Source organism: Patiria miniata, unplaced genomic scaffold (assembly GCF_015706575.1).
Source record: "Patiria miniata isolate m_02_andy unplaced genomic scaffold, ASM1570657v1 HiC_scaffold_19, whole genome shotgun sequence".
In the NCBI taxonomy this organism is placed as follows: Eukaryota; Metazoa; Echinodermata; class Asteroidea; order Valvatida; family Asterinidae; genus Patiria; species Patiria miniata.
In genome coordinates this window covers 11,870,941-11,930,058 of record NW_024037057.1, presented here as the reverse complement: position 1 = coordinate 11,930,058, position 59,118 = coordinate 11,870,941, and the positions used below count along the sequence as shown (strand labels likewise).

General features: G+C 39.8%; 2 protein-coding genes across 2 annotated transcripts; one reads left to right on the top strand and one right to left on the bottom strand.

Annotated features, from left to right (window-relative positions):
- Window positions 1-5,112: 5,112 nt before the first annotated feature.
- LOC119725426 (angiopoietin-1 receptor-like) lies at window positions 5,113-34,723 on the bottom strand. Its single transcript, XM_038196832.1, has 15 exons — window positions 34,695-34,723; window positions 22,077-22,246; window positions 21,726-21,845; window positions 19,601-19,714; window positions 18,993-19,106; window positions 17,867-18,036; window positions 14,584-14,803; window positions 13,941-14,051; window positions 12,737-12,897; window positions 12,287-12,400; window positions 11,429-11,499; window positions 11,093-11,133; window positions 10,548-10,647; window positions 9,560-9,665; window positions 5,113-7,337 (listed from the first exon to the last, which is right to left on the bottom strand). Exons 1-15 carry the CDS (start codon window positions 34,721-34,723, stop codon window positions 7,272-7,274), a joined length of 1,707 nt encoding a protein of 568 aa, XP_038052760.1. The 3' UTR covers window positions 5,113-7,271.
- An 11,965-nt stretch (window positions 34,724-46,688) lies between these two features.
- On the top strand, window positions 46,689-49,733 carry LOC119725425 (angiopoietin-1 receptor-like). The gene is made up of 4 exons (XM_038196831.1): window positions 46,689-46,847; window positions 47,609-47,828; window positions 48,641-48,751; window positions 49,555-49,733. The coding sequence occupies exons 1-4, from the start codon at window positions 46,689-46,691 to the stop codon at window positions 49,731-49,733; spliced, it is 669 nt and encodes a 222-aa protein (XP_038052759.1).
- The last annotated feature ends 9,385 nt before the right edge of the window (window positions 49,734-59,118 follow it).

The following is a 59,118-nucleotide window of genomic DNA, read 5'->3' as shown; positions in this document are numbered from 1 at the left end:
AAAGTTGGGGACGCAAACTTATCAGAATAATTTGATGTAAATTGATGGTTGGGATAGGCTTTTAGATCTGTGCTTTTGTCTGAGCATAATGCATTATGGGAGTGTGACCAAGTGTTTATGGTTCGTGTTTCATGATCAGAGAATGAGGAGTTCGAAACCAGCAGATGTACTCATGTTGTGTCCATAGGCAAGCCACTTCACCCCGACTTGCCTCTCTCCACCCAGTAGTAGGTACAGGTAATATGCTGAACAATTATCCCAGGGAAATATAAATATCCTCAGTACCTCACGCCAATGAAACAGATATGGAATCCGACTTAAAACCTGAAGCGAGCTGTTTGAAAGTTAAAGGTGTCTGGCAAAAGAATCATAACACCCACACGATAAAGTTTGAAAAAGTATTTAAAAATCTTACCTGAAGCTCACAGAACAGGTGCATGTGGAAGAACCAATCAACAGGGCACACGATCGAGAGTGATGCCGTTCAATCAAGCAATGCTAATCCAAAACTTGCAATGCTAACCAAAGTCGAAACACGTCTTTCGGATCCCCTTCCCATAAACCTTACACCCCTCTCAGTGTACAAGTTGAGAATGGGGAAAAATACAATCGTCAGTAGTTATTAAACGTGCTTTTAAGCAGACTTGTGACAGCCTTGAACGCCATAAGTTACCCGTTCAGGTCAGCTGAACTCTTTGACGGTCAGTACCGCTGAATTGTATGCTGAATTGTACGCTGAAAGTCAGTTTCGTTGACTCAGAGTTACAAAAGAGGAGAATTGAAAAAAAATACGTACCAACAAAAGTAAATAAGTTATTATGGCATTATGACTTTATCAGCCCAGACACGTTCATTTTTCTTCTTCTCATTGAGGTTTTAACCAAGTTCAACGTGCCAATGGCAGAGCCAAATCTGGCACCAGAATTTTGGCTCTCCAGAAAAAGGCCCCCAGCGCAAATGTCAAACCCAAGGTCTTGGTCACCAACTTTCCTCCCAGTCTCCCTTTCCTTCAGAAAGTCACCAATGACAACCAACACATTCTCCACACTTCATATCGCCATGCCCGTGCTATCCCTGGCAGCCCAGTACTAGCTTATAGGCGCCCCCGTAATCTACGAGACCTGATTGTTAGAAACGGAGTCTTAACCTTGGATGCATCCCCTCCCTACCAATATGAAACTTTTGAGTTCAGTTTCAGATGTGTCGTTTGCCAGATCCACATGGTTCTTCTTCTAGAGCCCTTCTTCTTGCCTATTCACAACATTAATGGGAAAATTCCCTGCATTCAATCTAATGTCATATACCTCATTCCAGCAGAGTTTGTGGGGTCTGTGTCGGGGAGACAAGAACACACTCAAGAAGTGTGTCATTAGTGGTCATCGATCGATTGTAAACACTAAGAGACTGGATACCTTTTCAGCCTGACAAACCATTGTATTTCTGATATGATTGCACAGGCCATAGAATCACTTGACTATCGGCAAGGACTCGGTCAATTGCAAGGACTCAGTCAAAGCAGCATTGTGTTATCCATATACACCATTAATCACGTGTAAAGGACCGATGGATGCTTTGTTGGGTGTTTTATTAAGTCAGTAGGGCCTAACCGTTGAGAGGGCAATTTGGATGGGTTAAAAAAAGCATGCACCCTGAAAATAAATATTGTGCTCTTAGACTTTTGACTTAATCAGCTTCGTAGGATCCCCTGACTACACACACAGTATTTAGTGGGGCAGATAGGGGAAATATTTGGGAGAATTGTGCCTTTCATGATACAAGCAGGGCATTTTAATTGGCGCACAATCAGAGTTTGTCATGAAAAAGATATTTGGTTATAGGGTTATCGCGAATTTGTCCTGTTAGCATATTTTGAAAAGATGACCTCTAATTTTGAAAAGATGACATCTGAGACGGCCGATACGCATACAGTTTGAAACTGGCTGACATTGCTTGTGATTGTACCTGTAGCCATCTTTCTCAGTTAGGACATACTCTGATTGTGTGTCAAATGCCATGCTTGATTCATCTTGCTACAATTCCTGTACCTATCTGCCGTGCTATTGAATAAGTTGCTAAACGATGAATCATGCTCCCAGGCCACTCGGAAGCACACAAACACACACTAACAATGTTGCTGTCGAATAGTTTCACCCCAACCTGTACATATAGACATTATGCATAGCTGCCATCGAAGTGGGTAGTGCCTTTGTTTTGCAGCGATATACATGAGCGAACCATTCGTGCAATCAATGTTACTTGATTAAAATAACACAAGCTGCCCTCTAAGACGGCCAGTAAGCACGTGGTCTATCATTATCAGCTCGCCAAAGGCTCCAGTCTCATTTACAGGCTAGACTTGGTGCCAAGTCGGTTATTGTTCACGTACGTACGTTACCAGTTACTGGTTCCACGCACGCAAAATGTCACTGCAATGTATGCGCGTAGCCTGGTTCCCAGACCAAATGATGCTGACTATTGATGTTCAATAACCGACTTGGCGAAAACGTTTTTTATTTTGTACACAACATATGGGAGTATTTTGAATCGCTAGCGAATTCTATGCGAGCACTCTGTTTGGTTCCGATTCCAGCATGCATTCTAGGCCGCTACGAAAGGTCATTCTCATTACTTCGAGGGTCTGTGCTTTGTGTTATTCCAAAATTCATTATAGGGCATACACGACTCAAATTAACCCCTTAAGCACGGGTTATAATGGGGACATTCCTCCACACATAGAGCAAGTGGCCCGCATGACTGCACAGCCTTTGTGTGGTAGCGGGACTGCACAAAAGCAGCAGCTGTGGAACTACCCACTAGCGGCGTGTGCCACGGCATACCACAGCTGGCAACTGCATTCCAATGAGGATTAGCGGCCGCGGCCATGACCGCTTCCCGGGCCCATGGGGTTAATCAAGTATATCACAATGATACGTTTTATTTCTATACACAATTGACCAAGCTGAGTGATTCGGTCGTTTAAACGTTGCAAACATGTCCCAACGTATTGAAAAGAACTCCCCATGTAACGGAATGAACAAGTCCTCATTTCATTGCGGTGCGCCATTGGCTCTCACCGCTAAAATGCACTGCATAATGTATTGCGCTGCACGCATATATGAATAACGTAACATTCAAGTCGTTAGATATGTCGCAACCCGGCCTATTACGTACTTGTCTTATACCAGCCGCGCCGATGGAGTTCGAGTGAAGTTCACAGACAAAATACGACTATCTGACGACTTGTCATCAAGTATATTTACAGGCTGGCCCTAGTTGTACTTTCTCCTTATTTGGTCACCACGAGACTCTGTGTGGATGATGGGGTCGATATCTTGTATGATGCGCAAAGGCGGTTTGTTGTTTGACACACTGAACTGGCTTGACATGTGGTCGCACTTGGATGGTTCCGGCTCAGGGCACAGAGTGTGCGTTGTGATCGAGTGGGAATCGGTTCGTCGAGAAGTAGGGCTATAATTAAGCAGATGTTGTGGTGAAACTCTTCGAAACAACATTATTGTTGCGTGTTTGTGTGCTTCCAAGAACCATATGCATGGAGATTCATCGCTTTGTAACTGATCCATATTAGGTCTGTAATCAGGAGATACTACATAGGCTGATAAGGTCAAAAATTCTAAGAGCATAATATTAATCACTTGGGATTCTTGGTGCTTGCTTTTTTTCACCCATCCAAGGTCTTGGAAGCACTTGTACCTCTAAGGCAAGAAGAGGGAATTAAAAAGGAGTCAGACTCTAGGATGTAGATCTGGCAAACGACACATCTTTAAAATGTTCCATGCTGCTAGGGAGGGGACGCATCCAAGATTGTGATCTGCTCGAACAATCAGGACTCTTAGATTGAGGGGCGCATATAAGCCAACACTGGGCTGTCGGGGTTGGCGCAGGCATGGTGGCAGGCATGGTGATCTGAAATATGAAGAATGTGCTGGTTGTCATTAGTGACTTTTCGAAGGAGAGGGGGACTGGGGGAGAGGCGGTGATAATTAAGTGCCACATTTCATGCTGACAGACTTGGGTCCGCCAATGGTACGTTGAACTTTGTTAAAACTTCAACGAGGAGTCTCTACGTAGGTGTACCTAGGCTGATAAGGTCAACATTCTAAGAGCACAATATTATTTTTTTCGCCTTTGTTGGTGGTATCTATTTGGGCACGTCAAAAATAGCCCTCCTTTCTCAACGATACTGACCTCATACATCAAGCGGTACCGACTTTCACTGAGTTCAGCGGACCTTTTAAAGGTGATTTATGGTGTTCATCGCCACCACAATGCTGCTTTAAAAAACACGTTTGATAACAATGACTGAATTGCATTTTGCCCATTCACAGCTTGTACACTGAGAGGGGAGTAAGGTTGGCAAGGGAAAGACGTGTTTCAACCTGGGATCAGCAGTGCGCGTTTCTCCGTGATTAAATAACATCACTCTCGATTTGGTCCCCTGTTAATCGGAGCCTAGTCTGTCACCAGAAACGTGGCTCTCGAGAAAAAGACCCCAGCGCCAATATCAAACCAAGGCTCCCTTGGTCACCTTTTTTCTCCCAAGTCGCCCTCTCTGACGAAATTTATAATAACAACACATTATCCACACTTCATATCGCCATGCCTGCACCACCATGCATCCCTGGTAGCCCAGTGTTGGGTTTATATAGCGGCCCCTAATCTACGAGACTTGAATGTTTGAGCCGAAGATTGTGACAAAGATTATAATGTTAAAATAGATATAAAAAGTCGTTTAAATCTAAAAATATGTTATAAAACGCGTGTAATAATATGCACTTTTGAAATACGTATTGACACATCAACCCTACACACGTCGAATTATGCAGTTATTTTGTTAATTGAAGGGATGTTAAGTCTGATAAAAATTAGAAATCGAAAGGAAAATATACCCAAAAAAAAAAAAACTGAGTATACAACAAAACATATTTTACATGCAGTATTCAAAAATGTAATTTATGTCGCGATACTTCATCAACTCTGCGTAACATAATGCAGTCCAAATGTTAATTAAAAGACATTGTGTCGGACAAAATTGTATACATCGTTAGAAGAAAAAAAGTAGATGAAAAGAAAAAAAAAAGTATATATTTTTTTAAAATATATTTCACATGCCGTATTCAAAAACATTAGTGCCTATATGCATCAATTACTCCGAGTAACACAATGAATTTCAAAAGTTAAAGTGATATTATGCCGGATAAATTAACGAAATTAACAGATGGAAGACAATCGCATGACACGATTTCCATTAGTAAAAACTCTTGTTTTCTAAGGACATGACACAGACTGAAACAGAATATTGCAAGGAGCATGTTATCCATAATTGCTTACTCCTCATGGTCGGTAAGTTTATGTTTCCGTCGGATGGTTAACTGATTCTGCATTTCTAAAAATCGGTGCGATTTTGTAGAGACCATAACTTAATAAAACATGCCGTAAAACCCTCTTTTAAGTGAAAACCCGAATAGAGGGCTTATATTCGGGTTTTTCCCTGAGCATGTGCCAGGATTTCAGCTCGCGTCTTACAGACATTGTTCTTAAAAGACATTCACCCCGTATAGACAAATGTATACATTCTTAAATCATCATAATACGTGTTTACAAAATATTATATCACGGTAAGATTGGGAAGTGAATCTTAAGTACGTATGGTATGCAAAGTGGTTAGCCAAGGGTAATAAGTATCAACATAGCATTTTATACATACGAATGTATGTATAATTTACCTTCATACCTTCATGGGCAAGGCATTATTCTGCCCGCAAGAGCTTGCCCGGGGTTTTCCCATTTGATACCCTTTTGGCAAGCCCGTCTAAATCCCCCTACTGGCCAACCCATTTGGGCCCCATAACTTGAAAAGTCAGGGTCGGTTGGATCAAAGCTGTTATTGGCTTTTGATACCAACAAAAAAAGGTAATTGTAGGTGTCTTCACTTTTGAAATGAGTGGGTTAGCGCACGCACCCTTGGTATGTAGGTCGGGTAACAAGTAGTTGGATAGAATCGATTTGGAAAGAAGAGCGATTTCTAGCCCAAGGCAAAACATTCATTGCTGAGTGCACTCACTGGCCAAACGCGGGGCTGAACGACGGGCCATTGTGTAATTGTTACGTTCAGCTCGCTTTAGCAATAGCAGTATTTTCTTTTTAAAATCTGTATTCAAGGTTTCTTCACTTTTGAAATGAGTGGGTTAACGCACGCACCCTTGGTATGTAGGTCGGGTAACAAGTAATTGGATAGAATCGAGGCCTGTGAGCCGTGAAAGCTACCTCGAAATGCTAAATAGTTTCTGGATAGTGATGATAAATCCAGTAGGTCTTACGATTTCTTCATCCCAATGTGAGTCTGTGAACTAGTCGTACTGCACAAACCTGTTTTGCTTTCTTAAGTCTCAGACTGGGTGGGAACAACATTGTCAAATGGGTAAACTCTGTGGTCTGGTCTGGTTCCCCTTTTTTTGAATATTATATACTAATTTTGTAGAGTTACATTTAAATAATGAACAAGTTCAAACCAAGAACATGTGACATGTTGCAAATTCCATGTACATTGTATAATCAATGGTATATATAGATGCTGCTGCATGCTATTGAGTTTTCTAGAAAAGAATACCCAAACTATACTCATATATAGATAAGTACATGTAAACCAAACCTAGAAAATTATAGTTGTGTCCTCTGCGAAATACAAGATTATAGAGTAATTTTCTTAATAAACCACCTTATTGCTTTATACATGATTAAAGATTACATCAGCAATACACCTTATCAAAAGAATTATTACTAGTTTTTACATGCACAAAATCGGCTACAGATCAGGTGTAAAATAAGGAAGGCAGGTAAAGAGGTATAAGGATTTGATGTAATATGAAACTGAATTTCGCAACTGTATAGAGATTTTACCCAACAAAGCCTTGAATTTGTGCCATGGCTTTAATGAAGTGATGATGATGACAATGGTGGCGGTTTGGTGGCGGTGGTGACAAGCAGATGTATGGTTCTGACCACACACATACAATAGTATTGATCAAAAATGGAAGTGCTGAAGAAAACAGAAGGATTGCAAGATGAAAAAAAAGTCAATAAAGAGGAACAAAATTTTAAGTTAAACTCTACCAAACCAAACCGTTCATTATGTTCTTCACCATGGTCATTATTGATTAAAATCTTGAACATAAGTTTAGCAAGGTATACACAATTGTAAAGTCTGGCTGGAAGTATCCCGTCCTTTAATGGGGTGGCTGAGAAGAAGTAGCTCAGTTTTCGTCAATTTCACGTCGAATGACTGTCTCGTAATGGGCTCTATCCACCTCCATATAAGTCTGCAGAGACCAGCATTAAAAAAAAAATAGATACACAGGATGAAAATGTATTATTTTCTGACAATCGCTTTGCACATGATGAGTTTGTAAATAACATGTGAGATAAGATTCGATAAAAGTGAAGATATACATTGAATTTCCCTATCACACAATCTTTACGAAACTCTCCCTGTGCTGATGTAAAGTATTGGCTTGAAATGCATGCCAACACGACACAGAAGAATTGTTACACACCTGCATCGGCGGCGGAACACTTTTAAAAGTGGGGGGCAAGGTCCAGTTACTGTTCCCGGAGCAGGATTAAAGCAAAATCAAAGTAAATGGGAAAAGTGTGAAGTTGGTCCGAAACGAAAGTGTGACCTACGTAATGTCTGCTAACCTATGCATGTGGACTATTCCTACCGGTATATCCCTATTTTTCGTATCATTTGTCTAATTTTGTGTCGCCATACTCACTTAGGTATAAGGCCTATTGTCAAATTTCAACCCCAACAAGGAGTGTTAATCGCTTTTCAATATTGGGGGAACGTACCTTGATCAAAACTGATGCGAGCGTGAAACGCGAAGCCCTTGAGGCGTGGAGTTCGGGGCCCGCTTAAGGGCCCCGGAAACAAAATGGATTCTAGATGCTCTGTGGTGCGATCTGAGGCAATTTCTGACCACTTTAACCAATATTTTCTGAGCAAAAGATACATTGTAGTACATAATAATATTAATAGGGCCCTGTAAATGAGACACGTGTTCAAAAATCTTTTTTACCTCTTGTATCATTTTAATTAACCTCGATTTTTAAAATCGCTCCTGGTAAAAGGTGGGGGGGGGGCAAAATAGCTACCTATTCAAAAGTGGGGGGGGGGGGGGGGCAACTGCCTCCTCTTCCCCCCGGTTCCGCCGCCGGTGTATACCTGCAAACTCAGTCTTTTATAAGTACTCATGCATGTAGCTGACAATCTGGACAAAGCTGTCCCTCTAAGATTGTCAAAAACAATCAAATGACTGTCTCAGTATTTGTAACGAATTATATGCCTATAAACGCCAGATAATAATTTTGAACTTTATTTTACGTGTCAACACAATGATTCGAGGTAAAGTGATAGACATGGACGCTTTGAATACCTCGTAATGGGATCTTTCCACCTCCACGACCAAAGGTGAGGATGACCGGGATGGTGAGAGAAAAGGGTGACAAACGGTAAGGGTGACCGGGATGATAAGGAGAAAGGGGGACAAGGGTTAGGATGACTGGGATGGTGAAGAAAAGGCAGACGAAGGTTTAAGATGACCGGGATGGTGAGCAGAAGGAGGAACAAAGGATAATGATGACAGGGATGGTGGGGAGAAAGGGTGACAAAGGGTGACAAAGGGTAAGGATGACAGGGATGGTGAGGAGAAGGGGGACAAACGATTAGGATGACCGGGATGGTAAGTAGAAGGGGGACAAAGGATTAGGATGACCAGGATGGTGAGGAGAAAGGGGGACAAAGGATTAGGATGACCAGGATGGTGAGAAGAAAGTATGACAAAGGGTTACGATGACCGGGATGGTGGGGAGAGAGGGGGACAAATGATTAGGATGACTGGGATGGTGAGAAGAAAAGGGGACAAAGGGTTAGGATGACCGAGATGGTGAGGAGAAGAATGACAAAGGATTAGGATAATAATAAGAAGAACATTTGTAAAGCGCCGGTGTCGCGCTGAAAATGCCACTTGGAAGTCCAGAGGAACATCCAGGTAAATAAGGAAGCAATAGGCCACTCTCAAATTACAAGGAACAGCTGACCCGAAAACTTCACCTGCAGCCACTACTCGAACATGCTGACAGATTCTGTACTTTGTGTGCAGATCGATGTTGCCCAAGTTACTGGCCGGTGTATACGATAATTCAGGGAGTTGACTGAGTCTCTCTGATGGTTCAAACACTCGGAGAGCAAATTTGCATGAAAGCCCACTAAATTCATAATAACAGGTAAATAATGTGTAATTAAAGAGACAACTTACGGAACCAAACTGCGAGGAAATTAAGGCACTTGTATCTGTAATTACCTAAATCTCAGCACAAGAAGCAGCTATTGAAAAAGACAGACCCTATGCTCGGCTGCCTTTCTTCTCATGATACGGTATTGCATGAACATCCATGTATATCAAATGGGCAACTGTGATCAGGATAAACATCTCAACAATAGTTACTACACAGAGTACATTCTCCTTTGCCTTGTACTCACGTGGCTTAATTTGTTGGCATCCATCTGACTCAGGCTGGAAACCAAGTGAGTGAAGGTAGGTCTTTTGTTTGGATCTTCATCCCAGCACAGGCACATCAAGCCATAACTAGACAATTAGACATGCAAGGTATCATTACACGAATGTGTGGTAGGATAACGTTTATTTTATCAGGCCTGTATAACCTGCTAACAAACCAAGCGTGACTGAATACGTACTAGTTAATTTTCTGTATTTGTATATAAATGTGCACAATCATGTAAGATATATGTCACACAGGCCCTATACCCATTTCTCGGGCTCTCAGAGGCCTGTTTAACCTTGGCTTTGGGATTCGTTATGGACATCATTGTGTTATAACGATTGGCTTGAGATGAAATTAATCGCCCTGTCAACAATACTAGTTTCAAGCTCAAGTGACGGATGATTGCAGTCGTCTGATGACTGATTTCACACCCCAAAATGACAGTGTGTAGCTGGGTACCCTATTCAAACAAGTACTGCAAAGTGATGTACGACCGTGAAACCGTTTGTGTAGAAGTGCACACAAAGTACCCTGTAACCTGGGTCCTTTGTAATGTGCCATTAAAGTATCCTTATCCTTAATGACATCAAACAATGTTTGTGTTTGTTGGAAGGGTTATTCTCGGCAGATGACTGCATTAAGGATTGCATCCGATTATAATACCATATATGTCAAATTTAACAGGGCAGGGAAATAAGTGGACTCTAAATTTATAGAATGACCCAATTATGCAAGCGTTATTCACATTTGCTTTCACTTAGCAATTTGTCACACTACGGTAAGTGCTTATAGTACTTAATCAATCGCATTTCAGCCATTTAAAATGTTGCCCCAGTAGCTTCCTAACGTTAAAATTGCTTTGCGTTTGCACCTAAATGACGTTTTTGGTCTTCATACTAAAACAATAAGGTCGCATAAATTGTACCCCTCAGTTGCATGGTCATGATATTTGTAATAAACCTTACATGTCTTGATGACAGTTGCCTGGTTTGGGCATGCGATATCCTTCTCTGAGCTTACTCGTCAATGTTCTTGCATTTGGGATGTCAGGATAAGGTCTACCTCCTTTATTACATTAAGAACAAAACGAAACAAAAACTCATTTGAAAATTTGGTAGCTTACAAATTAAGCCTTAGCAAATCTGAGAATCTGCACAATCACTCATTTCTCAAACATGAGCTCAAACACATCTGGCACAAAGGTGTTTATGCGAAAATTCGCAATTATATTCCTAAAATTGAAATGTTTTAACTTTAGTTAGTTTTCAACTTATGTGTGAATGGTTTCAATGGAAGTTCGCTTAAACAGGCCTGGTGAATAAGAGGTAAATAATTTTGTGTTTTATTAAAAAATCTAAAAACCATTGAACAATCAGGATCATATAAATAAACAAAAAAAGTTTGATAGTATCTTCTTGAGATCAAGAATAAACCCATTTGATAAGTTATGGACTTTATCAAAGCAATTAAAAAGTCAAGATATAACACAAGATATAGATGTATTTCTTACCAAGTGTTGCTATCTCCCAGAGAACAATTCCGAACGACCACCTAAAGTCACAATGATCAATACAAGTTTTAAACTCTGAATTTTCATAACTAACTTATTACTTATATATTGTTCCCTAGATTTAAATAAAAACTAAATCAACAGTGATCTGAGACAGCTAGTCTTCTTAAGGTAAATGTGGTATCGATCACATACTACAATCTTATGTCCATCACACACTGCTTCATAGCACGAGGATAAAAAAAGAGTAATGTGCTTAGAGAAACAAATATCTAAAGCCTATTGTAAAAGTAGCAAATCCCCTAAATGTTACAATGTATGTAGTTGATAACTTACACATCACTCTGGGTGGTGTATGTCTTGTGCATTAAAGATTCAATTGCAAGCCAGCGAGTGGGAACACGTCTCTGTTGATTCCAAAATTGAAAGAAAAAAAATATTAAGAAAATCGTTTTAAAAAAAATGAAAATCTTTTTGTTACGAAAAAGTGTTGATAGATTGTTAGTTTGTTATTATCAATGTCGAGTCAAGTGCAAATTTTACTAAAATATGACATCCAATCCATACTAAAGTAAACACACCCTGGAACGATAATTATAAGTTCTTGCAGTCCCTCTATCGGACCGACTCCTTGATAAAAACTTGACGCTGAGCCGCCATTTTAATCTACACATACCTGACCCTTGCCTGGATTGTTTTCCTACCGCCATGTAATTTGAGCTACCCTGCCATTAAACCCCAACTAACCACAGTCCATTCATTAATGGTATGATTCAGACCCCAAATAGCCATTAAAGCCACAGAATTGCCACGTGAAGATCAAGATTCTTTAATTTTGTCAGCAGGGGCGATCCATTGCAATCCATAATGAACAGGGGCAATAGTGTACAAGCCTATGTAAATGTGCACAAAGCCAGTTGGTTTTCTGCCAATGTTGAGAAAGTCACTATGACCTGACAGGTGACACGCCCTCTGGTGGATGTACCAGGGTCCAAACTAGGTTATAGTAATAGATGACCTGGGGCATGCCTACCATGTGGCTGGGACAATATAAAACATAGAAATGTTGGTTGCCTTTATTCCCCGGTGGCTCCATCACCAAGTTCCACATTCTTGCTATTCACATCATGCAATCGTGTTTTAGATATAAGTCGAAAGTATGGCGTTAGAACAATCCATGTACTTCAAACTTACTGTGGATGTTTGCACATAGATATCCTCTCCTCTGGAGAGTCCAAAGCCAGACACTTTGGCAATTAAATCCTCTCCAAGGTGGATATTTCTGGCAGCTAGATCTCTGTGTACCACCTATTAAAAAGGAAATAGATCATAGGTTCACGAGTTCGTAACATTAAATACAAGTTACAGCACTTTTGTAAAAAAAAAGCCTTGTTAAAACAACGCGAAAAAAAAAATCACTTTTAAAAGGAGGAGGACACAATTTGTTTTTATTCATGTTAAATCTTAGAGGGAGACATCGTCGCTATTTGGATAACAAGGAAATGCAAAAGTACCACCCCATCCTCTTTTCGACTGAAATACTTTAACAATACAAAAGAAATTTCCACGAACAGCCAAGTTCATTATACCCTGGTTTTCCAGTGATCCACCTATTCCTTAACTGATCACTGGGGATACACATACCCCTAAATTGGAAAGATGCTTCATTCCCCTGGCAACGTCAAGAGCAAACTTCAAAAGTTGTTTTGAAGTCAAAATGTCCGCTGTGTTGGAGTATACAAATCTCGTGAGGTAGCTATGAAGGTCACCATTGGGTAGAAACTCCAAAGCAACATACAGAACATCTTATAGATAAAGGGGAAAACATGTCTTGTTTCAAAACTAATCCACAGTACAGGTTTGGGATTTTGAACAAAATATGGGAATGAATTTAGAACTCATGATTTTGGTATCCATAGAGTTTAAGTATTAGCCACCAGGAGAATGGTGGACAATTTAACGAAATGGTTTCTGTTTTAAACCTTTTGAAACACGAACGATGTTAAAGACATATTTAGACACCTTTTTGGAATCAAAAATATTGCAGCGACGTAGCTTTCGATGTCATCACGACACGTAAGATGTTGTTTGTGTATGAAGGTGGCACTGGCATAGACGTACACAAATTTATGTTTCAACTAGTACAAAGTGTGAGAATTAGAACTTGGCACGAATATGAACTAATTGAAAAATGAAGGAAACTGGAGGAAATGAACAGGATTTACTTCATGGACTCTTTTAGATTCACTACATGTAGCAACAGTTTAATTTTACGCTTCACCATTCACTTGTTTCCCTTTGAACTTGATTTCATTTGTCGAGCCTATTTAAGAATCTATGAAAAGGCCAGTGTTGACTGAAAGTTTCATGGGGCTATGTTTTCGACAGAATGTGACTTCTTTAAGTTGGACATTGATTATGTGTGCAATGAATTCGGCCTTAGTATAGGCTTTACCAATTGATTTAATGTACCTGCACTTTGTGGTGCAAGAAGTTGTTGTTGGCTATGTGACCCGTTTGCCCAAACATTAGTATCTGGCATGTTCAAAAATAAAACTGCTAGTTCTTTCATTACTTGTCAAGTCATTTTGCTTTTCCTTTTCAAATTGCGACTCCGGCCGGTATGGTCAAGGCCTATTGCATTTGTTCAGAATTTGAGACTTGAAAATAATTATTTGTCATTTCCATACCCGGAGAGTTAATATATCGAGTCAAATGACTTGAATTATAACACAATTTAACTTCAAGGAACAAAAGGCAAAGACGTTCTAGCAAAAATATCAACTTGTTGCCTCGCCCAATGTAAAAAAGGTTATTGGGATGTGGTGTTGATGCACAGTTTACATACCCTGATGCTGGCAAGCACCTAGCAATGACACAACATTCTGGTGGTAGCCAATGATTGACATGGTGCGCAATTCATCCATAAAGTCCTTCTGGTCCCTGTCTGATGCCTGGCCTGTAGTAAAAGGAGATAGCTTGAATGATAAAGGAATCATAGCCGTTCCAACATTAAAGTTCTTTGAAACGTTTCAGCTACTGGATCGTAGCTGGCATCACTTGTGCAGTTTCTCCCTTATATAAAGTAAGTCTCTTGATAACTTGAGTTAGTTGAAATGATGAGTAGACTTTGTGATTACATGTGTGTGAACCTTGTTACGAGTTTATTATTAAAACATATGTACACAACTTCAATAAGAGAACCACATTCAAATAACCTAATGCATTTTTATAAAAAAGGCACTTGGTGCTCGGCAAGACTAGATGATGCCAAGTTGCAGGAGCCAGTGATTTTAATAACTCAAGATAAAAAAACCAAATGCCCCAAAGCAGCACTAGTTCACATTATAATTTGCACATGGGTATGATATTTAATTGAGTGTTACATACTGCGCCACCTTTATCGTTTACAAAACATATCACTCAGTACACTGTGCAGGCATCTGAATTCGAATGTTTTTGGTTTTATATGATTGAATTGGTTGTCTTACCTTTGAGCATCTTGATTGCAGATGGGGTTTTCTTCCCACCTATTTTCAAAGTTCCTTTCTTGACTTCTCCAAAGTTGCCTCTGCCGAGTACCTGTTCCCCAACAACGAGATTGCTCCACAGTATCTCCCACTTGGCAGCCCAATTGGGGTGGCCCATAACTTCATATACCGGGGAATCAACACCCACTGGTCGCATCCAGACATCAACACCTGCGAGTTCCTGTTAAAAAAAACCATATGATTCAATGCAGACAAAACGGTTTTCACTAGACTCAATAGATGGCTGAGTAGCAACAACTGCAATGCAAACTTTCCTGTCCAACTTTCACTACTGCGCAAATTGGCTTCATGTGCTCTACGCGCAAACAATATAGGGCGCTACCCATCATCATCATCCCCATCATCATCATCATCATCATCATTCTCCATATCCATCATGCATGGGGGACGTTGAGCCGCCCAGACCAGGCGATCAGATGCAGACTGCCACAGCTGATGTGCACGTGTCTTGTGGTCAACTTCTAGCTGGCGCACACAGGTGTTGCGACGTCGGCCACTGGGTCTCTTCCAGGCAGTGTCAGGCTGGATTCCCCCTAGTGCGTCGACACTCAGCTTTAGAGCGGCATGGAATGACGCCTCCGTATTAGATGGTAGCACGGGTATCCTCGAGACCGGTGGTCCCCATGATAGTGGTGTTGGTGACAAAGTCGGACCACCGGACACTAAGGATGCGCCGTTGGCACCTCATATTGAAGGCTTGAAGCCTTCGCCCATCCTCAGTGAGGAACGTCCACGTCTCCGATCCATATAGTAGTACGGGGAGGACACAAGTCGTGTATATCCTCAGCTTGGTTGAAATGTTAAAGCGTTTGTTCTGCCACACCCGATCCAGTTAGCCAAAGGTTGACGAAGCGAGGCATATTTCGTCACCGTTTTCACGAAGAGCCACATATGTGGATTTTGAAGAAAAGGCGTTTTCGAGATAATCGCAAAAGAAGTTTCTCATATTTTTAAACTGCAAAAAATAACACTTTGCAACAACTTTGTGCAGCAAGAAAACCATCACACGATTCTACGAGAGCTGAAGTTGTACATGAACCCGGTAATAAGACTTAATACAGCAGTTAATTAGTGAAAATTAATTAATAAAGATATGTGGCTCTTCGTGAAAACGCAAATTCAGGTTTCCGAGATATTGGCCCTTTCTGTTCAACGTGTATTTCCATAGGCGCGCGCGCTCACGCGCGCGCGCAGCTGAAATGTAACAAAGATATGAGGCTCTTCGTGAAAACGCAAATCTCATTTTCTCTACTTTTACGTATTTCCGTGCAATGGGTTTTGTACGCGTTCAAAGGGCCAAAATGTATGTGGCTCTTCGTGAAAACGCAAAATGCATTTATCGAGATTTTTTTCCCTTGCAACATTAATGTAACTTAGAAATTAATGATGTTTTGCTTTCAGAAACACGTCAAAATGGTTAAGTACATTGTTTCAATGCCAAATAATGAAAAAAATCAAAATCGAAAAAATTGTAATTTTTGACATATGTGGCTCTTCGTGAAAACGGTGACGATTTGTAGGAGGATGTCGATGAGTAGCCCTAGCAGCTGATGTCGCAGCCAAGATACAACACTCTCGTAGCCTGTACGCTCTTTCTCGCTGACAACATTCAGGTCTCTAATGACTAGAAGTTGGTCTTGGGAAGGAGTAGAGTGGATGAGTGGTTCCAGTTGGTTATAAAAATCATCTTGTCGGCAACAGAGGCTAACTCAGTCGGTGCATAGACCACGATGATGGTAATGTGACCATATGTCTTTGGCGGAGCCGTGTGTGGAAGATCCGTTTTGAGACTGGAGTCTATTGAACAAGGGATTGGCTAACCTTATTGTTAAGGAGCAAGGCAACTCCCTTCGTGCGGCCTGCACTACCTGAATGATACATCGTATACTGGTCGACACGACGTTCACCGCTTCCTGGGATGCGAGCTTCGGTGAGGCCAGCTATACTTATCCGGTATTCCAGGTAGTGACAAAGGGGCAGGATATTAGGTCCAGTTTGGGTCCCGTTTGGGAACCTGCAGTCAGTCTGGCTCCGTCCCCTACGGAGCTTGAGGTGTCAGACGTCATTGAATCACGACGAGGTGGAGTGCGTTGTGATGTGGTTCCTTGTGCGGGGCCAGGGTAAGCAGGGACTTTAACCCTGGTGTAACTTTGGTGTACTTTTATCGTTTGGTATGGGTGGTGCCCCTTCATACTCCACCTCCGTGGGACTGGGGAGACGTGGAGCAGTGGTGGGGGACCAATTCTGGATGATCTGAGTGCCTCGCACGTTGTGTCTGATGGACCGTTGGGCTATGATAAGGACCTCATCCGCTTCATCAGCATTATCACGGCTGCTGCCCCTCATCCGCTTCATCAGCATTATCACGGCTGCTGCCCCATGCCTTCACCAGATTCGGAGTAGTACAGCCTTTTTTAACCCCAAAATTCATTTACTGTATGTAAATCTATGTAAATGTGCTGAGCGCGTATATATAGCCGCATTAAACGCGCGTTGCGTGGTTACGCGCGCCGTCATCAAACGGTTTGTACATACTTTTTTTTTTCAAAATCACAGTTATACGCGCACGACTGGCGGTCTATGGGTTTAAAAGGCTGTGTTAGGAACTACCTAAGTGGGTAGGCCTACTTACTTGCGCACGAAGTCGATAACATGCCCAACCAAGACAATTACACAAACAACAGAAATATATTCCCTTGTCCCGGCACTATAAGAAAAGGATCTTTCCAGCAATTTACCTATCGCGGTAGAATCTCGTTGGAATCGCGTCAACGCAGCTTGTGATAATGGTCTAATTACAAGATTTACAAGTGGACGCGGAACGCGCAAAATCTGAGACAAACAAAACTTAGTGTACAATAACTAAATAGGGTTGTCTAAGGTGCGTGAATAACTCGCAAATGGCGATAGGTCAATACTAGCCTTACCATTGCGATGGTTAATTTAGTCAAACAATTCAAGTTTCTATAGACTGTCCCTTTAATGCCTAAACTTTAAAGTTATGTCTTGTTTTGGGTAGAGTGATTTCATTGATCTAGAACATCCACGTGTCTAGTCTATAAACATGTTTTCTTCATGTACACTGCGTTGGATGGACATTACCTCATATACACTAGATTTTAAAGAATGACCCATGTGCTTGTTGTAAACAGTTTCAGTAATTTGGCATTCAATTTTGAAAATCCAGACATTTGGGTAAGTTGTCCACAGACGGAAAACTCACCATTACATCAGCAGGAGGTTGAACAGCCTCATCCATATTGCGTCTTCTTCGTTTGACTCTTCTCCACACCGCATAAACAATGACTGAAGCAACAATAACAACCAGTAGTGTACTTAACACGCCTATAACAACTACCAGAATGGTGTTGGCATCTCCATTTACCGAAGCAGCTGTGGAAACATGAAAGATTGATTTCCTGTTCGAATGAGATGATAATTCACTCTGTCCTTAATGGTAGCACTTAACGTAGATTAAGGCAGTGTGTACTGTATGAGATTCGTAGCCTTTCATTTCCTATATTAACAAAACATGGAGACTGCCACAACAATCTGACCGATTATGTAGAAGAGCACAAGTGCAGTACTATGGTTAAATTCTTTGGGTTTCTTTGCTTCCATTATTTGAGTTCACCTGCAATTGCCAAGCATGCATGCTAAAGTTTACATGAACTGTTTTCTCTTCCACACATTTGTTTATAGAGAGATACACCTACCCAGGTGTTGGAGGCATGAGTATACCTCACAAGGACCTACATGCCGATAGCCGGCGACATGATACTTGAGCACCAAACTGTTGGGATAAGGTCGGAGCTGAGGTTCTTTTCTCGTTTATCACCTCCACTTTTAACGTCCCTGATCAGATAATCAGGGCTCTGGTCTTCCTGACATTTTTCAGGGTCAAAATGGACACTAACCGATTCAAAATGACACTTTTGACAGCGTCATTTAGACATTGAAAGTGTCAGTCCAAATACGACGCGGATTCTAGGTCCCTTTGACTAGGGACGTGTAAGAAGCCCGGGGTTTGATTCCTGCCCCTAGTCCACATCTGGATTGGATTATCTGTCAAAACCTGATTCCGTTGCCCCAATGTATTCGTCTGGGTTTTGTTTGTGTCACAGTCGTCTCCAGTTTATCCAGCAGCACATGTACACGTTAAGGTATCAAGACCAACCATAGGAACTTGATTTCTATACCAAACATAAATATTAATAATTCCCATTGTGATTGACAGTCAACTCAAGCAAACTTGATAGTGCCTCATAGATTAGGAGTCCAACAACACAAAACAGGACAATGTGTACTACACTTGTGATCTTTCCATGCAAATAAATTGTTGGACTTACTTGTGCCACAGTCGTCTCCGGTATATCCAGCAGCACATGTACATGCGAAGCTATCAAGACCATCCACACAAGTTCCTCCATTCAAACAAGCGTTGGGTATGCAGTCAGCAATATCTAACAAGCAAACATGTTTTTACAATGATAAGCATTAACGAAGTTAACTTACTCTGAAATTTGAATCAACTTGGACTTGGTAATGAATGGATTTTTTTAACGACCGGGGATCAGTGTGGTGCTTGTAAAAAAGGTACAATGGTGCCCCGAAAGTCGGTCTTTGGATGGCGCTTCCCAACAAGGGAAATTCTAAAATTGATGGATGAATGGAGAACACATTGAGTACCCTGTGGGTCTTCTCCAGCATACTTGTATGGGGTTTCTCGCTCCTTCAAAACAAAATAGTTTCTTCAGGATTGTGAGCTTTAGTGCCCAGGGCAATTATTATGAATTGTTGTTTTCAATACCAGACAGAACCCCAACCCCCAGTAATAATCACTATTGAGATTGACATGGTTCCAAGCAGATAGTGTTGATAATAGGTAAAGAATACAACAACCCAAAACATGACAATGCCCACAATGTCGACTGTGTCTCTTCTATTTTGGACTTACTTGTGTCACAGTCACCTCCAGTATATCCAGTAGCACATGTACAAGTGAATCTATCAAGACCATCCTTACAAGTTCCTCCATTCAAACAAGGATTGAGTATGCAGTCATCAATGTCTACAAAGCAAACAGAACATGTTTTTCTTAAATTAGAATTGACGAAATAAACCGACGGTGACGTTTCAATCGACAGGGAATTAAAGAAAGGTTATTAATTTTTATTTTGTTTCTTACGAGAGGTCACCTATGGGGTAAAAAGTAGAGCGGTGTGAGTGCTCCAGGCGCTTTCCCAAATATTATGTCTGGGGTTTTCTCCCACAAACAAACAGTAAAGTTTTGTTTTTTGTGTTGCGAGTTTCAGTGCCTGGGCAATCTGGTGTCCAGAGGAATTTTGGTTTCAATACAAAATAGAAACAAAATTGTTTCTTCAGGCTTGTGAGGTTTAGTGCCGAGGGCAATTATTATGAATTGTTGTTTGCAATACCAGACAGAATCCCCACCCCCAGTAATTATCACCCACCCCCAGTAATTAGTTCACCAAAAAGTAGAGCGGTGTGAGTGCTCCAGGCGTTTTCCCAACGAATTCGTCTGGGGTTTTCTCCCACAAAGTTTTTTTTTTGTGTTGCGAGTTTCAGTGCCCTGGGCATCCTGGTGTCCAGAGGAATTATGGTTTCAATCCCAGAAAAAAAATATAATAAAAACTGTGATATGGTGTCGTAGGGAGGACATTCCCATAAACTATAGTAAACACATAATCCCAAGTTTAATTAATTGACGCATTTGATACCTGATGACGTTGTTCAAGAGTTAGAAGTTAAGTTGGTCATTTTTCCAAGCAAAATCACCTGTAATTTGATACCTGATGACGTCCTCATGACGTCAGAGCCATGTGGACACCCCTGGTTCAGTGTAAACGTTGTGGCAAAGTTACAAGTTTATGCCATAAACTTTTTAGAAAAAAATCGAGGAGAAGTACTGTTTGAAAAACAGAAAAAGAAGTGTTGTGTTCGTGCGTCAATAATACCCGATTGAGGGGAGACAGAGATTAGTCTTGTTGCATCGTATTGTACTCACGTCCATTCGCACTAGAGTGCACACGTAATAGAATGCATAAGCGATCAACGAATGACGTCACACACTGTTTGTGCTATAAATAGATCACTGCAGTCTACATACATTACAATAAGAAAGACAGAAAGAAGATTTCTTCCATGATTTTAAAACGGTGATCGGGTTGTGCAGTGGAGGGCTCCATATATGCACTAGTATAATGTTTAAAACTACCACATAGATCGAGTCACTGCTTAGTGTCATGGATACTGCATGGGAATACAAATCCGATGGTGTGAGTTCGATTCCCAGTAATGCTTTTTTTTAATTTCTTCTTCTTTCCTTCTTTTGTTTCTCTTTAAACCCCTCCGAGCAGCTTATCAAAAAAAAATCACACCGTGGAACCACGTGGAGAATTTTATCACCACATGTGTTTATAGGTCAATAACCCTGGCATGCCTGTACATGCACAAGATATAGGTCATTCACATGGCCATGAATTGTTTACAACCTGTCTGAGCTCCTGGCGGCACGAGGGGTTGACACAAAGGGGTCGGCGCCACTAAGATCTCCCATTACTGCACAAAGACATTGGGCCCTGTCTTTGCTTCTGTCTTTCGACACTCCTTTCTCCGGAGTGGGCAGGGTCTGGCCAATGGGAGTCTACAGGCTTGTGGTGTATAGTAGGGGTGAGGATTACATGAAAGCTTGGCCCATTGAAAAAAAGTTATGCCCATTTTGGGAAAATGTGGAGAATTAAATCACCACTTCGCTGCTCGGAGGGTTAAAAAGGTTTGTTTGTGTCATTCAGTCCCTGAGAAACTTGAAGAACACACACTTCTGTACTGGTCTGATGTGCTGCCTTGGAAACAAGTTCCCAAATTGTGACATACAGAGATATCCATTTACCGATTACCAGGACAACACAATGTCAAGTGGAAAAATAAAAAAAAAATAAAAAAATTACTGCATTCATCAAAAATAGCAAAGACAAAACTCTTCCGTTTGTAAAAAAAAAAAGTGATTATTTTTCTTATTGTACAGAAACACAAACAATGTTTAAAAAGAGGTCATTTACCTGATGTGTTTTGACATTGAGTTCCTGTGAAGCCTGTTGAACACATACAGAAGAACCCGCCTGATGTGCTGCCTTGGAAACAAGTTCCCCCATTCTGACATGGTGATGGTTGGCATGGATCTACAATTGATAAGTAAATAAAATACTTTCCTTTTGAAGCTACATCACAGTAATTTACAATTATTATTGTGTTTTGACATTTGGTCCCCGTGAAGCCTGTTGGAATGGACAAACATAATTATATGCGTTTGATGCATTTGAATAAAAAAATAGAATACCGATCATAGTCAAAATCTCCTTACAATATCTTCCGGTCCGTTTAAAAAGCAACGTACATGTAGGCCTACTCACAAGTTACAAATGGGCAAGCCAGCAGGAAAACACCCAGGACCCCGTAGTGGTCAATCTCTGTCACATCCCTGACACTGGATGAGACAGCCCTTCCACCTCGTTGTTTCTCATTCTGCCCTACACTCCACCCCCCCCCCTCCCCATTCCACCAAACCACTGGAAACACAAGCCTCCATCAATGAATTAAGAAGACGCCGTAATACAAGGTCCCTGCCATTAGTGTTCATTCGTTTTGAACGTACGCAAGACGGGCATTTACGTTTCAGCCAATGGAGAGCTTTGCTTGCCACGCTCCACCCACAATTACCGCCCACCGTGACCGTCCACAGCCTTACTTTTATTATTCAAATTGTTTGCTGCACGAAAGAGGATTCCAACTCGTTGAGCTGTACAAAAATCTAAATAACAAACGAGGATCTCTTACAAAGAAAGCTGTCTGACACAATACCTGCTGAATCTCTCTATCGAAGCAATTTTGCAAGTACATGTACATTGTACATGATGTGTTTTGAACAAAATCTAGTCGGTAAAGCAAACAGATTACGCACGTAATTAGTTTAGTGCAGGTATATGAATTCAAACTGCAAGGAGTCCTCTCAGCATTTAAGCCTACTGTACATACTGCCTTTAGTCATGGATCCCGTGGCCACAATCATGTTCCTTTCTATGTTATTACTTTCTGTTATTGATAAGTGTACCCCCTGTTGAGTTTTTTCTCGACGAAGAGCTGGCTTTTCTTTGGAATTATTTCAACACTCTGTTTATGGGTTTTCTCTGCACGGGCATATTTTGTTTGCCTGCACCTTTACCAAGATTGCGCTACAATAGAAACTATTCTGAAGGCTTACGTAGGGTACAGCATACAGTCAGTATTCAGATTAACAATACACTTGGAATGTAAGGAAAGAAAAGGGCTAAGGCAGAGTACGAGTGCTATAGACACCATTATAAAGGCTTACGTAGGGTACAGTCAGTATTCAGATTAACAATACACTTGAAACGCAAGGAAAGAATAAGGCTAAGGCAGGGTACGGGCGCTACAATAGACACTATTATAAGGGCTTACGTAGGGTACAGTCAGTATTCAGATTAACAATACACTTGGAACGTAAGGAAAGAATAAGGCTAAGGCAGGGTACGAGCGCTACAATAGAAACTATGTAGGATTAAAAAGGCTTACGTAGGGAACAGTCAGTATTCAGATTAATAATACACTCGGAACGCAAGGAAATAATAAGGCTAAGGCAGGGTACGAGCGCTACTTAGAAAAACAATAAAAAAGGTACATAGGATTATAAATGTTACGCAGGGTACAGTTAGTATTCAGATTAACAAGACATATACATTTGTATGCCTGTTAAAGCTAAAGGCCACGTACCTTCGGGTACTGTCACTCTGAAAGCAAGACGAAAGTGAGGCACGAAATGGGGGACGTTCGACAAATGTGCCCGTGTGAATATCAATGATGAGGAGAGGGCACCTGTTTTAAATGCATATCGCCATAAGTTTTATTAACAAAGAAGAGGTTTATGGAGTAAATCATTAGTTTATAGAGTCACAAATGTTTAACGACGCTGAAAAAAAAGTTTGGCTCATTACGTTTAAAATTAACCTTAACTGAATCTCCAATAAAAAGAAATATTTGTATGTACCGTATTTTTATCATATTCTTTTCATAACTAAAAACGAATAAAACTGCTTCAAACTGTTTAAAGAGTACATTGACCTGAAACTACAATCAACAAACTAAGCTGACCCATGTTTCGGCAAGTCCTTCAAATTTTTATTTATAATTATTTATTTATAATACATGTGATATAATCGATAACAAGTCTTTTATTTTGTTAATTTCAGTTTTTATTTATCGGAGATTATACGATAGATTTTCAAAGAAACAGAGATTTGTTTGTGTTTACTTTTATTGACAGGAAAAAGGGTTGACAAACTTTGTCGAAAGATTTCAACATGAGTTTGAGTTGTACGTGCACTATAGTATCCTATACACGTATACGCGTACATGTACAACATTTCCAGTGCTTTTCTTCATCACGTCATATGTCGCCTATAGGTACAGCACTATACAACTCCACTTTATGGTTCCCGATCCTGCCACTTAGAATGTTCTTTTGTTATGTTGAAATTTGTACCGCTCAACGACTTGGAATCCTCTTGCATTGTTATCGTGATTAAAAGAAGCAGCGAACAATTTGAATAATAAAAGTAAGGCAGTGGACGGTCACGGTGGGCGGTAACTGTGGGTGGAGCGTGGCAAGCAAAGCTTTTCATTGGCTGAGACGTAAATGCCCGTCCTGCGTACGTTCAAAACGAATGAACACTATTGAGACATTCATCCATTGGCTGCATCAGTATAGACATTTTTAGTCAACTTGTCCGTAGTACCTATGATAGCCTCCCCAATAACGAAGGCGAGGCCCATGGCCCTCAGAGACATCCGTCAAAGAACTGACATTGCAATCAAGCAAGCTGATAAGGGTTCGGCTGTAGTAGTAATGGACAAAACCTGGTATATAAATGAGGCTAATTCGACAACTTGACGGCTACAACTTTTATATAAAAAAACCTCCAATCCAATCCCACTCCTAAACACAGTGGAAAGGACATTTATTTGCCTTTGCACCCTCGCCTCCTTACTAAAGTGCGTTCCACAGCAAACAAATGCGACGAGTTTTGCAACAACAAATGGAACTTGCCAATGAGTAATTCATGCTCTGCCCATGTGCGTTTGTAAATAATTATACATGAACAAACTGCGCTTGTTACTTTTGGGGAGTATGCCACATAGAACCGTTTATTAGTTGTTTCTGTACAAAGTCAACACCAGCCTTACTCTCAGGGTTAAATACTGGGGGAGGATCGGAAGGGAATCGGGTTGGGCAATCAGTTCACCCCTCCCACCCCTTTTTTTTAATAAGCAAAAAACGCAAAACTTGAGGTTTTTTCTAACTTCCCAGCAACCCAAATATACAGTGTGAGTATAAAAAACTATACACTTTTAAGATTGGCCATATTTTAATTTCTGCAGTAATATAGATAAGATATTTTCATATGTACTTTTAGGGTAAGTCTTATTGCTTCTTTCGGTGACATTTTCACTGGATTAGTTTTTATGCATGACTGCACAGGAGACAATTAAATTACCATAGCATTTCCGGTAACACCGGAAGTGAATGTAACACGGCCTTTTTGTGCCAGGGAATCCAAAATATTGTCTGTGGCAATATCTACCTGAGTACAAAAAATTCATTTGAAAAGTTATAGTTTAAGCTATGTTATTTTTATTTCTAAATTAATAATCTATCGGATTGCAAAGTATGAACATGATGTTGTTCAACAGTTACAGATAGTTGTTCATAAGTTAAAGAAGTTGGTCATGATTTTGTCATTCACTCAATGTGAAACCTGGAGCACACACACTTCTGTTCTTGTCTGATGTGCGGCCTTGGAAACAAGTTCCAAAATTGTGACATACAGGAATATCCATTTACCGATTACCAGGACAGCACAATGTCAAGTGGGAAAATAAAAAAAAAATACTAAAAAACTAGTGCATTCATAAAAAAAATAGCAAAGAAAAAACTCTTCCTTTTGCCCAAAAAAATTGTTATTTTTCTTATTCTACATAAACACAAACAATTTTTAAAAAGAGGTTATTTACCAGTCATGCTTTGACATTCAGCTCCTGTGAAGCCTGTTAAACACATACATAAGGACGCTCCTGACATGCTGCCTGTGAAACAAGTTCCCCCATTCTGACATGGTGATGGTTGGCATGAATCTACAAATGATTGGTAGAAAAATTACTTTCCTTTTGAAGCTACATCACAGTAATTTACAATTATTATTGTGTTATAAGTTAGGGAAGTTGGTCATTTTGTCATTCACTCCATGTGAAACCTGAAGCAGAAACACTTCTGTACTGGTCTGGTGTGCGGCCTGGGAAACAAGTTCACAAATTGTGACATACAGGGATATCCACTTACCGATTACCAGGACAGCACAATGTCAAGTGGAAAAATTAAAAAAAAAATACTAAAAAAACTACTGCATTCATAAAAAAAAATAGCAAAGAAAAAACTCTTCCCTTTGCAAAAAAAAAGTTATTATTTTTCTTATTCTACAGAAACACAAACAATTTTTTAAAAGAGGTTAATTACCAGTTATGTTTTGACATTGAGTTCCTGTGAAGCCTGTTGGACACACACAGAAGAACCCGCCTGTGCTGCCTGGGAAACAAGTTCCCCCATTCTGACATGGTGATGGTTGGCATGAATCTACGATTGATAAGTAAATAAAATACTTTCCTATTGAAGCTACATCACAGTAATTTACAATTATTATTGTGTTTTGACATTTGGTCCCCGTGACGCTTGTTGGAATGGACAAACATATACGTTTGATGCATTTGAATAAAAAAATAGAATACTGATCATAGTCAAAATCTCCTTACAATATCTTCCGGTCCGTTTAAAAAGCAACGTACATGTAGGCCTACTAACAAGTTACAAATGGGCAAGCCAGAAGGAAAACACCCAGGACCCCGTAGTGGTCAATCTCTGTCACATCCCTGACACCGAATGAGACAGCCCTTCCATCTCGTGGTTTCTCATTCTGCCCTACACTCCCCCCCCCTTCCCCTAAACCACTGGAAACACAAGCCTCCATCAATGAATTAAGAAGACGCCGTAATACAGGGTCCCTGCCATTGAGGCATTCATCCATTGACTGCATTCAGTACAGACATTTTTAGTAAACTTTTCAGTAATACCTATGAAAGCCTCCCCAATAACGAACGCGAGACCCTGGCCCTCAGAGACATCCGTCAAAGAACTGACATTGCAATCAAGCAAGCTGATAAGGGTTCGGCTGTAGTAGTATTGGACAAAACCTGGTATATAAACGAGGCTGATTCGACAACTTGACGACTACAACTTCTATAAATAAAAAAAACACCTCCAATCCAATCCCACTCCCAAACACAGTGGAAAGGACATTTATTTGCAAACAAATGCGACGAGTTTTGCCACAACAAATGGATCTTGCCAATGAGTAATTCATGCTGTGCCCATGTGCGTTTGTAAATAATTATACATGAGCAAACTGCGCTTGTACGTTTGGGGAGTATGCCATATGGAACCGTTTATTAATTGTTCCTGTACAAAGTCCACACCAGCCTTACTCTCAGGGTTAAATACTGGGGAAGGAATCGGAAGGGGATGGGGTTGGGCGATCATATCACCCCTCCCACACTTTTCTTTTTAGTAAATAAGCAAATTTTTGATGAATGCAAAATCAGGTTCATTTGAAAAGTCATAGTTTAAGCTATTTTTTTTAATTTCTAAATTAATGATTTATCGGATTGCTAAAATTTGAACACGATGTTGTTCAACAGTTATAAGTTAGAGAAATTGGTCATTGTGTCATTCAGTCCCTGTGAAACTTGAAGCACACACACTTCTGTTCTGGTCTGATGTGCTGCCTTGGAAACAAGTTCCCAAATTGTGACATACAGGGATATCCATTTACCGATTACCAGGACAACACAATGTCAAGTGGAAAAATAAAAAAAAATAAAAAAATTACTGCATTCATCAAAAATAGCAAAGAAAAAACTCTTCCGTTTGTAAAAAAAAAAAGTGATTATTTTTCTTATTGTACAGAAACACAAACAATGTTTAAAAAGAGGTCATTTACCTGATGTGTTTTGACATTGAGTTCCTGTGAAGCCTGTTGAACACGTACAGAAGAACCCGCCTAATGTGCTGCTTTGGAAACAAGTTCCCCCATTCTGACATGGTGATGGTTGGCATGGATCTACAATTGATTAGTAAAAGAAATACTTTCCTTTTGAAGCTACATCACAGAAATTTACAATTATTATTGTGTTTTGACATTTGGTCCCCGTGAAGCCTGTTGGAATGGAGAAACATAATTATATGCGTTTGATGCATTTGAATAAAAAAATAGAATACTGATCATAGTCAAAATCTCCTTAAAATATCTTCCGGTCCGTTTAAAAAGCAACGTACATGTAGGCCTACTAACAAGTTACAAATGGGCAAGCTAGCAGGAAAACACCCAGGACCTCGTAGTGGTAAATCTCTGTCACATCCCTGACACCGGATGAGACAGCCCTTCCATCTCGTGGTTTCTCATGCTGCCCTACACTCCACCACCCCCCCCCCCCAATCCCCCAAACCACTGGAAACACAAGCCTCCATCAATGAATTAAGAAGACGCCGTAATACAGGGTCCCTGCCATTGAGGCATTCATCCATTGACTGCATCAGTACAGACATTTTTAGTAAACTTGTCCGTAATACCTATGATAGCCTCCCCAATAACGAACGCGAGGCCCATGGCCCTCAGAGACATCCGTCAAAGAACTGACATTGCAATCAAGCAAGCTGATAAGGGTTCGGCTGTAGTAGTAATGGACAAAATATAAACGAGGCTAATTCGACAACTTGACGACTACAACTTCTATAAAAAAACAAACTCCAATCCAATCCCACTCCCAAACACAGTGGAAAGGACATTTATTTGCCTTTGCTCCCTTGCCCCTTACTAAAGTGCGTTCCACAGCAAACAAATGCGACGTTTTTTGCCACAACATATGGAACTTGCCAATGTGTAATTCATGCTCTGCCCATGTGCGTTTGTAAATAATTATACATGAACAAACTGTGCTTGTTACTTTTGGGGAGTATGCCACATAGAACCGTTTACACAAATTCAGGTCATTATGTATTCTTGGTGAGACAACTGCCTGGAGTAATAAATACATGAAGGTACATGTACCATAACCCAGTGAAACCAGCAGTACAAGCACAGGAATAAGGGAACGTCTCAAAAAAGTCGGAAAACGTGGAACGTTCGACTGCGTAACATCATCTGATCTAATTGGAAACATGATTTGTGCCAAGCCAACTAGGAACAGCCCGGGAACGCCAGGTGATCCCGCGTGGGAACGTTGGTCTAAAATGCACGTGCACGCTTTCTCGAGAATTTCCGGTCTTGGTGGGAATACACAGTGTTCCTAAAAGGAATGTGCCATACGGAACAGGAACGTTCAGAATTTTGAGACGATCCCGTCTGCGCTGACACAATTACCATTATTGCGACATGGACTTCTGATACACAAGGTGTGATAACTACAAAGCACCTACTTTCCGACAAGCCATATCATGCCTTTTTGTATCCTGAATATGGCGGGATGTATTTTCAATGAAAGGTCCCCCAAAGATTACCACGTCATCACAAAGATGGCGGTATTCGTCAAACGGTCTTTGACAACAAGGAGTCAGTTATTGCTATATCATTTATGTATAGCTTATGCGACTTTGCCCCTCATCACAGCATGCATCGTGTAATTATAACATACCCCGAGAAGTTGTAATAAATGTCTTAAATTTCAACATTTTGAATTGCATACACGCTGCAAACACTGTAGTATGAATTTTACAATTCTGGTATCTGGTTGACTGGTATCTGGTTGAAAGGATTTACACCTGTGGACCTATTACAGGTGTTCAATCCATGCAACAGCACTGTTTTTTTTTATGTGAAATTAGTTTTTAAGTATTTAGTATACTGAATGTGTCCTTAGCTTACCTTGAGCTTCTTGCAATGCACAGAATGGAACAAGTAAGCACAAGTAAAAAATGGTATTCATTCTTTACAGTATAGGTATTAATTGCTCCTAACAAATTGCAGATATCCGTTGAGGCCCACTTGGAAGAAAAAAAAGAGTCTCCTCAGCATCTGGATTGATACGTGAACAGGAAATATGTTCACAAACTATCCAAAATGGAGTTGCGTCAGTGCACCAAACCGTATTACATGTAGGCCTACACAGGGTTCTGCCTGACTGAACAAGAAATAAGGAACAAACTTGTACTTAAACCCATGACTATTGGTGTGAGCCATTGCAGTATCCCCGTGAATTAACTTTAAATGACAAAGAAATGCACAGGGGTTGAATATGGGGCTTATAGTGTGCACGTTCTATGCAGGTATTCGGTATTCATGGCCTCTCCTGAATTTCATGTACAATGTCACGACTTGTTCATGCGATTAAACCTTGTGTTGTGAGAACAAAAAATTCCTTGGTCAGAGCAAGACCTGCAGTTTACTAAATGAACCTTCTGGAGGGCAGGATTCAATTTCCAATCCTAAGATATTTACTGATTGTTTCAATACCTAATTGGTTCTGTATTAGCTTTATAGCCAGTTAAATCACCCCTGTCTATTGATATGCACTTCACTGACTGCATTTGAAGGGCAAAGCCGATATTATTAATAGCAGTCATCGTTCAATTGAGCTGTTCATTTGTTTTGTGTCTGTTGGTCTTGGGGGGAAAAACATTTTTTTAAATGTTCGTTTTAGACCGTCGAAGTGCAACTCGCGGAATCTGTCGTGCATAGAACTCAAAGGTCACAGGGGAGCGGCAAGTGGGTGCGTGCCGGCTTTATGTGGGGAAAGTAATACCTACATAATTCTGATTTGCTCATTTCTTACATTCCTGCTAGGTGCCTAAGGTCTGCAAATTCGTCCCTGCTTGTTGTGCCTAAAACTATTAAATCTTGGGGGGACCGTTCATTTTCTCATGCTGGACCTATGTTATGGAACAAACTTCCTCAAAATATTCGTGATAGTGCTACTTCCCATGAGTTTAAATGTGCTCTGAAGACCCACCTATTCCAAGCAGCATTTCATTAATCATCCAGTTTGATTTCACTCTCATGTGTACTGTTTCATATTCATGTATTTTCATTTGTGCGTACTTTTGTTCCCTGCTGTTTTTGCTGTTCATGTTTATTTGTTTGTTTCTCTGCGCCTTGAGCATCTAATCAAGATGGATTTGGCGCATTATAAATGCTCTTTATTATTACCTAGCGTGCCCGAGCGTACGCATGAATTCAAAACTGGCTCGCGGGCCGTGGAACAGGTGGAGTTTTTGAGAAAATATTTTGTTTTCCGCGGTAGTTAGGTCTTAATCATCGTTCGTGCTGATATAAAAATCTATATGTTTCGGAGAATAGTTGAATGCCATGCTTATAACGATATATTCTGGGATCAGCAGCTTCGAAGACTCGAGTATCACTGAACATCTCGAGTTTAGAGGGAACAGAATCGCTAACTACGGACAAATTGTTAGCATTCGAAAAAAAGTTAAACAACTGAAGGACTGACATTATTCTAAGCTGTTTCCTGTTCCACTCTTGAGTTGGTTTGAGAGGAAATATGCTGTATAGGATACGAGGCTTCCCCCGCCGCTTTGCGGTCGAACAACTAGTGAAAAACTCGTGGACATTAACACACACAAGGTACTGTGTAAACACCGTCAATCGTGGACCCCCCCTATTCAGTGTCCTTCTTTTGTTTGTACTTCAAATTTTCAGAATGTCCTCCCATATGTTTTGTACACGATCGTCAATTGTGGACCTTCGGGAACTCTATTGTTCAATTTCCCCTACCGAGGGCAGAAACAAAACTCACAAATACACACGCTCTTGTGTTACTGTATACTTTCGAGGACAATGCTTTGTGTTTCCCTTTGTCCATGTAATATAACACTCTCCCATCTAGACTAACTACACAAATTAACTACGGAAGACCGTTTTCAACAAAAGACCCAACTCGAGAGGCCTGAAATGATCTGTCGTTCTCCCTTTGTGTGTCGTTCGTCGGGAGTTATGTAGAACACGTACATCCATTCTTGTTCCGTAACAGTGGGGACTACACACGTGTTGTCCCATGGTACTATATGGACAGCTATGGGGAACACGGAAGGTCCCCATAACTCAGTCTTACTTACCCTAACGATGAAAATTCCCCATAACGCAGTGACGGTCCACCGACACGTACGTATATTCATACCTACCGTGGACATACTTTGTATTCATGCAATTAAGAAAAACAGGAGAAAATCTCATTTTATTTACACTGTGAATACTCATTCAACTATTTTTTTAATAATGATTTCCTTGAGTGTTCAACTTCAGTTTGCGACACATAAACCTACCCCCAAAATACCTCTAAGCCTGTTTTCCAGAGATGGGGAAACCTACTGCGGACGTGTGCAAATCCTAAAGCCTGTGAGTCCGCAAAGAATATAAAATGTTAGAGCAGCCTTTCTTCTTCATAGTATAGGACAAATGGGTGTGAACTAAAGGCAAAATAGGATAATTCGAATACCCAAACACAAAACTGCCAAAAGACTATAAAATAACACACTTAATTGAAGTAAATGATTGTTGAAACATCATGTAAAATCGTTGAGCAAAGTATGCCACTATGCTGTCATTCCCAAGAAAAGAGGAACTGTATGCCAGTACTAACGATTGTTACGACCTATAACCATCGCTGAAAACAACATTATCTCAAATACTACATCCTGTTCATTAAACGGCCGCGATCCATATTATGTTGACTTCATGCGTACGCAGCTCGGGTTCGCAAGGTATAATGTATGTATAACTTTCTCAAGAGAGAGCCGGCATTAGGGAATTCGTATCGACCTACACGCATGAATGGGGCCGAGGATGCACAAACCATCGGGATGCATGACGTAATGTCTTCGAATACTCATTGGAAAGAACTTGCTGGATCACAGAAATGCTATTATTTCCTTATGCGCATGACACGTGCGCACAAATTGTACGAGCATTTGAGCTGCAGTAAGCTTCCGACATTGCTTTGCACGTCAATGCTCCCTTCCAATTTGTGCAAGAGATCAGCCCTTCCCAGCGCCCTGTCTGAGGGTACGAGCGAATGGGCGGTATGCATTATCTGTCCACGCCAGTAAACGGTACACAGCGGACAAACTAAGCCGTTGTTTGTATAGCGTCCTCAGTTGAAGTACAGTGGAGAACACTGCTTAGTAACAAACAAACGAATAGCGCAGATGTACAACCTCATGGTAGCCGACCTTTCGAAACTAATTGAGCCATTTTGATCCTTATATTTGCTAATAATTCCGACTAATAAGAAATAGTAAATGATGCAAGGAGGTAAATTTATTATACCTTATTTTGTCTTAGGCAAGAAGTATTTTCCTTGCATTTGATGAGATTATATGATTATTTTGCGACTGAATTCTTAGTAATTCTTACCATGACCAGATGATTACTTTATTTTTGCTCACACTCAGTGAGACTTTCTGATATGTGTATTACACTTATACACGTAATCGGTGTCAACTTCTGTCATAATTTTCATTACATTTTGTTTATTCACAGTTTTCAAGGAGCCATGCAATTGTGACAATACAAGTTTCGTGAACCTGAGGCTTCTGTCGAAACCCTTGTCGATTCGTAACTTGCGACTTCTGACCCAATATGCGCAACTCATGCGAACCTCCAGCAGTAGCACTACTGATTTGATGAGGAGCCGAAGACCTACACTACCCCCTGAAGTGCTACCGCTACACCCGCCAAATATACCGACTTGAATTCCAGTCAAACACTCGGGCACTCACCCAGCTGTGTACACACCGGCAATCGTTGTCCCTCATTGTCCCTAATCCTCATTCCTTCGTTTGTACTCAAACGTGTTAGCAACAGCTCTCACTGGTTTTGTACACGATTTTCCTTCGTGGACGTTCGATCAATTGTGGACGTATTGTTTGTGCCCTAATTATAACCCTTTTGTCATAATTTCACTATTTCTGGTGTTTACATATACACTGTGACCAATGGGCTCGACAGTTTCGGCGAACAGGAATAAACAGTGTTTTGTCGTGTTTTTCCAGCACCAATGGACACTAAACATTCAACAGCTTAGTGGATTGGGGTAATTTTACTGGCTATAACGCTTATTAGGAACCAATGTAGGTATTGAATTAATCAGCAAATTCCTTATAGGATTGCATATTGAATACTGCCATCCATAAGGCCAAACAAAATAGGTCTCCGGTTTCTGGTATGCACGCGCGTCGATCGCTGTAGCCATGCGCGTCGGCAAAATGAAAAAGGTTTTATTTCAATGAAAGATGATGTCTCAAAACCACCAAACTCACTGGTTCGACTGGAATCCTGCTGCTGCACAATTTTAACGTGTTTTTAGATGGGGTTATGGTCGAGAATAAACTCTCTGGACTCCCATATATTTGCAATAAGTTTCGTCGGGCACCATTTGCAGTCATCAGCCGACATGTAAAAAACAAAAAGCCACTTTTTTGGCCTAGCGCGGTGTTATCCTACCCATATCAGTAGGCAGGGGTAATGTTACTGGCTATAGTGCTAATTAGGAACCATTATAGGTATTTAAATCATCAGCGAATCCATTAGGTTCATCTAGTAAACTGCTGATTATGCTCTGGCCAAGGAATTTTTCGTTCTCACAACACAAGGTTTAATCGCATAAAAAAGTTGTGAAATGCAGGAAATTCAGGAGAGGCCATTACCGAATACATGCATAGAAAGTGCACACAATGGCCTATTCTTATCTTATATATGTACACCTGGGCCGTTCTTTGTCATGTTAAGTTCATGGGAATACAGAAATGACTCATACCCATAGTCATGGTGTTAAGTGAAATTGTGTTCCTCATATCGTGCTAAGTCAAGCAGAAACCTGTGAAGGCCTACATGTACCAAGGTTTGCTGTACTGACGCAACTCCATTTTGGATATTTCGCGAATATATTTCCTGCTCATGTATCAATCTAAGTGCTGAGGAGACTGTTTTCTTTTTCTTCCAAGTGGGCCTAAACGGATATCTGCAATTCGTTAGGAGCAATCAACACCTACTACTCTTCAGAATGAATTGGGTGTTTTACATGTGCTTACTTGTCCCATGCTGTGAATTGCTGAGAGCTCAAGGTAAGGCAAGCAAGGATACAATCAGTACGAATATCTAAAACTAAGTGCGCAGCAAAAATTGCGGTGTTGGCCGACTTAACACCTGTGGCATAACACCCTCTCAAATGTGTATCCTTGTGGAGACATTTCTTTGTTCTCGTGTAGTAAAGTTTTCAATTTTGAAAGTGAAGTTTCAAAATGCTCTTATTTTAACCAGAATTAATTTCCTTGGCTGAAATTTGGACTTAATATCCCTTTTCTAAAACTCTTCCATTTGCGACAAATCAACCTACCTTGGAAATTCCTTGTGTTTGAGTAAAATCCATATATCTATTTCGTGAAAACCTTGTGGAGACCTATTCATCTATAGAAATTGCCTTGTGGAGACCTTTACAATGTTGTGTTCCCTATTGTGTGCGAGTCTCCACAAGGATACAAATTTGAGCACTTTATTAGGACCATCGGTGTGAAGCCTCTCAGCCAGATACCATTCAACCAGATGTCAGGAGTGTTAAATATACACCACAGTTTATGCAGTGTGTACGTAATTCCAAATGCGGAAATGTGAGACATTTATTAAAACTTCTCGGAAGTGTGTGATAATTACACGATGCATGCTGCAAGGGGCAAAGTCGTATAAGTAAAGTCTGTCACGAGCCAATATGGCTCATTGGGCCGGGGTTCATCTCCGGTTTCATAGGCATGAAACGACTGAGAATAGTTCTACTCCCAGCACCACCACTCCCCCCCCCCCCCGCCCCCGATGGGATGCCAGTCTACCGCAAGTTACTCGCCAGTTAATGCCGGTACCCATTTATACTCCTGGGTGGAGAGGGGCAAGTAGGGATGAAGTGGCTGGTCCAAGGACACACATATGACCAGTAGTGGATTCGAACCTCTGACGCTCTGATCAGGAGTCACAAAAACCCTAACCACTTAGCCACACTACCCCACAGGCCAACATAAAGAATAACAATGCTGAAATAGTTTTGTGTTTTTAATTTTTTATATATTGAAGAGTAGACCCATACATATCATAATGACAAACGCCAATTCTTTTGTAATGTGCGTTTATTTGTTTATAAACCTGAAATTCATCGAGTTATTTGTTGGTCAGCGGGCGCATAATTGAAATCAACAGTCGTCGGGTTCTTCGTAAAATCAGAAAAATCGTGACGTAAAAAACAGGACTCGTCTATACTACGCTGCATAGGGAGTCCTGTTTTATTACATCATGATTTATTAAGTTTTAATTGCTGTCCCCAACGACTACTTTTACACAAATTGCACGTTCGGGCCTCAACCTGGTTTATGTGGACCTCTTTTGTTCGGAAGTCCACACAGTGAATGTAATGCCTTCCCACACGCACACACAAACAGCGCAGCATTACACAATTTCAAAGCACTGCTTACCAATCCTAATCTTTCGGACACTGGTCCTTATTCGTGGGTTATTCCTACAAGAACTACCCCTGAACTATTAGGTCGCGGCACGTTCTGAGACTAAATACGTAATTTTGGCAAGCACTGCTTTGAAATTGTCTGTGCTGTTATGGGCGGCCATTAGGGCAAAAAAGACAAAAACAAAAATAAAACAAAACCACAAAATTAAACGAAAACACACAGAAATAAACGAACAAGTCAGAAATAAACGAATATAACTCAGAAATAAACGAACAACTAAGAAATAAACGAACAATTCAGAAATAAACAAACAATTCAGAAATAAACAAATATAACTCAGAAATAAACGAACAACTCAAAACTAAACGAACAACTCAAAACTAAACGAACAACTCAAAAATAAACGTACAACTCAGAAATGAACGAACAACTCAGAAATAAACGAACAACTCAAAAATAAACGTACAACTCAGAAATAAACGAACAACTTAAAAATAAACGTACAACTCAGAAATAAACGAACAACTCAAAAATAAACCATCAACTCAGAATTAAACGATCAACTCAGAATTAAACGATCAACTCAGAAATAAACGATCAACTCAGAAATATATACGAACTCAGAAATAAACGAACAACTCAGAAATAAATGAAGAACTCAGAAATAAACGAACAACATCCCCAGGGTGTCGAGCAGCAGTATGCGCCCACCATGTGTACCAATGCAGTACAGTACAACATAATGTTGACCGCGGAATCCAAAATGGCGGACACCTTGCATCGCTTCACGCGATGAACACCGTAGAAAAACGGAGGGTAAAAATGTGGTGATTTTTCGTCGACGACCTCCGAAGCCAGAAAAAAGTCTATGCGAAAGGTAAGCCTGGGATGCAGTTTAATTTTTATGATGAAAAACGTTGACTTTGTAAACGTTTACCATGGCATTCCGTCATGTCTAGTCTGTACGTCATGTGTACCAACGGTATGCCAATACCGGCCGGGTTTGGCCACATGTACTGGGCTGGGATGGCGCGGTGCGCCATGACCACGGTGGTCAGACTGGAAAGAATTACATATACGTACGCCACTAGTTTTTCCCTGCAATGACTTAGTAATAGTACTAGTAGTAGCCACCAGAAAGCGGTAACATGTCCTAAAAAGTGATATTTAGCAGGGAAAATATTGAAATATTTAGTCAGAAAACACATAATTTTTCAGACCAGTCTCATCATACTGGTTTGTACACAGGGTGTGAAGTAACGTCCATCTAGACATGGAGGTAGACTATGTAATTCTTTCCCCGGACGGGCATGGTCCATATGTCTTGTTTATTTTTTGAGCATTTTGCCGCTTTAAAGATCAAACGACTTCCGCGACTCTAAAATTGTATTCATAATTCTAATAAAAGAGACTTTTTACCCATTATTTTTCAGTTCGAGTTGAATTTTTTTAGTATCTTTACACAACAGTTTTTACAAACGCAAAAGGCCCCTAGCCCGCTAGTTCTAGTATTAATGTTGAGCGCGATCGGGTGATCGTGATGCTATCTGTCGATTGCGCTGCCACCAGTCGAACCGCTTCTCAAATACTAAAGCCATTGACATGGTTAGTTAACTGTTTAGCCAGAAATACTCAGTGAACCCCAAATAAACTGTGAACTACTGTGTGCATATTGCATTATTTTGGTGACCCACAGAAGCAGAGAAAATGAAGAAAAAATGAATTGGATTTACTTAAACAAAATCAGCAGTTCATATCAGTTCTCTTTGGTTCCACTGGTTGCACAGGGTACAAGGGTAATGGTAGTAATCAGAACAGGATGTCAGCATGATGATTAATTTGTAACTCTCAAATGTTGGTTTCAGGACGATTCTAGTAACATGGAAGGGAAGCTTGTGATGAAACAAGATCCTGCCGAGAAGCTACCATGAAGCGGAAACTACAACTTTAATATGCCTCATTTTCACATGGGACTGGAGCAGACCAAATGCAGCCTCATCAGCTGGTTAAGTCTGTTGCAGTAGCATGTGCGACTGTTCAACGGTAAATGGGAAAACAGTGACATTTTCTTGGAAAGAAGATACCTATAACCTACAGGAAGCGTTCAAAGTACGCTGCTATGCTACAATATTTTGCCCTCACTAAATGAAGTAGGCCTACTTTTTTGTCTGTGTAGCCTACATATGTTCATGTACATGTAGGCCCTACTTTAGTCTTTGTTGTCACTCCAAGTCAAATCCATGTCACATTTGCAGTTCTACATGTACATGTAAATTGTAACTGTACAACTTCTGCACACAGAAACTAAAAGAGGTGCTACATTTTATTCTGCAGATATTTGTAAAAATTATTAAATTTAAATAGATACATACAGTGCTAGATACATGTAATGTAGCGGCCAAACTCAGATTTCTTCTTTTTGCCTTTACTGTTCAACAATTTCTATAAATTATTTAGTGATTAGTGTGATATTTAGTACCGTTTTATAAGCCTAAAAGTTGTATTTTCAACGCATTTGTTGGTTGCATAGTCACAGTATTGTGGAACCTGTTAAAAGCACATACTGCAGGTCGAGATTTATACAGGGTGTACATAAACCCTTCTTGCATTTAGACATCAGTATTCTTTAAATGTGGAGTAGCTAGTATAAATGCAAATTGTTGGACTGACACTGGATTTAGGTCATAGTTGATACACTCACTCCATGTACATTGTAGGGGCCTACATGTGTATTTACATAAACATTGCTTTGGACATGTGTGAGCGTGTGTTTAGAACATGTAAGTGATATGTAATGACCTAATTCTGTTAGAATAAGGTTACACAAACACTAGGTAATTTCTTGTAACAAACACATACATTTTATTTTCTATTTTATTGAAGTCAGTCTGTGCCTGACATCATGTACCACTACAAAACTGTATCAGGAGAAGTTGTATTACACAGTAAAGTTTCTGGATCTGCAGCACAGCATTGTTGTCTTTAATCTTTGGCTGATTCAAGTAAATTTTACAGAGAGTTGTTAGGGGCCAATCACAATTTTAAACTTCACACTCCCCCATCCCCCATCCAATTCACCAAAATGTCCCATCCTCCAGTGCCTCCAGCCCAACCCCCACCCCACCCCTGTCCCCCACCTTTGTCAAACAGATATCAGGATATTCATGGGGACCATCAGAACACTAGAAAAACAGTGACCAAGGTTCACATATGCCACATAGTTTGCACAAAATTTAGAATGGTGCACCTTTATTTCATTTTGTTCAAATATTTGTGCAATCTCATGAAATGCTGTTACAGGTTGAGCATGGTTAACTTGTGTACATGTACATACATGATATTTTGAAAAGCACAATTGTATACATTGTGTGCTTCTCAAAAAAATGTTTTACAACACAAGTGATATTAATATAACTGCTAATTTAACATTACAATGTGTTGTTTTTTTTATGAGATATTAAAGCAACAGTTTAATAATTAATTTGTGAAATGTGAATTGTACTTTTTTCAGGCAGTTACACACAAATAATGCTTGCCCCAGTCTAGTACAATGCAATAAATTAAAGCTCAAGATTGAAAGGAAACCTTAAAATGCTGTTTAAAAAATCCTTTTGCTAAACATAACAAGAACATGTGGGAAAGAACTCGATATACGGACGTCAATAATGTTTCCTTGCAATGACCTACCAGCCATCAGAAAGCGATAACATGTCGTACAAAGTCAAATATAGCAGGGAAAACATTGAAGAATTTAGTGAGAAAACAGAAATGTTCAGACCACCCTCAAAGTTGTATACAGGGTCTCAAGTGACGTCCGTATGTGGAATTCTTCCCAAACTGTGGACTGTCGTATAATTAACAGTTAACATTCAGTCTCTGAAGTTGGTTTCCAAAACCAAACTTGTTGAAATACATCCAATCCTTGTACAGATACATGTTCAGTAGCTCCTATTCTTAATGACACATTTAGCTCAGTAGAAAAACTAATTGCTTAGTAGAAACATGTATTTGAACTGTCCTAGGTGCATATATATTTCACCTAAAATTGCACTAACTATTCATAGAAAAGTATAGATTTTTAAAGATGACTAAAAAGTCTGCAATTTGTTGACAAACATTTTAATGTCTAAAATATAATTTTAATAACATGTACATGTACATGCACTTTTACTCTTTGAACTAGAGCAATCACATTTATGGCAAGACCAATTAACTAGTTTTGCCAAATAAAATTTGTGCAAGGTGTCTTGATAAAAAGTGCAACATTAACTTTTTATCCCCAAACCCTGGGCTATATGGTAAATCATTGACCTTTATGAAATTGGAGAATCCTCAATGGTTTCAAAAATGCCTCAATGAATGAAACATGTACATTTTTGTACTATGAGCACATCGCTGTGGTATTGGTGAAAATTCGAAGGTCACAACAAGGCACACCTACAACTGCCATCTGCATCTGCACCTGGTAAAACTATGCATGATTTCTCCTTCATCATGGGTTTTGATTCCTTCAGTTGCAGAGGAAAGTTGCAGTCCTTTTTGGCTAGAATCACTTCCTTTAGTGTCCCCTCTCTCAACCTTGACAGACTCTTCACCTTGAATGGCAGCCTGGACAGGGGTGGCAGCAAGTGCCAAACTATAAATTGAATCCTCTGCATAGATGCTCATCAGTGGTTGCGAGTGAACTTTCTCTCATACATGTATTTGTGGATTTTCGGGGGTCTTATAATAAAAAAATCTCTTTAACTTTAATAGTGCATTTGCCATTTTACAAGGTATTCGGGGAGCCGCAGCTACTAGTAGCCAGCTGCTGTCTACATACTTGTATCATGGAGCTAAGATCTGGTAGTTCAGCCAGAATTTCAGTCCATACTTGGCATGGGCTGTGGAACGCATGCAGCACTTATCAGACAAGACTAAAGTTGCTTTCTTTCAGTTGAGTTTCTGTTGTTTTTCCATCTGGATCATTGATGTAGCCAGCTTGAACACCGTTCATAATATCCTGCACTCTGTTGGGACAAATGACAAAATATATGAAACGGTTTAGCATGAAAAGTTGCCAAAATCTCATCAAAAACTATTTAGACCAGGCCTACATACAAATGTAAATGTTAATCAAGTTGTAATCAAAGGACTGATGATGGCAGTGTAGAGTAAAATACAGTGCAATCACCTATCATAAAGCTATCCGGAAATAGTTGTACATGTATACCTAGAAATCACCATGACAGTGACCATGGTGACCCTATGCACAAACAAAGGCGTCGCCAGGATTTTTTCTAATGGGGGGTAAAACATATTTTTTTCCCCCCAAAATCCTGTATTTCTCAACATATTCTCGATTTATCAGGAACATTTTGCCCCCCCCCCAACCCATTAAATTTACACAAATATGAGATCGCACTTCTTTTTCTTAAATTTCTTTTTTCTTGATTGTTCTTCCCTTTTTGGGGGGGGGGGGGGGGCAGCGCCCTCCCCCTTGCCTCCCCTCTCTCATTTTTTTTCTCGGTAAATACTTCAATATGGCTGTTAACACTGCAGGGAACAATTAGTGATGGGAACCTGGCCATCCCTGTGCACAAACCGTATGAGACTGGTCTACATTTCTATTCCAAGTGTTTCCTAAATATTTCAATATTTTCCCCAGCTAAATTTTACTTGTTTGGACATATTATCACTTTCTGATGCATGATAGGTCACTGAAGGGGAAAAATAGTGATGGCCAGATATGGGAATCTTTCCACCTCGGATATAGCTCGATGGCCTTCCTCCATGGTCTGATCATGGAGGAATAACAACACATTCCTCCATGGTCTGATTAATGGTCCGTGGTCTGCCCACCGCACCGGCGCGCCAGCACAGTCATGACAGTGGCCAAACCCGGCCGTACACATGACATTACGTACAGACATGACAGCAGGATATGCCATTGTAAACGTTAAACAATTAAAGTCGACGTTTTCTATCATAAAAATCTAACTGTAACCAGGCTTACCTTTCGCATAGACTTCTTTTTGGCGTCGGAGGTCGTCGACGAAAACCCACTACATCCGTCATGTGTCCGTGTCGCGTGAAGCGATGCAAGGTGTCCGCCATCTTGGATGCCGCGGTAAACAATTATGTCGTCTGCACTTCTATAATGTATGGTATATAGTGGGCGCATACTGCTGCTCGACACCCTGGGGATGTTGTTCGTTTATTTCTGAGTTCTTCGTTTATTTCTGAGTTGTTCGTTTATTTCTGAGTTCGTATATATTTCTAAGTTGATCGTTTATTTCTGAGTTGATCGTTTATTTCTGAGTTGATTGTTTACTTCTGAGTTGATGGTTTATTTTTGAGTTGTTCGTTTATTTCTGAGTTGTTCGTTTATTTCTGAGTTGTACGTTTATTTTTAAGTTGTTCGTTTATTTCTGAGTTGTACGTTTATTTTTAAGTTGTTCGTTTAGTTTTGAGTTGTTCGTTTATTTCTGAGTTGTTCGTTTATTTCTGAGTTATATTTGTTTATTTCTGAATTGTTTGTTTATTTCTGAATTGTTCGTTTATTTCTTAGTTGTTCGTTTATTTCTGAGTTATATTCGTTTATTTCTGTGTTGTTCGTTTATTTCTGTGTGTTTTCGTTTAATTTTGTGGTTTTGTTTTATTTTTGTTTTTGTCTTTTTTGCCCTAATGGCCGCCCATATGCTGTTGGGTATGTACTTGTACACGCTTGGCTAACTCAGCCATAAGGTTGCAAAGGGCGATTTGTAAAGGTTACGTAACACTTTATTTTGAATAAAACTACATGAACACAGACATGTTCAACGTTCACGTTGGCAGGTGAAATCTTTGAAAATTAATTTCTCCCGTATGAAAGACCGTGTATACATGCAACTTTCTGGATTTATTTCCCCTATAATGATCCAAGTATGTGCTCAAAATCGTTGTGATATGTTCATTACTTTTCGTTGAAATTGGAAAAAAGGCCTGGCTTCGTGCAATTTTGAAAATTGTAATACTGGCATCCGCAATATCTATTAATCTTTTCAAGCCTCACGAATATTAATGAGGTTCCTATCCATTAAAGTGTGCAGTAAACTAAATTGCATAAAAGCCCCTTTCACGAGTTGTTAATTAACAAATATCACCCTTTTTGCCGACTTACATCGGTCGATACCTGGGACCCACGCCATGTCACGCCGAGTGACGCTAATGAATATGCTAATATGCCCTTCATCATTGTGTGCCGGGTCGAAATCGGTCAGCCTTAGCGCCTACGGCGCTTTGCCGCCGACCATGCACGACCTGTAGGATGCCGAAACGACGCTGAAGAAGTCGTTCCGATAAAGTTCAAATGTCGTTTCTAGTTTCACGCTGTCGTCGAATCCTGTGTCTGAGCACTGTTCTATCGTGATCTGGAGGCTACATCGTGACAAGTGTGACAGGCGCCTAAGATAATATTACATTAATGAGTTATGTCCTCGAGTCAAGTGTGTCCCTTTCAACACATATGTAACTGAAATACACATTTCAAAAATGTTAATTTACACTAATCCAAAACGAATTTCACAACAGGTGATTTTCCACTTGTCAATACGACCAACCAAACGACCACTAGGGAAGCTACGAACAAGCTACCTACTACTGACAAAGTAATTGCATCCACATACGCCTCGACAGACCGAACAAACACTACAGAGCCAATCTCCGAGCCATCCACTACTGAACAAATTACCGGGGTAGCAACAGATCCCTCGAACGACCAAACGTCCACCGATGCAGCAACGACCCAGCTTTCCACGACTGTTGAAGACAGTGAGACGACAACAGGTGCCACGATCAGCCAAACATCCACTGCAGGAAAAACTCCCCGGCCATCTACTACTGGTCAAGGGGGCGGGGCTACACCAACTATTGCCGAAAACGACGAAACAACCACCACAGAAGCAACAACTGTTGAACGAGTCACCTCGACCGACGATACACCCACTGCAAAAACAACGAACAAGATCTCCTCAACTCCGACACCTCAAGGGGTTGATAAAGGTAAGATATTATTTGATCCATGTTCATGCAGTGTTGTAGTCGAGCCCATCACAAGTCCATCACAAGTTAAGTCTTAAGTCACAAGCCACTGAAATGAACTGTGGCAGTCCTTCATATTGTTCTCCCGTGTATAAATTGTTACTGGCCCAGTAAAAGGACTTGGGATTCACTTTTAGTAACAATAATAATATTAATAATAATAATAATAAGGCCAAAAAAAAAAAGTTGGTCTCTGGTCAGCGCGCGCGTCAATTTTAACCATGAGCGTCGATCTTTTTTTTTCCAAAATGTTCCGCGGTAGCTCCAACAGCGCCCTCTATTTCCGCATCTCCTCAATTGTTTTTACCAAAGAGCACCAAGGAATGGGAAATTGCACCAAGGCAAATGATCGAAAGCACCACGGCAAATTATGGAGGACACCAATGTACATGAGGACACCAAAAGAGCAAAATAGTACCCACCTTGTCTGTACAATCCAAGCTTGAAGAAAGAAAAAAAAAGCCGCGTGGCCGCGTCAATTCCGGAACTTTGGTCTGACCAGAGACCGAATATTTTTTTTTTTTTTGCCTAATAATAATAATAACTTTTCCCGCTTTGCTACAATAGGTCGACTTTCCCATAGACTTGTGCACAAAACTAAACTGTCACCTAACCCAAGTTAATCTTTGGGGCATCATGCACGATCGCTAATAGTATCAACTCACCCCAACTTGTTTCGATGCGTGTTTCCTGCACTGTTCTCCCGCACGGCGGCTGGCCGACGTTGCCTCGACTACCGCGAGACAGAACGGGCGATAATTCCGCAAGCGTGCATGTACAAACGTTCACAAAGTTTTACTGACGGACGGACTAAGACGACGAGTACTAAATAACTACTGGAAAACTTAAAAATTGTTGAAGAACGACGATGATGAAAACTGGCAGAGTTGGCACTTCTAAAATACGTTAATTCGACGATAAGACATAAGAAACAGAGGCCGTCCTTCGCATGTGCTTGTAAACCAACGAAAAGTCTATGGTGGAACACATAGTATGTACAGGTACCAGCGACACGCGAAATGTTGACAGGTCAAAGTATAACGAAATGTTGACAGGTCAAAGTGCGCGCAGGGGAGGTCACCACAAATCCTTTTTCCACGAAATTCGGTATTTTGACCACTGAACCAATCTAACTAACCTTACTTATTATTATTAATAATTCATAAATACCTTAGACAGTTTACGCTTTCTTATTGGGCGAGAGCCCGTCACGTGGCCGGTCTTAAACGGATGATGAAGACATGGCTAGCTGGTCTTAAACACTTTTTCAGTGTCACATGAAATTTGGACTCCCATGAAATCCGGTGTCTTTTAAAGGTAGAGTCCATCATTTGTAATTTGTGCATTTTGTTCGTTTGAAGCAACAAAAGAGTTCAAAATCTAATGAAGGATACTGAGCAACTAACCTGATGAAGTTTCAGCTAAGCTTCAGCTGTACATTCCGAGAAAAACAGCATTCTAAGATCTCATTTTCAAATCAAAAGTTGCTGAATCATGTTTTGAATTGCAACTATACGCGACGTCGCGCACTGATCCGACGAATTGTAACAACCGCGCGCGCGTGTGCGTCGTTCGAATACTTGTGCGCGCTGCGCTGAATAACAAAACGAACTACTAATTTAAATTTTCCTACGGTGCTTCTTAAGAATCACCGTTGGAAATGCCTTCTTTCGTTGATTACTTCAAAATGACAGCTTCCCAGAAAGAATAATTTCACAGGGAGTTTAGTCCCCTTACTATCTTTTAACCAAGTTAGTTTTTCAACAATAATTACGCCAGTTACTTTTCGGATGGCTGCAAATGATGGACTCTACCTTTAACGTTACATTGGTTGAACGTTCACATTTCTCACGTATGCATGCGCAATACTACCAGTGAATCAGTATTTCATGGTCCGAAATTCACACTACACCAGCCCAGCTGCGTTTTGCGCGACATCGTGCAGTACGCGCGACGCGCACGCCAATGTCCTTATAAGGTAACGAGTTGTGGGGGGGCATTCCATATTATAGTCAGAGGGATGTTTGGTAAAACATGAAGTAAAAATGTTGAACAAATGGTTGGCAACGTCTAGTTTTTGACTTGTTTTGATTTTTTACCGAAAAGGTAATGTGGTCGGTCGGCATTAAACACTCTGTTTAAGACCGGTGGGAGTCTTGATGGGTAACAATTACCCTCGGCTTCGCCTCGGGTAATTATCACCCATCCGGAATCCCACGGGTCTTAAACAGAGTGTTATAATACCTCCCGAACACACATTTATTTCCTTGTCAAACACCATTGCCTTCATGCTTTTCACCACCTCATTCAACGGGAATTAATTATGCATGTTTCCACTGACCCAGATGTAGTTGCCCCTGGCGTGTTGGGTTCACTACTGGGTGTTACTGTTGCTGCATTCATTGTGTATGTCGTGTGGACAAGAGTCAAACAAAGAAGACACAATCCTGGTGATGAGGCTGTTCAACCTATTGATGAAATAGTGAGTTTTCAGTTTGTGGTCCCGCTTTCTCCCAAGTACCCAATGTTTGTATTTTTCAAATTGAATTTCAAATTGAATTTCAAATACATGTTTACAACAACTAATTACTTTGAAAAAAGGCCTGGTTCAGACACGACCCCAATTCTGAATCCAGATTTGCTCGGCTCAGTTTGAGTTAAACGGACCCAAACCGCTTAGTCAAAAATGTTGACCCATAAACAATCGTTTGCCAACCGACAAAACTGTGTCAAAGGTCAACTCACAAAACTGAGTCGAGTCAACCCACAAAACTGGGTCAAAGTTCAATCCACAAAACTGGGTCAAAAGGTCTATCCACAACACTGTGAGATAGTCATTATAACTTCCAACGATTTACTTTTTTTGGGGGGGTTCATTCTTAGAGATGATGTAACCACTTTCGACGAGATAGTGAAAGGGACAAGGAAAAAGGGACCCTAAATTTATAGATTGACCCACGTGCAATATTTAAATTAATCAGCACATTTGCCCTTCTGCGTATTTGTTCCTGCCTCCATAATGCGAATTCTGAGTAATTAGCTAAATAAACTAGACTACATTATCAGTACATGACTGGCGAAAAAAAATATGCATGAATCAGTGGACTTTAGTTGTTCTCGAATGATTCACCGTCCATGTTTGTATGGTGCTCAGTGAGTGCAGTAGTGAAGGTCGCACTCAGCCATCTTTTGATTCTCGTGCAAACCATTCTTCTGTATGTGGGACCTATTGTTTTTTTACAGGAACTCACAGTTATTGGTGTCCGGATGGGACCAGAGGGCGTTGACTCCATGGTCTATGCAGATACGGGCCTTCCAGAATGGGCTAGCAAATGGGAGATATTGTGGAGCAATCTCGTTGTTGAGGAGCAGGTACTCGGCAGAGGCAACTTTGGGGAAGTCAAGAAAGGAACTGTAAAAAAAGATGGAAAGGAAATCCAATCTGCAATCAAGATGCTCAAAGGTAAGAGTAAAGACATACAATTAAATCATTTAAAAAAACAAACAAAGAAATTGACTTTTTTACAAAAAAATAAATTGAACACATGTGGAGGAATGCATGACTGCAAAATGTACTGAGTGACATACTTCGTAAACGAAGAAGATGGCACAGTATGTAACATCACATTAAATGGTTACCGCTCGATAGTCCAAGTTCAAGAGTTAAGTAGTCCGCCTTTACCATGGACAACTTGTGGTGTACTTTGTTCGAGGTACCTCGCAAATATGTATCAATATTTATTGGGTAATTGGAACAAAATAATCATACCACCGGTCCACACACATGCAATACAAAAAATATATTCAATATTTCAACTTCAAGTTATCAGGAGACTTTTATAACTAGAAAGCACTCAGAGAGCGGAAACCTCCGCCAAGGACAAACAATTCCCCGCCATATTGTCAGTATACCCGAAAAAAATACTCGCAAAAGTGGTGAAGAATCGTTAAGATAAATCCTGGATCCAGACCCAGATCCGGATCACTTCCAAAAATCTAATCCATTTGTATGCACCAAGAACCAATCCTACTACAAAAAAAGGATGCAAATCCGTCCATAACTTTTGGGTTATCTTGTTAGTAGACAAGCTAACCAACCAACAAACAAACAAACTAACCAAATCCGATGAAAACATAACTTCCTTGGCGGCGGTAAAAAGGTAGACACTGCTCAACTGATATCAACTACGATCCACGAGCTGAAGCATTCCAAAGCCCTTTACGTTGCAACACCTGTGATTCCTTTATCATTCAAGCTATTTCCTTTTACTACAGGCCAGGCATCAGACAGGGACCAGAAGGACTTTATGGATGAATTCCGCACCATGTCAGTCATCGGCTACCACCTGAATGTTGTGTCATTGCTAGGTGCTTGCCAGCATCAGGGTATGCAAACTGTGCATCAGCACCACGGCCCAATTGTTTCAGAACCAAAGAGTTAATATTTGAAGTCATTTGACTGGATATATTAAGGTTTCAGTTATGGAAACGATTAATATCTCAAGTCTCAAATTCTGAACGAATGCAAAAAGCCTTGCTACTTTGTCACTGAATTGGCATGTTTAGTCCCCAATCATTAATGTCGGATGGCTATGCTGCTCAGTCGAATACCGGCCAGGGTTGCAAATGCGTAGGGAATGTTTTTTTAGAAATATGTCAAGTTATGAGAGGACCAGCCATTTTATTTATCAAAATGCTGGATACCAATGTTTCGGAAACAGGTCACATATAGCCCACAACAGGTTTTGCCACCACAGAGTGCCAAGATCCCAACAATGAGCTGGGGTCTACCTGATGATCCCCAATACCTATGTTCCCCAAAATCCTTAGGGCGCAGGTTAGGGTTAGGGTTGGAGAACATAGGTATTGGGGAACATAGGTATTGGGGAACATAGTTATGCAGCCATAAGCTGGTACAGAGCCCAAACTACAAGGTAAACCTGAACAATTAGGTAAGGCCTAACTCCTAATATGCATGATAGACTTAATCAATGTCCAACACCTTACATGTTCCAAAAGGTTTCAAACAGAAACTATTTCGTTAAGTTGTCCACCATTCACCTTGTGGCTAATAAATACACCCCTATGGTGACCCAAATCATTATGTCTAAATGTATTCCCATCTTTCTCAAAATCCCAAAACCAGCATCAGTTTTTGGAACAAGACATGTTTTCTCCTTATCTGTAAGATGTTCTGTATGTTGCTTTGGAGTTTCTACCCAACGGTGACCTTCATAGCTACCTCACGGGACTTGTAAACTCCAACACGGCGCACATTCTGACTTCAACAAAACTAGTGAAGTTTGCTCTGGACGTTGCCAGGGGAATGAAGCATCTTTCTGATTTAGGGGTATGTGTATCCCATTGATCATTTTAGGAATTTGTGGATCGCAGGAAAACCAGGGTTAAGCCTGGAAATATTCGGGTACATTAAGCCACGCCCCTGGTGTTCTGACCAATCACAGCGTGATTATCTGAGAAAGTCTGACATGAAAGCAATTGCGTATGAAGCACGCAACTGGATTATGTAACGTGCAGCGTGTCATTGGCGATCGAGGCACACGTACTGTCATTGTGCGCAGCGCAGTAACATACATAATTGTTTTGGGGTAATGTTGGGAAGTGGGATCGAGAGGTGGTACTTGTACCTACTTCCTGGTTATCCATCTAGCGAACATGTCTCAAGAAAAGATGCCTTTGTCTGTTGAGTGTGTTTTCCTCAGTTATGAGGTCCCCCTTCCTTTTTTTCAAAAGTTGTTTTACCAAATACTATGACAGCATTCACTTACCTCCATTCGTGACAGGTGATACACCGAGATCTAGCTGCCAGAAATATCCTCCTGGGAGAGGCATTAATTGCCAAAGTGTCTGATTTTGGACTGTCCCGAGAACAGAACATCTATGTCCAGACATCTACGGTAAGTTTGAAGTACATGGATTGTTCTAACTTCGACTTAATATCTAAAACACTTTTACTTGGTGTGAATAGCAAAAACGTAGAGGCTACGCTTAAAGGAAATATACAACGTTTGTTTTTGCTGCATTTTCAGATATATATGGATTTGTAGGTTTAGTACGTTATAGCAAATATTGTTAAACTGACTTGCTTCACGTTTTGGTTCGGAGATGCTGGAAAATCCAAGAAAACCAACCATGTTCTTGTAGTCTGGTTCCCTGACCCCACTTAAGATGAAACAATTTATAGACTTTGGGAAATTGTAAGGTCAGAGAATCAGTCTAGCAGGCTTGTACCCCTTCGCATGTGTGTAATCAATTGCAAAGAAAATGCGGAGTATGAAAAGTACGAGCAGCTTTTGAAAAAAAGGCCAGTGTTCTCCAACGCTGGTCGGCCGACCATTGTTGGAAAATACAAGTTTTCTTGAAAATGTCAGTACACCAGGAACCACAATGCTACACGATGCTTTGAACTATCATTCCATAACAATCCAGCAAGATATTTGGCGATAATTTGATCATTTCGTTTTTTGATGTTTGCAAATGTTGTATCTTCCCTTTAAACAAGGAGAAGTTCAGTGGTTGCAAGAAGGTGTTATCATTTCAGAATGGGATAAGAATTGTTTTGCACTCTTTTAAATATGATTTCTTGTATGTTTCTTCCCAACTTTGGACTTAACAGAGATGTGTTCCTGCTCGCTGGCTTGCCATTGAATCTTTAAAGCACAAGACCTATACTACCCAGAGTGATGTGTAAGTTAACAATATGAAGAATTGTAACGTTTGTTTGATTGTTTGTTTTGTTTTTGTCGAATTGTGGGCCTACAATCGGTCGCATAATTTTTTTTTCTTTAAGGACACTTTTTGAAACTGCGCGTTATATTAGTTTATTGATTTCGTGGTAATGAAACCAAGGATCCCACTTGTGGTTCGAAAGCCTGAAGAAACCTGAAGAAAATGTGGGAGGAGAGCCATAGAAGAATAGCGTGTGTGTATACCAAAGAAATCAGTTAGGGACTGAATCCCAATTAACATGTGGTCCGGACAGGAATCGAACCCGGGCCATAGTGGTGGAAGGCGAGGACAGTAACCACTGCGCCAACCTCACTCCCCTGTTAATAGTAGTGGACAGAGGCATTTTATGCGATCGAGACCTGCTTTGCACTAACGACAAACAATAGCTGTCTTAGATCACCCTTGGTCTCTTGGTAGGCCTATGTTTTTGATGTTTTTCTTTTGGTATTTAGGGAACAATATTTTGATAACTCTGTTTGTAATTCAAAGCTTCCCAAAAAGTTTCCAAAACTTGTCTTATTGATTCTGACTTTAGGTGGTCGTTCGGAATTTTCCTCTGGGAAATAGCAACACTAGGTAAGATATGCATGTTTTTTATTTGTGTGATTCTTTTCTTCGAAATAGTCCATAATTTATGTACATGTTTCATCTTAACAAAAAGAGGTCATTGATATTATCCTTTAAACAGACCTGACCTTTGACTTTCTTCCTTTGAAACTGATTCATTGTCACACGTTACAACTCATGAGGTCACTATCAAACTGAGTTATAATTCTTGTTTATGGTTTCTGTGTTTATAATTATTCCAGGGTTTTAAAGGTAATTATGCAACATACGGAAACATTCAAAAGAGAAAACTACCAAATAGTTGTTGCCTGTCAATTGCCTGTAAGTGAATAAAATAGTCTCAAGCATCCTGTGAAATTATATGGCACCTGTTGTGCTGTCATATTCAAGAAGAGTAGAATTTTGGTATCAATTTCCAACGATGTTTGGCCAACCATCGTTGGAAAAAAATCTGACCTTTTTGTCAACTGCTGCTTCAAATTTACCTATAGTTAGTTCACTTTTGTTTTGTAATCAGTTCAAATCTGTTAACGGGTGCAAGCAAGGTATAGTCTGATTCCTGACCAGACAATTCCCGACGTCTACAGATTGCTTGGTTTCTTTTGAAGTAGGGTCAGGGAACCAGACTATTTCTGTTTTTTTCCAGCATTCATGAACACAACACTTTAAACCGGTCAGTGTAACATTGCTTACTATAAGATAACCCCCGACTCCATCCATTTCTGAAATTTACAGCAAAAGTAAATGCTGTATACACCTTTAATTCTGTCATAATATCACCTGTATAAAAACATGTCTAAATTAACCCCTTATACCACAATGTTAAACAAAGCTTCCTTAAAATCAGTTCATATAGAAGTTGCAAACTCCCTTAAGATTTCAATACAGATGGTAAAACTTAGTATCTTCACATAAACCCATTTTGCCAGATCTGTTTGAGCTTATGCTTGAGGAATGAGTGATTTTGCTGATATGTTAGGGTCAGATTTATTTCAGGCTTTATTTGTAATCAAGAAACATTTATTCAATATTGTTTTTTTCTCTTATTGTAATAAAGGAGGTGTACCATACCCAGACATTATGTCAAGAGCATTGGCGGGTAAGCTTGAAGAAGGATATCGCATGCCCAAACCAGGCAACTGCCACCGAGACATGTAAGTTTTATGACCAAATAAGGCGAACAATTCATGTGACCCTATTGTGGCATAAATATGAAAATCGTGAACACTTGCCATTATGTGACTTTTTACGAAGTATAAGCAAATGTGATTCTACTTGCATAACTAGTCCCTGTTACATATCAACTATGGTTTTATAATGATGTGAATTTCTTGATGCAGTCGCCCACTAAGAGTGATCACGAATAGAAAGTTACCTACCCAACAAATACACGATTCGATTGAAGTCATTCTTAATGATACTTGAATTGCAAATTACAGATTACTTTTTGTGCACTTTTACACACCCAGTGTTACGGTCGTGCTGCAGTTTGCGCAGCACACGTTTGAATAGAGTCCCCAGCTACACTACTTGTGCTCTCTGTCAGTTTGGGGTGTTCTTGTGCTCTGACGACTGAAAACAGCCATCATTTCAGCTTGGTGACCCTAATCTTGACAGAATGATTGGTTTAATCACTGCGGCAAAGCTGGCTTGACACAATATAATGATTGTATTGCATAACATGTGGTTCTTGTCAGAGGGCTCGGGTTTGGCTAGGATTTTCAGGCTGAATTGTTCTAGGCACTGACGATGCAATTTGGCAATGTTCAAATGATGCAATGTTCGAATGAGGAATTTGCGGAATCTGATTTGGACGATTAATTTTTCTCTCAAACCAATTGTCAAGTAACTTCCCAAGGCCAACATAAAACCAGCCTAATAGGCTGCCTGAGGGAGTAAGGATGGGTAAAGGGCCTGTGTGGGATATCCTTTGCACAGTACTTAATCTACAGACGCAAAGAACGGGCTTGCACCTATTTCAGTCAGGCTTTGTTTCTTAGCCAGGTAAATCCATGATAAACCAACTTGATCTGCCTAACCACACTTAATGTTAATGATGTCTTGATGTCTAGTTATAGCTTGATGCGCCTGTGCTGGGATGAAGATCCAAACAAAAGACCTACCTTCACTCACCTGGTTTCTCACCTGAGTAAGATGGATGCCAACAAAATAAGACATGTGAGTACCAAGGCATACAAGATAAATGTAGGAACTGTGTAGGAACAGTAATTGTTTATCCTGATTACTGTCGCCCATTTTAGACCTAAATGTCGGCAAAAACGTAGCATAAGAAAAAACGTAGCCGAGCATTGTCTGTGTCTGACAGTAGCTGTTGCTTCTTTTGATGAGCCATAGGTATTGCTATTTTTATTTAATTTATTTCTGGCAATGAAACCAAGGATTCCTGAAAAGTGCCCTAGGCACTGTAGCTCGAAAGCCTGAAAAAATCTATTGCGAGACAGTGAGAAGAAATACAGTTTTAGATGTGGTAGGAAAACCCCAGAAGAGTATTCAAGGAACTGAAACCCATCCACATGTGGTCCGGGCAGGAATTGAACCCGGGCCATAGCAGTGGACGGCGAGGGAAGCAACCTCTGCTCCAACCTGACTCTCCTATGTGCCGATAAGTGTCTATGTTCCTCTTACCGTTTGAACCATCACAGAGACTCGTGATCTTTACAGTTAGTATCATACTTTTATAGGTAGAGAATTCCTTACAGATATTGAAGTCATTGATTGTTTTTCACAGGAGGGAAAGCTTTGTCCAGATTGTCAGTATAATTATGTAGAGTAGTAGATGGATTATAAGTGAAAGACTGGGTTTTCATGTTTAGATCTATTTTGTTCTGTCTCGTGTGGGTATACATTTATGAGCCATTATTGGCCTATGCAATATGTAGACTTTCGTCAAGATTGTGTGATGGGAACATGCATGTCTAGCTTCACTCAGTCATCTCACATGTTATTTACAGTTTCATGATTTGCTAAGCGTTTGTCAAGGAATACGCCTAATGCATTCTCACCCTGTGTATTTTTTAATATGGAGTACTGTGGCCTCGTGGTTAAGGGCACTGATTCGTGGTCTGCGGGTCAAGCTGCAGGTTGTGGGTTCGAGTCCTGGCGGGTTCATGGTGCGTGTGCCCTTGGGCAAGGCACTTTGTCACTCATTGCTTCTCTCCACCTAGGAGTAAATGGGTACCTGTGAGGGCAGAGATGGTTATTGTGATTGAATTAGCTTCCTTGCGCCTAACAGGCTGCATCGAGCTGTATACTCCCCAGGGAGCTGAGATGGTATTTGGAATGTTTCATGTGCCCAATGAGCAGGGGAAATAATGATGTAGCGCCTTGAGCACCAGTCCTGGTGGATACGTGCGCTTTATAAATATCCACTATTATTATATTATTATTATTATTATATTCCTTGCAGACCTATATGGAGGTGGATAGAACGCATTATGAGAATGTCATGCGACATGATATTGACGATAATTGATCTACTGTCTTCTCAGCCACCATGCACATTCAAGCACGGAGACATTGCCGGTATATATTGTATGAATTGCTAAATACCTGGCAGTTGCATTTGCATGTAAAATTATGTTCAAGGTTTTGATCAATTCCCGTTAATATACCCTTCAGTTATACGGGAGACACCGGACATTAGGCAATGTCGCACTAATGTCAGATCTCATATTTAGAGGCAAAACTGTACAGTCGCAAATAAGCTAGATCGACTGCTTGTGGTCCAAACAATAAATATATTAATATTCGTGGGGGTAGGTTGAGGGAAAATAGGAGTTAGGGGTTATTAAAGTTGTAGGGTAAACATGTCCACAACCCTATGGGAATGTCTTCCTAAGATACCATTTCCAGTAAAAACAATAATTATGATGAAGCAAAGAATGAACAAATTCAATTTTTAATTTTGTTCCTCATTTTGAATGTATTTAACCTTTCAATCTTTCTCTTAAAAAAACGAATTCCAAGTGGCAGGGAACAAATCCTAATTGAAGATTTGCCTGTAGCACTTTAAAAATGTAGGATATGAAAACCCAATATATCAGCTTTCTTTTAGTACAAGAATCATTCAGCTCACTAATGTATTTTTCCAAGTTAGGGAATTTGAACATAAACACAAGCAAGTGTTCGCTCATCAAAACGAACACAATTCACATAGGGATGTTTTTTGAATACGAGGAACAAGTCAATTCTTTGGGTTTTTTCTCTAAAATATTAACGGCGATTTTGGTATGTTTTCGTTTGCAAGTACTTGTTCATCAATAAAGGTTTGAAAACGTTTACGTTTCATATTATTTGGTATTCATCAGACTAGCACGACGGCTGATTTACAATAGTAATGCTGCATTTTCATTGGTCAATTCACAACGGGTAATGCATTATGCATTTCTACCAAATCGGAAGACAAATGTAAAGAAAAACATAAGCGTTCTCCATGAGATGGTAAAGGCCCTCGCGGCTTTGCCGCTCGTGCTAGTGTTTTACGTGTCAGCATCCGGAGTGCGTCACGTGTCCGGGTGTAAGCGCGTGGGCCTTGACTAAAGGCTATTCGTAAGACGGTTAATGATCAGTGGTGAATGGCTGAATTTCGTGATTTGTTTTAATAGATATAACTTGGGAATAGATTATGCAAATTACATGAAATTTTCACAGGTACTATTCAATATTATATATTTTATTATGAAATGGAGCGAGACACTTCCCTTTAACATTTATGTATAATGTGACTTATTCAGAGTTAATGGCATGAATTGCTTTTAGTTTAATACTGCATATGCAATATTTTTTTGTAAAATGTACTCACGGCTTTTTTTTTCTTGGTCTCTTTAAACATACTTTTTTAATTTTCGTCTAATATTTACTTGTTTCTGTAGGATGTAACGTCTCTTTAAATGACAGGTTTGAACTGCACAAGGTAACACAGAGTATCATAGCATAATTATTTTTTTTTTATGAAACTTGCTTGCAAAGATACTTATTTTTTCTCTTAACAATTTTTTTGTTATTTCTGTGGGATATATTTCTCAATTTACGTTTAATCATGCAACTCAGAATGGATGATGTACCGTTTTCATTGTATAAATTAGTTGTTTTGAATAATGCAATAATAATAATGCATATACATGTTTGCAATATACTCGGTTTAATGAATATTTTTTCACAAATATTTTTATATAACATTTTATTGATTCAATTAACGTTTGAACAGCATTATGTAACTCATAGTGGATGATTTATCATTGTATAAACTATTTTGTATTTGAATACTGCGTAAACATATTTTGTAATATATATATTCAATTCAATTTTTTCCTCATATATTTTTGTAACGTTTTAGTTATTCAATTAACGTTTGAACATCTTTATGAAACTCAGAGTAGAAGATGTCTTTATGTGTAATTTGTTTTTGAATTCTGCGTAAACATATTTTGTAATAGTATTATAATAGAAGTTTGTAATCACACCGTATATGTTTTTATACCGTTTTAGTTATTGAATTAACTTTGTAACTGTATTACGTAACTCGGAGTTTATGTATCTTGACATATTTTTAATACTGCATATGAAATATATTGGTGATATACTCGGGTTAAAACATTTTTTTGTTTGCTTTCGTAACCTTTACACGCCCAAGGGCGGATCAAAAAAAAAATAGGGGGGCAAAAACATTTGGTCCCCACAAAGTGGGTGCAAAAAATTACGGCGTGGGGTTCGTTAGGTACACGACTGAAATGTAAAAGGCACATTATGTGACAAAAACCTGTGACCAAAACTTGTGACCATCTTCCATGTTTATTGTCATAACGAGTGTGTACAAAGTGAAAAAAAGTTGTAAACTAGTAAACAATAACACATCTTGCATGAAGGGCCTACTAAAGACTGTGACAAATTTTGAAGCAGCACCATAACAATACATCATAACGGTGTGTCTATGTTACACGTGAAACCATGTTTTTCGTCACGTAAGAAGAAAATCAAGTCCGAACTTCGGAAGTGGATATCAAAATAATGGTTTGTTTGACTACATTATCCAGGAACGCATCACATTTCCTTTCCGGATTATAAGCAGTCTCTCTTTAAGAACTAGCCTGACATATTCGGGCAAAAATCTCACCAGGATGCTAGATATCTGGACAGATTTTAACAACTAGACTAATAATTTTCATAATCCAAACTTCTAAGTTATGCAAGCAGGATCAGGAACTGGACTGTTTATTTTGAAACACCAAAAAAACAGATGACCATATATGACACAACTAGTGTCAATTCAACGTTTCAACAATTTTTGTCAAAACCTACGCACAGCGTTGGTTTTCAAAGTAGACACATGTCCCCAACCACATGTACATTTTAAAGAGCATTTGTCCTACTCATAAACACAGTTAGGAACTTATTTTTTGGGGATGGCAGGGTGGCAGTAGATTTTTTTAATAGATATAACTTGGGAATAGATTATGCAAATTACATGAAATTTTCACAGGTACTATTCAATATTATATATTTTATTATGAAATGGAGCGAGACACTTTCCTTTAACATTTATGTATATTGTGACTCATTCAGTGTTAATGGCATGAATTGTTTTTTGTATAATACTGCATATGCAATATTGTTTTGTAAAATGTACTCACGGCTTTTTTTCTTGGTCTCTTTAACATACTTTTTTTTTTTTAAATGTTCGTCTAATATTTACTTGTTTCTGTAGGATGTAACGTCTCTTTAAATGACAGGTTTAAACTGCACAAGGAAACACAGAGTATCATAGCATACATTATTTTTGTTTAATGAAAATTTGCTTGGAAAGATACTTATTTTTTCTCTTAACGATTTTTTGTTATTTCTGTGGGATATATCTCTCAATTCCCGTTTAATTATGCAACTCAGAATGGATGATGTACCGGTTTCATTGTATAAATTAGTTGTTTTGAATAATGCATGTACATGTTTGCAATATACTCGGTTTAATGAATACTTTTTCACAAATATTTTTATATAACATTTTATTGATTCAATTAACGTTTGAACAGCATTATGTAACTCATAGTGGATGATTTATCATTGTATAAACTATTTTGTATTTGAATACTGCGTAAACATATTTTGTAATATATATATTCAATTCAATTTTTTCCTCATATATTTTTGTAACGTTTTAGTTATTCAATTAACGTTTGAACATCTTTATGAAACTCAGAGTAGAAGATGTCTTTATGTGTAATTTGTTTTTGAATTCTGCGTAAACATATTTTGTAATAGTATTATAATAGAAGTTTGTAATCACACCGTATATGTTTTTATACCGTTTTAGTTATTGAATTAACTTTGTAACTGTATTACGTAACTCAGAGTTTATGTATCATGACATATTTTTTTAATACTGAATATGAAATATATTGGTGATATACTCGGGTTAAAAC

Excerpts from the sequence above, each read along its gene's own strand:
- LOC119725425 (XM_038196831.1), top strand. The coding sequence starts at position 46,689 with ATGCATGTTTCCACTGACCCAGATGTAGTTGCCCCTGGCGTGTTGGGT. Across the intron at positions 47,829-48,640 it reads TGCAATCAAGATGCTCAAAG|GCCAGGCATCAGACAGGGAC; the intron begins GTAAGAGTAAAG and ends CTTTTACTACAG. Across the intron at positions 48,752-49,554 it reads AGGTGCTTGCCAGCATCAGG|ATGTTCTGTATGTTGCTTTG; the intron begins GTATGCAAACTG and ends CTTATCTGTAAG.
- LOC119725426 (XM_038196832.1), bottom strand. The coding sequence starts at position 34,723 with ATGGAGTTGCGTCAGTACAGCAAACCTTG. Across the intron at positions 14,052-14,583 it reads TGCAATCAAGATGCTCAAAG|GCCAGGCATCAGACAGGGAC; the intron begins GTAAGACAACCA and ends CTTTTACTACAG. Across the intron at positions 10,648-11,092 it reads CTGGGAGATAGCAACACTTG|GAGGTAGACCTTATCCTGAC; the intron begins GTAAGAAATACA and ends AATGTAATAAAG.